Source organism: Rattus norvegicus, chromosome 17, assembly GCF_036323735.1.
Source record: "Rattus norvegicus strain BN/NHsdMcwi chromosome 17, GRCr8, whole genome shotgun sequence".
Taxonomy (NCBI): domain Eukaryota; kingdom Metazoa; phylum Chordata; class Mammalia; order Rodentia; family Muridae; genus Rattus; species Rattus norvegicus.
In genome coordinates, this window is record NC_086035.1 from 14,262,079 (window position 1) to 14,333,735 (window position 71,657).

The window sequence follows — 71,657 nt, forward strand, 5'->3', positions numbered from 1 at the left end:
GCAAATGTGGGGGTTGGGGATTTAGCTCCGTGGTAGAGCGCTTGCCTAGGAAGCGCAAGGCCCTGGGTTCGGTCCCCAGCTCCGAAAAAAAGAACCAAAAAAAAAAAAAAAAAAAAAGGCAAATGTGGGCTCTTAAGTCACCAGAGGTACTTTCTGTATGACGTCTTTTTTTTCTCTAGCCACAAGCATAAAGAGCCCAGAACAATTCCAGGCACTGGCCTGCTGACCCCCATCTTACTGTGTGTCCTCAGGCCTGCAGTCATCTCACAGTGAAACCACCTGGCCTTCGTGAGCCCCAAATAGGTTAGATAAGATTACTGTTGCCAACATTCTGCGGTCCACCACACCATGGGCCTGAGAACTAACCCTCAGTTTACAAATTCCTTCTTTATTATCCCCCAAACATCTGCTCCTGGGATTGCCCTTCAAAAGGAGACAACTCACCTCCCTTTCAAGGTCATGTCCGCTCCCGAGACTGACCGAGATCCTAACGGTTAGAAGGGTCCTCCTCTACCCCAGGTGAACAAGTTGCTTTTGGTTTATTTCTGAATTCAGTGGTCCTTTCCTCATTATTTGCATACCCTGTGCCCCACCCCCCAACAATCTGGATATATGGACGGGCCAAGCATGCTAAACCCACTTTGATTCAGAATGGTGCTTGGTTATAGAACATGTGTCTTACTCAGACTGCTTGTCCTTTGATGGCTTTCTCTGACGTAGAATCTCATAGACCAAGGCTGTGCCTCCAACGCATTGTACGTAACCAATGAGGACCTTGAACTTCTGATATCATTGCCTCCGCCCACAGACCGTTGGGATTACAGGCATACAATACCACACCCTGTTTATTCTGTTGGGGATGGAAGCCAGGACTTCAGAATGCTAGGTAATCTGTCAACAGAGCCGCTTCACCAGCCCCCAAGACTTTCAACCTAACAACTGGGTTTCTCTAACACTCGTTACAAAAGCAGCACGGGGTGTGTGGAGGTAATTAGGTCTCAGGCCATCACGGCCTGTCTAGATGGTGTGGAAAGGGTCAGAAGGTCACAGCAGAGAAAAGGTGGGACCAGACACAACTGAGCATAACCAACGAGCTCTCTAGCAGGATCCTCTCCAAGTGCCTGTCGTACTTGGTTTCAGAGTGGAGAGGAGTTTTAAATCTAGCAACATGGCTGTTCTGGCAAGGAGTCCCATCCAAAGGTATGGCCTGGATGGACTGCCGACACGCTCTTAAGTACAGATCTTTAATCCCTAACAAGGAAGGTAAGGTCAGTTTGTAAGAAGGAAGCAGCCATATTTAAAAGTGACATCTACTTGAGGGGCAAACAGAGTGACCAGTCAGAGATTTGATGTGGTGAGTCAGAGCTAGGATACACCCAACTCACACAAGAATGGCACAGGAGAGCCTACTAAAGAGGAGCAAGAGCGGAAAAAAGGTGGTGGTGGTGTGTGTGTATAACAGTTTTACAGGGCTGGGAAGATGGCTCAGTGGTTAAGAACACTGACTGTTCTTCCAGAGGTCCTGAGTTCAAATCCCAGCAACCACATGGTGGCTCACAACCATCTGTAATGGAATTCGATGCCTTCTTCTGGTGTGTCTGAAGAACAGCTACGGTGTATGCATATATAATAAATAAATCTTAAAAAAAAAAAAACAGTTTTACAGAGACAGGTTTTAGAGAGAACAAGCTAGAATGAGTCAGAGAATGAGAAGAAGTGAGGCTTAACTACCTGAAGACACAAACAAACACACACACATACACACACACACTGCCCCAAGTGAGACACAAGTTCAATGCAAACGCAAGAGGTTCATTTTCAGGCACATCGGGTCGACCCTCAATCAGCCTCTCGTGGCAAGTGACTTGAAGGCGACCCTGAATGGCTATAGCAAACAGTTTCTGTACTTTTTAGGGGTACAGGTTACATCAGCAAGATTACAGTTTAAACTTATTGGCTAAGCAGGTTGACCTTTGAATCTACTGGCTAGCAAGAACAGGCAGGTTATGACAGGCATTCGAACTCTATCTGGGACCAGAGCGTCAGGTGACTAGCAGTCAGTACATTCTTCAGTTTTTCAAGTATGTCCCTGCTCCTCCGGAGAACTGGGTAGAGAATGGAACTTGGCCTAGCCTTGACCCAAGGCGGGTGGGTGTAAGGTTGGCGAAAGCCCCTGGGGTCCTTCAGAGCCATTAGACGATTAGAACATGTTACCAAAGTTAGTTTGAGGCCAAGCCTAGCAATTCAGGCAGACATAGAGAGAAGCCAGATTGAATCTGTCAATTTGGAAGATTAGATTATATAGAGGCTAGAAGCTTCCAGACCTAGGCCCAGAGTTAGTTAGAATAGAGAAAGAAATGCTCTCGGCTCAGCCCAAATCATGAATTTGCACACCTTGAATGCAGCTCTCATCCCTTCATCAGAGGAGATAAAAAGAGACATTTACATCATAGGAGGCTGGAGGACGTTAGAGTGTATATACCCTAGGCCTCATGATGCCTAAAGTTGTGTTTCAAGTTTAAACCATTGTGCTTAAGAGATCTATAAGACAAAAATGCCTCTAACTTGTAAGCCCACTTGCTCAAAATGTAAGTTCTGAGAGGGCCAAGCCAGGGACTAAGCCAGGCAGACTCCAAACTTGTAGTTTAAGGACTAGGCCTCCTAATATTGGACAAGTCCAAAGCAAGACAAATTCCAGGCAAAACTCCCCTTGTGGGCAGCCAATCAGGAGCTGCCCTGCCACTTGGCCCGAGCCAAGTCTGAGTCTAGCCTGAGTTGTTAATCAGCAGAAGTATGTGACTTGTTACTTACACTAACAGGAAGTAGGAGGGTCCGAGATTCAGCAAAGAACTTCCATTCCGTAGAAATTACCAGCATGCAGGGATCTCCATCTACCAAAATGGAGATGCTGAGTGATTACAGGCTCACCTTTAAAGCCTTTTAGGGGAATTCCAGGGTGGGGTATGGGTGTGTTTGGGATAGGTTAAGTTCTGGAGGAATTCTTGGAACTTTCCTCAACTCCACAGAATGTACTTAAGCAGGAAGCACATCAGGATGTGTGCTTACCCCCAACTGGACAAAGGTGAGGAATAGAGAGTCTTGTGGGGTTTGCCTTTATAAACCTCTGACTATTGTAATTTGGTACCATTCTCTGGGAAGACTGGGTATGGACCTAGCCAGTGTTTATTAAAGCTTGCTTCACATTTGGCTCGGAAATTGTGGTCATGGTCTTATTGTCACCCAGTGGCATTAACAGCCTCTGCTACCTCAGTTTCCCAGGTCTTTTCCTATAAGTGATAAGATTCAGCAACTCTGACCCAACCCTGAGGTGGCTCCAGGAAAGGGCGTTAGGCCCCAAGGGAGAGTTTCACGCTCCCCGCCCCAGGACGATTTCCCAGAAATGACTGACGAGACACTTCTCAGAAAAACCATAAAAGGTACTGGCTGAAGGACACCTGGGCCCTCTGGGCAACGGAAGTACTCTCCCAGGCTGAGCCATATTGGCCCAGCCAATCAGTCAAAAGGTCATCCTAACTACCCATAACCAATTCCCTAGTTGCTGTTCCTGTAATGTGCCCTCTAAAAAAAAATGTATAAAAGGTGCTTGCGAGTTTCGGATCGCCTCCAGCCTCCTGCTCAAGAGACTGCTGAAGGTGGATCCCCGAGCGCCACAAAAATAAACCTCTTAGTCTCATTGTCTCACTCAGGGGTCTCCTGGCAGGTAAAGACCCTCTGAGGCTTTATGTAAGCCTCCTGTTTCTGTCCTCTGAGGTGTCTCCACTATCCAGATGAAAGCTTTGCTGAGAAAAGGGATTAACCCTGTGTGGTGGTTTGAATATGCTTGACCCATGGGAAGTGGCACTACTAGCAAATGTGGCCTTGTTGGAATAGGTGTGGCCTTGTTGGAGGAAGTTTGTCATCATGGGGAAAGGCTTTGAGAGCCTATGCTCATGTTCTGCCCAGTGCAAAAGAGAGGCTCTTTGTGGCTTCCCGCAGAAGAGCAGTCTCCTTCTGGCAGCCTTTGCATCAAGATGAAGAACTCTCAGCTCCTCCAGCACCGTGTCTGCCTGGACACTGCTGTGCTTCCTACCATGATGATGACGGGCTGACCCTCTGCAACTGTAAGCCAGCCCCAATTAATAATTTTTTTTTTTATAAAATGGTTTTTTTTATAAGAGGTAATGGTCATGGTATCTCTTCGCAGCCATAAAACCCTAATTAAGACACCTTGGATCTCCTGCAGGAATGTCTTACTGTTCTGTTGCTGCGATAAAATACCCCAACAAAGGCAACTTAAGAAAGGATTTGTTTTGTCTCACAGTTTGTGATACAGTGTACGGGGAAATCAGAGTAGAAGGAACACCTCAAAGCTCCTAGTCAGTCAGGAATAAAGGGTGATGAATCTCTGTTGCTCTTTGGGATCTTTTCTCCAGGTATTGAAAGACCCCTGAAGGGAGCCCCCCACTCAAGTCTCGGGAAAGACGCGCACCCAGTAGGACACAGACACCGACCTGCTGTAACCACACGAGGAAGATTTATTGTAAGCGAGATGAAACGAGAGCTCAGGCCAGCATGCTGGGGTCGAGACTCGTACACCACACAGGGAGTAGAGGAGTTCGACCCCGACCTGAATTTTCACAGAGCTTATAAAGGAAAAAACCACAAACCAGGGGGATCAAGAGGGAGGGAGGAGGGGAATTCCAAAACCATAAACTGCCCATACAGTTAGGTCATATACTAGTCATGTGTAACACTAGGCAACACACCCAGGACTTTGTGACATTGTGATTAGGGGTAGTGACATTTTACAGGGCCATTGGACCATTGTGGCCGGAGGCTATGGGTCATTGTGGCTGTTCCAGGAAACTTTTCATGCAAGAATGTTCCGGGAACCATTGTACAGCAAGGGAGGGGTGAAAAGTTCATGTTCTCACAGACCCTACTTCTTCTTTTTGGGTAGCTAGGCCCCTACTTCTTCTTTTTGGGTAGCTAGGCGGCTTATTATTAATTTTTAATCCTTCATTCCCCACTTCTTCTTTTTCATCAGCTCTAATCTTAGAGCCATTGTTCATCCCATTGTAACTCTTGGTACTGTTGTCGCAGGACCAGTACCTGAACAGCACTCACTCTTTCTTTTATAAATGCCACCAGCCTATTGAGTATACATGGCCCGAAAGTAAGTAGAAGCATGAGAATTATAATGGGCCCAACTAAAGTAGAGAGGAGAGTGGTTAACCATGGGGACTTATTAAACCAACTTTCAAACCATCCCTGTCTGTCTTCTCTTTCTTTTTTCCGTATATCTAAGCGCTCTCTAAGTTTAGCCATCGAATCCTTGATCACTCCAGAATGATCAACATAAAAACAACATTCTTCTTTTAGAGCAGCACAGAGTCCTCCTTCCTTGAGGAATAATAAATCTAGTCCTCTTCTGTTCTGTAGTACCACTTCAGACAGGGAGGTTAAAGACTCTTCTAGTTTAGTTATAGATTGTTCTATGGATCTAAGGTCAGTATCCACAGTAATTCCTCATAATATTGGGGGGTCTGAATTAATGCAGCGGTACCCGTACCAACTCCAGCCGCTATCCCCAGTCCCATGAGTACTGCAAAGGTCAAGGTGATAGGCTCTCTCTTCCAGCGACCTCGGTGATCAAACTCATCTACAAAAGAGCTATCATCATGATATAGGAGTCTAGGAACGAGTTGAACCAAAATACAGTAATCTTTGGAAGTATTGAAAACAGAAGTTGATACACAAGGAGTGAGACCAGTGTTGCAGGCCCATACTGTGTCTAGGGGGGGTACTAGATACTGATTACCTTCCGTAGGCTGGACGGTTTGTGTTTGATTACAAAGGTGCTGTTTATCATGAGGTACCTGGCCTGAACAAAGTCCACTTCCTGAGACTGCTGTTAGAGTTAACTTTCTGTTTTCCCCCCAAGGGCATTGAGAGGAGTCTGTTGTTTTGTTGTAACCCCTGGTCTGAGCAATACCTTCATAATATGGGGGGCTAGAGGCATAGCACAACCAACAAGACTGAGTAACGTTAGGATTGGTACGATTCAGGACCAGGAATGCCCCTTATATTAAGCTAAACAGACGATTTTCAGTGTCCGGGGGTATGGGAGTATTTGAAGTGGAGGGAGGTTCTTTAGCTAGGACATTAGGACCTACAGGTTGGGCTGGGGGGCTACTGAGGCTTAAGCGAACCATGACTGATGATCCAGGCTTGTTATTATAGTCATTAAAAACTACCCCCCATCTCATGCCCCTTATCCATGTTTGGGTATCATAATTTTTACCAGTGTCTGTAAATTTGATCCGAATTCTATCTAAATCAGCAGGGCGACAGTCAAACCTTTTATATGGTTCTATTATGACATACCTCCCTGGCCCAGAGTTTTCAAAAGAAAAGGTAGCCTTGTCATGAGTGTATTCGCTGTCCCATTTCCAATCACCGTCATTGGAAGAAACACAACTCCATTTAGCACAATAATGTGAGGCTGGTCCCCCACATATAGTCTGCTTATTATGCTCTGGGCAGCAGTAAAACCCATAGCTTCTTACTTGATTAGGGGGAATGGAAGTGGGGATAATCTGTTTGAGGCAGAAAGCTAGGTCAGGCCACCATGTCCCTGGCGGTGCTATTTTGGAAGTGGTGAATAAAACCTGATCCAGAGCAGGACCAAGAACCTGCCAGGTTAGAATTAAAGGCTGATGTGGGTTGTAATTTGGTAGGTAAACCTGACCTGAGTGAGGAGCAGTCTTAACTGAATCATCTGGTGGGTGCTCACGGTCAGGTCTGGTGGTTTTGGCGTTGGGAACATGAGTAGTAGTGGGGCCTCGGTTTGCATCAGCAGCAGCAGCGACGGCAGCAGTGGCGGCTTTGGCGGCATTGGCGGCGGCAGCGGTCTGGATGATTTCCGGTTTCGATGGCGTGGGTTTCGGAGGCGTGGGTTTCGGAGGCGTGGGTTTTTTAGCTGGCAGCGGAGGATTCGCAGCTCCTATGTGTCCTGGCCATATTCCTGTATCTTGGCTCTTTACCTCTGCGGCACAGGCGAAGCTTAAGAGGATTATTAGTAGTTGCCACCATCCAGTTGTTGTCTTCATTTTGGTTGGGTGTCTTCTTGACGTGGGAGGCGTGTATCCAAGCAGCGATCCCATCCACCTTTACTGCCGTGGGGGTGGTCAGCAACACCAGATATGGTCCTTTCCACCGAGGCTCCAAGGTGCCAGCTCGATGTCGTCTGACTAAGACCGAATCTCCAACTTGGAACCTGTGGGGCACCTCTGAAGTTCCCGGTGCGTAGGCTTCTTTTATCTGGTCCCAGATCTGTGTTCTGATGACTTCCAGAGCCTTTAGATGAGTAAACAAAGCAGAGGATGAGGAGGAGTCAGCACTGGGATCCAATATCCCACTGGACTCAGTCAAGGGGGGCAGTCCCCCATGGAGAATCTCATAAGGAGTGAGGCCGAAACGTCCGGGTGTGTTTCGGACCCTAAGAAGCGCAAAGGGAAGGAGAGTCACCCAGTCTTTACCACCGGTCTCAATGGCTAATTTAGTTAGGGTCTCTTTTAGAGTTCTATTCATTCTTTCTACCTGTTCTGAACTCTGGGGTCTATATGCACAATGTAATTTCCAATCTGTCCCCAGTTGCGAGGCCAATCCCTGACTTACCTGGGCAACAAAAGCTGGCCCATTATCCGAGCCGATTACCTTGGGCACCCCAAACCGGGGTAAGATTTCTTCAAGAATCTTCTTGGCCACCACCTGAGCAGTTTCGGATTTTGTGGGGAAAGCCTCCACCCATCCTGAAAAGGTATCAACAAAGACTAATAGATATTTATTACCATATTTTCCTGGCTTTATTTCAGTAAAATCCACTTCCCAATGGACTCCTGGTCGGTCTCCTCGTCTTCTTTTTCCAGGTTCTTGATAGGGCTTAGCGGCGTTAGTAAGTGTACAAGCCTGGCAAGAGTCAACCACCTGCCTAATTGTTGAATTTAAATTTAACACATGGTATTTAGAAGCTTTGACAAGTTGTTTTAGTTTATCTGCCCCTAAATGAGTCAACTGGTGCAGTCTCTGAACATAACTTATTCCTTCTTTTGTTGGCAGGATCACTCGCCCATCCATAGTCCGCGCTACCCCATCAAAGCTGAATTCTTGAGCTTGTTTTCTGCAAACCATATTTTCTAATATTTTAAAATCATTGGCTGAATAAATGTGGTTAGAGTCATCAGTAACTGGAGTTTTTACTGGAGTCTGACTCTTTTCTGCTAATATTGTTACCTGCTGGGCCACCTGTTTTGCCACGAGGTCCGCCATTTGGTTCCCTTTTGTTATAGGATCTTCTCCTTTTTGGTGACCTGGACAGTGAATAATGGCCACCTTCTTTGGCAAATGTACTGCCTCTAAAAGGGCTAAAATCTCTTCTTTGTTTTTGATGTCTCTTCCCGCCGAAGTGAGTAGCCCCCTTTGCTTGTAGATGGCTCCATGTATATGGGCTGTAGCAAAGGCATACCGGCTGTCGGTATAAATGTTAATGGCCTTACCTTCTGCCAATCGCAAGGCCTGAGTCAAAGCCACGAGTTCAGCTTTTTGAGCTGAAGTTCCTTCTGGAAGACTACTTGCCCAGATTACCTGTTTTCCATCTACCACTGCCGCTCCCGCTCTCCTTTTTCCTTCCACCACAAAACTGCTACCATCTGTATACCAAGCAGGCACACCTGGCCATGGTCGATCAGTCAGGTCCTTTCTTGTTCCGGTTTCTTCCGCCAAGATATCGACACATTGATGTATTGGGGTGGAGTTATGTATCTCAGGGAGAAGAGTAGCAGGATTAAGAATGGCAGGTGGGGCGAAAGTCACTCGTTCATTCAGTAACAGGCTCTGATAGTGAGTCATCCGGGCGTTAGTCATCCACCGGTCCGGGGGCTGCCGCACAATACTCTCCAGAGCATGGGGAGCAATGACAGTCACATGCTGACCTAGGGTAAGCTTGTCAGCATCTTTAACAAGTAAGGCCACGGCAGCAATGGCTTTTAGGCAGGAGGGCCATCGCTGGCGACCGGGTCTAACTTTTTTGACAAGTAGGCTACCGGGCGTTTCCAGGGCCCCAGAGCCTGAGTTAAGACCCCGCGGGCTACTCCAGCCCGTTCATCAACATATAAAGTGAAAGGCTTAGTCAAATCTGGCAAGGCCAGAGCAGGGGCTGCCAGTAGTGCAGCTTTTATGTCCTCAAAGGCTCTTTGGTGCTCCTCGGTCCAGGTGAATGGGACCTTTTCTTTTGTAAGAGGGTACAAAGGGGCTGCCAGTGTTGCGAACCCCGGTATCCAGAGTCTACAAAAGCCCGCCGTCCCCAGAAACTCACGTACTTGTCGCGGAGTGGTGGGGGTCGGGATCTGCATCACAGTTTTCTTTCGAGCTTCGGTGAGCCACCGCTTTCCTTCTCGGAGAGTGTATCCTAGGTAGGTCACCTCGGTGCGACACAGCTGAGCTTTTTTAGCAGACACCCGGTACCCCAACTCACCCAATTCATTTAGGAGCCTTTTGGTCCCCTCACGACACAGTTCCTGGGTTGAAGCAGCAAGCAGTAGGTCGTCTACATACTGCAAGAGAGAAATCTGGGGATTTTGTGCCCTAAAAGGCGCAAGGTCTCGATGGAGCGCCTCATCAAAGAGAGTAGGGGAATTTTTGAACCCTTGGGGCAGCCGTGTCCAGGTCAGCTGGCCAGTGTGTCCTCCTTCTGGATCTCTCCACTCAAAAGCAAATAGTGGCTGGCTGTTGGGATGCAACCGAAGGCAAAAAAAGGCATCCTTTAAGTCTAAGACAGTGTACCAAGTCCGCTCTGGTGGTAGGGAACTTAGTAAATTGTAAGGATTTGGAACCGTAGGGTGGATGTCCTGCACCCTTTTGTTAACTTCTCTTAAATCTTGTACTGGTCGATAATCATTAGTCCCAGGCTTGCGCACAGGCAGGAGAGGAGTGTTCCAAGGGGATTGGCAAGGCACTAGAATCCCTAGTTGTAACAGTCTCTGAATATGTGGCCGGATGCCTTCTTTAGCTTCCCTACTCATAGGGTATTGTTTGACTGAGACTGGAGAGGCATCGGCTTTTAATTCTACTACTACTGGCGGTACTTGCTTGGCTAACCCCATCCCTGTCTGCTCCGCCCAGACTTCGGAAAAAGCAGACAGCCACTCGGGGGCTAGTAACTGTTTGGGATTCTGCTCATGGAGGCGGTATTCTTCTTCTAAACTTAAAACCAAACATGCAACAGGGGCCTCTTCCCAGGTTACTTTCGGCCCTTTTGAGGTGAACTGTACTTGAGCCTTAAGTTTGGTTAATAAGTCTCTTCCCAGTAGGGGCGTGGGGCATTCAGGAATCACAAGAAAAGAATGAGTCACTTGGCTTTTCCCTATATCTAAAACTCGTTTAGTGGTCCAGGGGTAAAGTTTACTACCAGTGGCTCCCATCACCATAGTCTTTTTTTGCCCCAATTGTCCCAGTGGCTTGGTCAAAACTGAATGTTTTGCTCCTGTGTCTACTAAGAAATCAACAGGAGTCCCCTCCACAGAAAGAGTTACCCTAGGCTCGGGGAGGGGAGTCGAGCCCCGACTTCCCTAGTTCTCTTCAAAGGCCAGTACCTTGGGTCCTCTTTGTTTCTTTTTAGGACAGTTTCTGGCCCAATGTCCTTTTTCTTTGCAGTATGCACATTGATCATTTTCGAGCTGCAGTCTTTTTCCTCCCGGAGGTCTTCTTGCTCCGTTGCCCAGGTACCCTGACTGTCCCTTCTCTATCCTTTTGTCACCTACTACTGCGGCCAAAATCTTAGTTAAGTTCCTCTCCTGCCGGCGATCACGCCGGTTCTCTCTCTCTTCTGCCTCTTTCTTTTCTCTCTCTTGTTTCTCTTCCTCTGTTTCCCTCTTATGATACACCTTCTCTGCTTCTTTTACTAGATCTCGCAAAGTGTAGTCCTGGAGCCCCTCTAACCTCTGCAGCTTTCTTTTAATGTCCGAGGCGGACTGCCCAATGAAAGCCATGGCTACAGCCGCTTGCTGTCCCTCCGAGGAGGGGTCAAACGGTGTATATCTCCTATAGGCCTCCATCAGTCGCTCTAAGAAAACAGAGGGCGGCTCTGCTGGTCCCTGAAGAACTTCTCTTACCTTAGCCAAATTAGTGGGTCGCCGAGCGGCCCCTTTGAGCCCCGCCACTAGAGTCCGGCGGTATACTGTGAGACGCTCCCTACCTTCCGCAGTGTTGAAGTCCCAGGCTGGGCGGGTCAAGGGGAAGGTTTCATCTATAAGATTGGGGAGATTAGTGGGGGTCCCGTCTGGTCCGGGGACATTCTTTCTGGCTTCCAACAGGATCCTCTCCTTCTCCTCTGTGGTGAAGAGGGCCTGCAGGAGTTGCTGGCAATCATCCCAAGTGGGCTGATGGGAAAACATAAGGGACTCAAGAAGCCCAGTCAAGCCCGAGGGATTTTCTGAAAAAGAAGGGTGATTAGTTTTCCAGTTGTATAGATCAGCTGAAGAGAAAGGCCAGTACTGCAAAGGGACAAGTTCATCGGGGCCTGGCGGGGGGCCACCAACATAGGCACGGAGGGGCAGGGCAACAGTGAAATCTCCTTCTGGGCTGCGGCCTCTCCGGCTCCGTGTCCCCGCCGCAGGCCCCCCCACCCCGTCCTTCTCGACAGGTGCCGGGACCGGGGGTGCAGATGGTCGCGGCAGAGGATAAGGGGGAGGCCGTGGCTCTGTCCACAAAGGGTCCTCGATCTAGGGGTAGATCTTCGGAGGTGCCGAAGGGCCTGCCGACGGTTGGGTCTGCTTAGGTTTAGCTGCCGCAACCGCCACCGTCACTCCGGACCCCATGGTCCAGGGCTTAACCCAAGGTGGGGGATTCTGGACCAGGTCCTGCCAGACGATGATATAGGGGATCTGGTCGGGATGTCCTCCTATTTCCTGAAAGATAATGCGCTTAACAGCGAAAACAAGAGACAGGTTAAAGGTTCCCTCTGGTGGCCATCCTACCTTAAAGTCCGGCCATTCGGATGAACAAAAAGTCTGCCAGGGTCCCTTCTTAACGTCTACCGAAAAATTGTGAGCTCTAGTCCTTACTTCAGTCCAGTGATCCAGAGTCAAAGTCAAAGGAGTCGTTACTTTCTGTCCCATGTCGAGCTCGACAACACACACCACACACACGAGCACAAACAAAAGAGAAAAAAGAAAACAAAACCGACGTCGACTTCGTGTCGACCAGAGGCACTGAAACTGATCGGCAGGTCGCAGACCTTGCCTAACAAACCGGTCGTCAAGGAGTAAAGTCCCCTCTGGACCTATCAGATGGGGTTCACCAGGCGTCCCTGGTCCCCCCTTGTGTCCTCCTGGGATGTCTCCCAGGGCGAACGGACGGTGGATACCTGGACACGTCTATCCCTTTCCACCCCGCTCTCCTTCCTGGAGCGCGGTCTCACTGAGCGTCCGCAAAACCGAAACAGCGATCGCACCAGATTCCCAGACAGAACATAGACACAGACCCAGACACAGCGCTGAGATAAAACAGAGAATCTTACCTCCAAGTGGGTCTAGGACCCCTGGGTGGTCGCGCCGATCCCGGACGAGCCCCCAAATGAAAGACCCCTGAAGGGAGCCCCCCACTCAAGTCTCGGGAAAGACGCGCACCCAGTAGGACACAGACACCGACCTGCTGTAACCACACGAGGAAGATTTATTGTAAGCGAGATGAAACGAGAGCTCAGGCCAGCATGCTGGGGTCGAGACTCGTACACCACACAGGGAGTAGAGGAGTTCGACCCCGACCTGAATTTTCACAGAGCTTATAAAGGAAAAAAACCACAAACCAGGGGGATCAAGAGGGAGGGAGGAGGGGAATTCCAAAACCATAAACTGCCCATACAGTTAGGTCATATACTAGTCATGTGTAACACTAGGCAACACACCCAGGACTTTGTGACATTGTGATTAGGGGTAGTGACATTTTACAGGGCCATTGGACCATTGTGGCCGGAGGCTATGGGTCATTGTGGCTGTTCCAGGAAACTTTTCATGCAAGAATGTTCCGGGAACCATTGTACAGCAAGGGAGGGGTGAAAAGTTCATGTTCTCACAGACCCTACTTCTTCTTTTTGGGTAGCTAGGCCCCTACTTCTTCTTTTTGGGTAGCTAGGCGGCTTATTATTAATTTTTAATCCTTCAGTATAAAGTCTAAGATCCAACCAAGAAATGGCATCATCATCATCAGAAGACAGATCTGATCTCTCCACCTCACTAAGGCAATGCCTCCATAGGCATGCTCAGAGACCCATCCCTCAGAAGACTCTAGAGTCCGCCGGTTGACAACACTAACCAGCCCTGATCTTGCATAACGTGGAGTCCAGGCTGCACAGGAGACAGAAGTCCCTCCTTCTTCAAGTAGATTGGCTGAAACTGGTTTTGGTCTAAGATCACTGGCAGGGTGATCTTATACAACTTCTAATATTCATTGTGTGTATGTGTGTGTGTGAGTGTGTGTGTGTGTGTGAGAGAGAGAGAGAGAGAGAGAGAAACCAACATCTCTTTTTTTAATTTATTTTTTAAGATTTTATTTTATTGTATGAGTACACTGTAGCTGCCTTCAGACATACCAGAAGAGGGCATCAGATCTCATTACAGATGGTTGTGAGCCACCATGTGGTTGCTGGGATTTTGAACTCAGGACCTCAGGAAGAGCAGTCGGTGCTCTTAACCACTGAGCCATCTCTCCAGCCCCCAACATCTCTTTAAAGCCACAATAGTCAACAATTTCTGTAGTGAGCCATATTGGATTTGGGCCTGGCCGATTTGTAACTGCATGGCCACAGTAAAAGTCATGGGATTGTTGGACAGAGGCCTCTCCCATGTATTTACGGCACAGGAAGAAAAGACCAAGTAGTAAACACCCGGTGTCTCCACTGCATGACCTCTGCTGAGCCCGGCTGATGCATGTGGAACTGACACACCTGGGCCACACCTGGGTGGTGGTCAACTTACTTCTGCCTTTTGCTTCCTCAGCCTTTATCCTTGAGATTTAGGCTGGTCTTCTGGGATTTCTCCCTAATTAATTCAGGTCTCCTAGTCTTTTGTTACCTAAGTCACCAGCCAGGTAGTCAGGAGCCAGGGTTTCCCACTGTGCTTCCCAGTTATTTTCTACCTGGAGACTTGGGTATATAAGTGGTGAATAAAGCTACAGGAGACTCTCACTCTCTCTTCCGCTCTCTCTCCTTCTTCCCTCTCTCTCTCTCTCTCTCTCTCTCTCTCTCTCTCTCTCCCTCCCTCCCTCCCTCCCTCTCCCTCTCTCTTTTCCTCTCTTCCTCTCCTGGCTTGACACGATAACCTGTGTGTGTGTGCATGTTTCTTTCATCCCGTAGGCTTTTGCCCTATTCTCGGTACCAAGTCGGTGCTGGCACCGACAAATTTCCATGACAACAAGGAAGGAACTATAAGGAAAGAAAGGAGTCTCTGAATGCCAGGAAAATCTCCACCCCTTTCCAGAAAGATGCAGACACCCCTCCCTTTACTAGCCAATCATCCTAAGGGTTGAAAAGTTGGTTCAGGAGTTTATCTCCCAACAATAAAGCCTCTTTGTTACTCAGTTGGTTTGGATCCACATTTCCAATCAAAGGAGGAAAAGACTGCATACTTAACAAGGCTTCGACTCTACAGAAGAATGTTTAGGGCCTGTAGCCACCTAGACTTTTAATTTGATCCCTGGCCATATCCCACAGTTGAGGTGAGATGGAAAATAAGGGACTGTTTAAAAAAAAAAGACATGGAAAGGAAATGGAGCCCCTTGCCCCTGCTGGCTGAGAATTTAGGGAGGGCCAATATTCTATAAATCTCTCCCACCTTGTTTTAGGCCTGCTGTATTCCCGGGATTTAATGGCCTTCCCATTTCCTTCTGATCCTTAGTGCTAATTCTTTTATAGCTAGCCAATCATGAAAGACTGTGAGACCAGCTCCTACGTAGATAGGGAAAGACACAACCTCCACTTGCATTAGAATAAAAACCAAGGGAGCCTCTAGCCCCAGTATGCTCTCTAAGGTGCTTTGGGCTGTGGAGGGAATTGGCTTATAGGCATGTTTCCCCACACCTGGTGTCTGCGGTACTGGAATGAACCCAGGGATTCATGCATGCAGGGCAAGCACCCCACACCCAGCCAAACCCAGCCATTTTCTACCGTAGCTCAATGTCTGGCAACTGGAGAGTATCTGACTCCTCCAGGCTTCCCTCCCAACACCAGTGCTGAAGGAAGAGAGCCACAGCCCTTCCACATCCTGGCCAAACATATATCAAATGAACCCCCAAGAGATCTGGAGGTACCCTCCCCCAGGACTATATGCTTAAGCATGTTTCTGCCGTGTGTAGGAAACTCCACATGGTGCTGGGGAATGTTCATGTAGTGCAAAATTCTAAAGACGCACAGCAATAGCACGGTCAGCCCCTCGCACTCCCTGCCTGGCTTTCTTCCCAGGTCCCCTAGTGCACTGTCACCCCTCCTGAATTACTTTCTGCCCAGCCCATGAATAACTGCTTTTCAGAGTTACCTTCTTCGAGAGGCTTCCCCTGACAGCACGTGATCAGAGCATCCTCGTGACTCACTCTCCCCTGTATTGGATGGCCCTGATCCCATCTGTCATGTCAGCCATGCTTTGTTTGCTTGTCTATGTCCGGGGCCTTCGCCCACGGTAAAGGTCAAAGGGCGGGGATGACTTCCACATTTATCATCAGCCTACTCCCTAGACAGCAGTCGGGAATCCACAATCCCTACTTCTCTTGTAGGAATTGTCCTGAGGGTGCTGGGTCACGTGGGCGTGTTAGGTCAGAGAACCTGTGAAAGCCTTTGAAGATGACAATATTGTGGGATGGGTTAAGCTCTTCTTATTCACTTGTAAGGAGTTGTGTCAAATATCGAAAGTTCAGAGAGCCAGTGAGATGGGTCAGTGGCTACAGCCTCACAAGGGAGAACCAGAGGTGGGATCCTCAGCACTGATGGACAAGAAGGTAAGCCTGGTCATTGTAATGTGCTGTTGGAACTCACTAAGACGCTCACCGGTCAAGACTTTTGTTTGTTTGTTTGTTCGTTTTTGTTTGTTTTGAGACAGAATTTCTCTGGCTGTCCTGGAACTCCCTCTGTAAACCAGGCTGGTTTCAGACTCGCAGAGATCCATCTGCCTCTCCCCCACCAGTGCTGAGATAAAAGACATGAACCACCACCGCCCAGCTCCATTCCAGGCCTTCAAGCAAGTCTGACTAAAGTGTCCTCCAAGGCCACTTGTCTGAGAATGGGCTGGCCAACCCCAGAAAGAGCAAAACAGCCCCAAACGAAAAACACTGTGTCCTTGAGAACAGATAAAGAGTAAATGATTTCCAAAAGAGAGGTTACTATTGTTCATCCCACGATACAAAAGTGCCTGCAAGAGGGTGAGGCAGAAGTTGTCTGGTAGGAGACTCAGCTGTGGAGGGGAGGGCTCAATTAGAAACTCCAGCTAACTGCCTCGACTTCCCCAGTCAGCTTCTTCTGTGTGTTTTGGGCACACCCTTTGATATTATCTCTGTCTAGTGCTGTTTGTTCTTTCCCTTGGAAGGGAAGCTTCCCTGAGGGGACACTCTGCTCTGCTTGGGGATTCTCTGTTGTGAAATCCAGCTGGCTGTCTCAATGGTACCTCTTCCCGTTGACTTCTGTTTCATGTTTTTTTAACGCCACAGTGGATGTTCTTCTCCTTACCTGCCTCTCTCCCTAGCTCTTGTGATTTACTCTCACGTTGCCTTATCACAGACCTAGTAAACTCATTCAAAAATGACAGTGTGACTACTGGAGACCATGGTACACACTGCACAGAACAAACAGCCTTTGTGCTTCTATTCACAGCACCTACTGTGGGGTGTGTGTGTGTGTGTGTGTGTGTGTGCGCGCGCGCGCGCATATGTGTGTCAGGTCTAAAGGAAACTCCATTTCCCCAAATCCAAAAGGCAGAAGGGACAAATGGCTGTCTGAGGTGCCTGTCACCAAAGCGCATGCTGGCCTCCAGGCTCCCTCAGTGTCACAAATACCTGTCACACATTTCAAAATCCTCCTCCCCCGGCCCTAAAGTCTGCACAGTTTGACCATACTCTATAATGGGAATTTTGGTTTCTTGAAAAAAAAAACAGAAATCTTATAAAAATATGCTTTTCTTTTATTCCTAAGTACGGGACATGGGGCTGCTGCTTCCGACCGTCCACAGCAGCTGACTATGATTTGCCTCATGCTCTAGCAGGGGCATGGTTTCACCAGCTGCAAACAGTTCCTATGATTGTGTGATATTTGGAATTCTGGGGACTTTTCAGAGGATATATAAATGTTAGAGCCCTGATTCGGAGGTGGGGTGGGGTGGGGTGGGGTGGGGTGGGGTGGGGTGGGGTGGGGTGGGGTGGGGTGGGGTGGGGGTTGTTGGTTGAAGTTTGTGAAGTGGTTGCATGCACAGAAGAAACAACAAGAAATCGGCTATCCTGATGGTGAGGATCAAACTTGTCCCAAGGAACCTAGTGCCCCTAGTCAGCAAGAAGTAGTCTAATGAGTCATCTAATGATAACATCGGCTCCCTACACCTCCTTTTTCTTTCTTATCTAGTGTTAGGGGGTTGAGGAAGAAAAAAAAGTGAAGAAGAGGAAGAAAGAAAAAACCCACAAAGTAGCAAAGACAAGCTACAGTACTCTCTAGTCCCTCTCTCTCTCTCTCTCTCTCTCTCTCTCTCTCTCTCTCTCGTTCAGTCTACTTCTTCCTCTCTCTCTGAACTCTTCCAGATGCCTCTGGCTGTCCTCTCTCTCTTGTCCACTATTAAAAACGTTCCCTTAACTACACCACGGAGTGCTCATGTCGTCAGTTTATACAATATGTATGCATTTCTGTGTGTATGTGGAGGCCAGAGGTCGATAGGTGTTGTTCTTCAGGAAATATCTACTTTGTATTTTGAGATCTAGTCTCTTATTGGAGTTTGGAGCTCATAGGTTTGACTGGACTTGCTGGCCAGCAAGTCCTAGATACCCCTGTCATTGAATTATAAGCATGTAGCACCACCACTGGCCTTTAATGAGAGTTCTGGGGGCTGAAATCAAATCCTCCTGCTTGCACAGTAAACATGCTCGCACAGTTTATGGACTGACTGAGCTATCTAGTCTGGTAAATATTTTTACCCCAACATCTCGGGCTTGTTGCTCCCAGCATGACAGCTTTTACATCTCTAAGGACACCGTGCCTGCTGTTAGGAACCTAAGCGAAACCAGTTTGTGTGACTTGGGATAATATAACGCCTGAGAGAAAGGAGCTTCAGACCAACCTGCTCTGATAAGAACTAAACCTCAGAAGTAGGCTCGGATGTGTTCAGAGACCAGGCACATTGCAGCCCAGATAAGAGCCAAACCCAAGACAGGTTCTGTCTTAGTCAGAGTTTCTATTTCTGCACAAACATCAGGACCAAGAAGCAAGTTGCAGAGGAAAGGGTTTATTCAGCTTACACTTTTTTTTTTAATCTTTATTAACTTGAGTATTTCTTATTTACATTTTGATTGTTATTTCCCCTTCCCGGTTTCCGGGCCTACATCCCCCAACCCCTCCTCCTCCCCTTCTATGGGCTTCCCCTCCCCATCCTCCCCCCAACAATCACATTCACTGGGGGTTCAGTCTTGGCAGGACCAAGGGCTTCCCGGTAGGATGATGTCACAGGTGAGGCAGGTACAGGATGGAAGGAGGCCTGTCATTGGAGGAGAAGGAAGGATGGATGGGCGGGAGAGAAGTTTGAAGGAAGAGGAGGAGACTAGGGGAGAGAGGAAGAGATAGGGCGGAGGAGAGGGGCTGAGAAGCCGTGGCAGGACAAGATGTTAAGATTCTGCTCTGTGTATTTACAGGTTGTTATTAATGTTCTCAAGGGATGGAGTACCGGGATTTGTATGTTTAAGTGGGCAATTATATCTTACCAATTGGATCTAAGATTATTGTGTTGTGTGTTCTTTTATGTGAGGGTTTGAGTGTAGGAAAGTGTGTGGCTGGGATGTGTTTCCGCCAAGATAATCTAGCAGATATCTGGGCACCGCGGTACAGAGCTAGCGGGGTAAAAGACACCGTTACTCTTTATTATTTTCATATTTTTACAACAACACTTCCTCTTCCACTGGTGCTCTTACTAGGCTATTCATTGCTACCTATGAGGTTGGAGCCCAGGGTCAGTCCATGTATAGTCTTTGGGTAGTGGCTTAGTCCCTGGAAGCTCTGGTTGGTTGGCATTGTTGTTCATATGGGGTCTCAAGCCCCTTCATCAGCTTACACTTCTAATTGCTGTTCATCCCCACAGGAAGTCAGGACTGGAACTCAAGCAGGAGCTGATGCAGAGGTCATGGAGGGATGTTACTTAGTGGCTTGCTTCCCCTGACTTACTCAGCTTGCTTTCTTATAAAACCGAGGACCACCAGCCCAGGGATGGCACCACCCACAAAGGGCTGGGCCCTCCCCGCTTGATCACTAGTTGAGAAAATGCCTTACAGCTGTATCTCATGGAGGCATTTCCTCAACTGAGACACCTTTCTCCATGATAACTCCAGCTTGTGTCAAGTTAACACACAAAACCAGCAGTACAGGCCCAGATGTGCTATGAAAAGGTGCCATTGATGTGTTAATTAACCGATCCAAAGTTGTGAACCTTTGTAGCACAAAGCTACCACCCAATGAAATGATACAAAACTTGGAATTTTGGAAATGGTCTCTAGGATCACACTGCCATGCTCCTAAAACAAGGCTTCTCTAGCCTGTGTTCATACCCATAGGCAAGAGATTGGCCTCTTTAAATGGCCACGGCCTCAGTGACCGTAGAACGTCATGCACCTTCACTGGGTTCACACATGCCAGCCTGTCAGACTAGGCACTGGCCAATGCACTGAAGGATGTTCTGGAACTCCTTCAGTGCCATCTTCCTATCTTACCACAGCTCAAGGCCAAGCCCGAAAGCTTCTGACACCTCCTCACTGGAGAAGATTTGTTTGTTAATCCCAACAGGTGAGAATAAGACCACAACCACAATCTTGGAGCCAAATTTGAAATAAGTTTTATTAAATACTGACCAGGAAGGCACTGATCAGAAACACATCCAGGGTTTCCAGACTATGTCACTGAATTATGTTAGATAGGATCTTATAAAAGCAAAGCCCACAAGTGTGTACTTCCCACCTTTGTTCCGTCGGGAGTAAGCAAACATCCTGACATACTTCCGCCTAAAATACTTCAACTACCTATGACCAAGCACATCCTCTGTAGTTGGAGTGACCAAGCTTCTTTACAGAAACCCAGGGCATGTTATCTTACATGAACTACAGTTCCCAGCATTATAGGAAGTTATCTGTCCTTGGGCAAGTTTAAAGATTAGAGGCATTCTTGTTTTATAGATATCCTAAGCACAGAAATTTAAGGGTAAACCATGACATCATCCCTCATATCTCTCCTGTGAGTTGTATCCTGGATCAAATCCTTGACTCTGTGGTGGGAATCTGTTTATAGTGGGAGCTAATCACCACTGGTACCCAGATGGAAATGTGTGAATCTTGTTAAGGCATCAAGGATGCAAGGGACAATAGTAATTTAGCAAAAACAGAAGGGTGAAGGGCCCTGCAGTGGCTGACCTCAGAGTCACTATCCAGGACAAGCCTGAAAACAAGAATGGGACCAGTCCTTTATTTCATCTGAGTCCCCTGTTTTGCAATGTGGTTTTGTTGTTTTGCTTTGAGTACAGCCTGATTATCTTTATTGGTTCCCAAGCGATTTGCATAGAAACAACTTTTTTTTTTCTTAAAAACATTGTCTTGGGGGTTGGGGATTTAGCTCAGTGGTAGAGCGCTTGCCTAGCAAGCGCAAGGCCCTGGGTTCGGTCCCCAGCTCTGGAAAAAAAAAAAAGATGAAAAAAAAAAACATTGTCTTAGTTGGGGTTTTATTGCAGTGAAGAGGCACCATGACTACAACTCTTATCAAGGAAATCATCAAATTGGGGCTGGCCTAAAGTTTCATTATCATACTGGAGGGAAACATGGCCACAGGCAGGCAGACATGGTGCTGGAGAAGATGCTGAGAGCTGAGAGTCCTACCTACATCTTGAGGGGAAGGCCACAGAAGTGAAGACTGAGACACACTGGCCAGACCTGGGCTTATGAGACCTCAAAGCCTCCCCACAGTGACCCATTTCCTCCAACAAGGCCACACCTACTCCAGGTGAAAGACTAGCAAAGACTCAGACCCCCTAGCAACAGAGTAGAGCCAAAAATGTAGGTCAGCCAGTTCAGTGACTCTGTTCCAGGAACTTGACTGACCACAGAACTGATGACTACACTAGCCGGTCCAGCAACTCTGTTCACTGACCATAAAAGTTAGATTAAAATCTTGAGAACAATCTTGAGAACCAGGGAGTTTCCCCTTGTGATTTTTCACTGGTATTCTCAACATTTTCCAATGACACCCTCCCTACCCCCTTGGGTTGTGGTTTCCTCCTTTAAATACCCCTTCTCCCAGCTACTTGGGGTCGCATTCCTCTACCCCTGCTTGGGATATGAGTCTCGACCCCAGTGCACTGGTTCCTATCAATAAACTTCGTGGGATTACAGCAAGGACGGTCTCTCGTGAGTTCTTGGGGGGTTGCGTCATCCCGAGACTTGAGTGAGGGTCTCCCCGCTCCAGGGGTCTTTCACAGCAAGGCCATGCCTCCTAAATGTGCCCCTGTGAATGGGTCAAGCATTTACACATGAGCCATTCCCATTAACAGCACCACAGCCAAACGATAACCTTGTTCCGCATAGGGCTGGTCGAGTATCATGTAGACAGCTACTTCGGCTAATGAGTCTACCTGTTGATACACCTGGTTCTGTATGATTTTAACAGATCCCTTTCTGATAAGGAACCTGGTGGTCAGCATGACTCCCCAGTTATATAGGCAGACATTATAGGCAGCCATTTTGTCCCCCTTTCCAGGGAGTTTCCTTTGAACTTAACATTCTAACTTTTTGTTGCGGATACAGGACAACATATACTCTCTTCTGTAACTACTTCCTGCTGAAATTAGGGCTTTGTTGTCAGGGCCCGGAAGGCTGGGATGTTAGTCAATGGCCAGGAGGGGACTCAGGCAATGGGTCATTCATTAGAATCATATTTCATGGACCTAGCTGAAGAGACAGGGGGCGAGGACATCATCTGGATGGATGGATCCCCATCAGCCTTCAGAAAGTCCAGGGTTCCCAGCCATTTGGTTTTAGTCTGCAGCTGATTCCTGCTTGGTTCCTGTCGTGCCTCCAAGTGAAATTCTTTTGGGATAGATACAGACTAGAGACAGAAGTTAAAGTTTAGGAACTTAAAGGGAAATCTTACTTTTGGAGCATCCAGGCCTATAATCCTGGTAGATGGGGAAGAAGAAGAGTCCCAAGACCAGAGGGAGAAAGAGATCCTCAGGAATAGGCAGGCTGGGGATTTTATGACTCCCTGATGCTTACATAAAACGTGTCAGTTTACAAAAGAAAGATAGGAGATTTAGTTATATTTCATTACCAGTGCTTGGTACTCTGTACTGAAATCCACATGGTCTGTAAAAGAGCTGGAGTAGACTCACACCTTTTTTTTTTCTTTAGATATTTATTTATTTACTATATACATGAGTACACTGTAGCTGTCTTCAGACACACCAGAAGAGGGCATCAGATCTCATTACAGGTGGTTGTGAGCCACCATGTGACTGCTGGGATTGAACTCAGGACCTCTGGAAGAGCAGTCAGTGCTCTTAACCGCTGAGCCGTCTCTCCAGCCCAGACTCATACCTTCGAGTCACAACAAAAGTTATGGCTTTGGGGTAAAAAGCATGAACTTTTTTTTTCTGTCCAGAAGGCTGGATATATAGATCGGGCAGGCATATTTTTAGCCCAGTGAGACGTGCCTTTAAGTTTACACTTAAATCCAAAGAAATCCAAAATTTTGTGCTCGTGACTGTGGTGTAGTCAGTTCTTCACCAGGGCTAAATTAATAGCTTATCAGAACTCCATTAATGTTAAGACTCTAAGCCTCTGAAATCTTAGGATAACGAGAACATCGAAGGGAGAAAGAAATCTGAAACATTTTTTTATTACCTTCAACGACTTTCTTGCACCTTTACAACTTGTCTTTACACCCTTGAAGCACTTTACTAGACCCTCGGAACTTACATAAGCTTAGAATCTTTTCACCCGTTTGTTAATTGTGAGACTCCAAGCTTGATTATCTAGAGCAGTCTCTGCAACTAGGATACCTGTTTATCCTTTCATGTGAGGCCGATTAGCAGGGCAAGCCTGCCCGTCTTTCTCAGCAGGAGAACGCTCTAGAATAGGCAAGGCCTGACTTTTACATATGAGGTGAACTAATAAGGTTGCTCCAGCCTTCAGGGAAGCAGCTGGTTTGTCCTCTGCTGCCAAACTTACAAAGCCACCTAGCTCTCAACACCACCGGAGATCTAAAAGGAACAAATTACAGCTAGAAAAAAATAAACCAAACGGCCTCTGTATCAATTAAAATGATGGAGACTTACCAGCTACCTGCAGAGTCACCTAATAGACTTCCACGGTCTCCATGCCTTCATGGTGGGGCAGAGGTCTTCATTTGTGACACAGAACAGCATAGGCTTGGCTGCCAGACCCAGAAGGTGTGAGAAATGTTCCCGTGTATGAGGCACCTGAGAAAATTGGCCTACGTTGACTCAGGCAGAGTTGGGCAGTCAATCCGACAGTAGCCACAGTTTGCAGTCAAGGCACGGGGCAGTTTACCCCAGTGGTTAGTGTCATCCCAATCCAGGTCTGCGGTTCGTCTTCTTAGGGTCGTGGTTTGCAGCTGGCATTTTGTCTTCTACAGGACGCATTTCCCACAAAACTGTCTATGCCCACACCGACAGGGCACCGAGAACCGGGCGTAAACCTGCGGGATTAAAAAACACACACATGACGGTTATTCGTGTTAAGAAAGATTGTCCACTCTGTGGTTTTATTTTTCGAATATCTACCCCAAGTTGACCTGGTGGAAAAATCTGGGAAGCACAGGGGAAACCCAGCTTAAGGCTTCGGTAACAAAAGACCGAATACTGTCCCCAACTTACTGGGGAGAAATCCAGGAAGTCCAGCCTAAATCTCAAAGACAAAAGACAGGAATGAATTGACCATCGCCCAGGTGTGTCAGACTGCTCCTTTGTTAGGAACAAAAGGCTTCCACGTGCATCAGCAGGGCTCAGCAGGGGTCAAACCCTGCAAGGGATCCAGAAGGGTCTGACAAGGGGGGTGAAACACTGCAGGGGACCCAGGAGGCTCTGACTCAAAACGTTGTAAACACCGTAGTGACCAGATCTCCTAGATTTGATTAGAGGGCCATCTATTGAGGATACCCAATTTTTAAACAAACTTCCTCTGTTGGAAGTTTCAACTTTTGTCTTTGTTTTATTTGCTTTAGGCTGGCCCTTGAAAACATGCAGGGAGGCTAAATAAAACCTATTCGTGTAATTAAGTGCACTAATCCTTAGCACAATCCAGCGCAAGGCCCTGGGTTCGGTCCCCAGCTCCGAAAAAAAAAAAAAAAAAAAGAATTTGACGCCTTACGAGGCGACTGACCATAATCTTGTGTGTGTGTGTGTGTGTGTGTGTGTGTGTGTGTGTGTGTGTGTGTGTGTGTGTTGGTTTTTTTTTTGAGCTGGGGACCGAACCCAGGGCCTTGCACTTCCTAGGCAAGCGCTCTACCACTGAGCTAAATCCCCAACCCCATCTTGTGTGTTTTAATCATCTTCTCAGTTGACAGTAAGTTAGAAGCTTTAAAAAATATATTAACAGTTTTTTCTTTTTTTTTTTTTTTCGGAGCTGGAGACCGAACCCAGGGCCTTGCGCTCGCTAGGCGAGCGCTCTACGGCTGAGCTAAATCCCCAACCCCAACAGTTTTTTAATTGAAGCTCTTTTAGCACCAAAATAAAACTTTAGATCATGAATACAGTCCACAGGGAGACTGGTAACTTTACTTTTCTCGTCCTGACCTAACACACCATTACAGAGTATTCCAGTTTCCGGTGTTTAGTGTTTGGTGCTCATAGCTGCGGCCCTAACTCCTTTTCCTTCTATTTACTTTTCTAAGATTAAATATTACTAAAGGTATCATAAAGTATTTTAAACCTTAAAATGTCTCCTAGCCTTCTAGATTTAAACTTTTAAAGAAAATACCCCGTCTCTTGCTGCAGCAACGCGAGTGGGAGCACCTGGAGCGCGAGCTTGGAACGAGAATCCACGAGTTGTAAGAAAATGGCAGATAAGCGGGACATGAGGGAAATCGCCAGCTTCGATAAGGCCAAGCTGAAGAAAACCGAGACGCAGGAGAAGAACACCCTGCCGACCAAAAAGACCATTGAACAGGAAAAGAGGAGTGAAATCTCCTAAAAGCCTAGGAAGATTTCCCCACCCCACCCCTTCATCTCCCTTCATCTTCATCATCATCTCATGATGTGGAGGAAGAGCCCCCTCCAAGATGGACGCGAGCCACAAGCTGCACTGTGAACCCGGGCACTCCGCGCCGATGCCACTGGACCGTGGGTCTCTGAAGGGGACCCCCAGCCCCCACTAATCGGACTCCCAAATTTCACCAGTTTGCCCTGGGATATTATAGAAAATTATTTGTATGATTGATGAAAATAAAACACACCTCGTGGCAAAAAAAAAAAAAGTCTCTTAATTCTGGGCTCCTACAATAACAAGAAAATCAATTATCCTTTTTTATTTCAAGAGGAGAGAGAGAATAATCAGGGAAAAATTACATTCTGGACAAGACAAAACCAAACTCCAACGGGACAAACGCCTCAGTGCTCAATATCTGGGATTCACTCACAACCCTCTGGGCTTCCCCAGGCAGTTTGGATCACCTCTCTGACTCCACTTTTGGAAGCGCGAACCACCCACCCTCTAGGCCCCAACCTGCTCCATTTCCTTGTGACTTTTGCTCCTCATGGCCATCCCAAGGCACTGGCATTTCCACACATGCTAGGTCCCTCTTCGGGGCTATCTCTAAAAGCCCCAGCCCTGCCACACAGAGCCCAGCCTCAGCCACTCTCCATGACCCCTTCATGTCTGTGAATTCAATAGGGCATGGGTGACGATTCCGTTACAATGTTCAGCTGCCAGCACGAAGTACACTCTTGAGTATGAATTCGAGGAGGCGAAGCTTTAATACATTAGACGATCGTTGGTTTTGAATCCTATCTTTTATAAATCTTGTCTTTATGACTGTTCTCAGGACAAGAATTATCATACAAAAATTCACCCTAATTCAAAATATCTCAGAGGCCTGTTGAGGCCTCCTTGCTTGGTTTACACCATGGGGTCCCCTTTAATCAAGATGGTGGTTAAAGTCACATGGCACTAACCTTAGTAAAGATGGCTGCCAGCCATGTGTTTGCTTCTGGATGGGGGGAGGGGTCATCACCTAAGATGGCAGCCAGCCACTTGTTTCTTATATCTCAAGATGGCGTCGTGCTACTTGGTTCCTTTTAAGATTACCTATGCATATATTTTTAACTATCAAACTCTTGTGTTACGAATTTTTTTAAAGATTTGTTTATGTATTTATTAATTATATATTAAGTACACTGTAGCTGTCTTCAGACACACCAGAAGAGTTCATCAGATCCCATCTCAGATGATTGTGAGCCACCATGTGGTTGCTAGGATTTGAACTCAGGACCTCTGGAAGAGCAGTCAGTGCTCTTAACCATTGAGCCGCCTCCCCAGTCCATGTTATGAATTTTAAGTTAATTTTTGTTACAAATTTTTAGCCGTACCCAATAAACCCTTGAGAAAGTCCACATAGTCCCACACATCTAGAGATAAAGTTTATATCTTAGCAAAAGTTTTAGGCAGTCCAATGAAGCTGATAGTCTTTTTTTTTTTAAACACCTGTTTTGTGTTGCTCTCTTTTCCGTGCCTCCGAGTCAGGTGGCTGCTCTGACACAGGATAGAGAGGAAACGTTTAAATGAGGGTGGATCTAGAGAAGGGGGAGGCATGAACCAGCTCCAGGGCCAGCTTTTCAATAAAGTAGACCAGCATAAAAGAACTTTAATATTATCCACACCCAAAAGACATTGAATCCCCGATAAACTGAATCCAAAGACCAGAAAGCTGAGGGATAAATTTTGAGCTTTGGCCATCTAGGTGGCCATGACAGTGCTAGTGGCAGTTGTTGGTGGTAGAGACTGCAGAAACAAAACCAATAAACACAGGACACAGAAAACTCAAGCATTCAAAGAAGACCAGTCAGAAACAAGCGTGCAGTGGCCAGGCCACTGTCATCCATACAGTCAACTGAGCCTGACCCATTTCTGTATTGGCTCCCAGGTTTAAAACAAAATGTCCGCAAAGACAAAACAGACAAGACACAAAAGCAGACGAAGAACCTCAGGTGGGTCATGAGACATCTCCCTTTTTGCCCTGGATTGGAGACTCTTGGGTCCTGTTGGACCACTCCTCATCCCAGATTGGGATCCCAACAGAACGAGATGCCACAGAATATTATTATCATGACTTGACAGGTGTTTGCTGCTTTTCTCAGCACAGTGGTTCACTCTGATGTCTGTAAAACTGAAAGGACACCTCAGAGCATTGGAATGCCTCAAGGTACACATCTCCTGAGGTGGTCCTGGATCCCTGGAGTCCCAGAGTGAAAGTCCAGCTTTAGAATTTGGGTGGGGCAGGCTGATCTCGCTGGGGCCTACAGAAAATGTTAATTCTGGGTGAGAATAATTCCACTATCACGATTTCTGAGCCAAATTAGAAGCAAGCTTCATTATATACTAACCAGGTCCATACGCAGGATTCCCAGAGAATGGCACCAGATTACACTAGACAGGGGCTTATTATATAGGCTGAGGCAATGTACCTTGGTCTAATCAGAGTCAAGCAGCATGTATCCTGATGTACCTCTGAAAGACCCCCAGAGTGGGGAGACCCTCACTCAAGTCTCAGGATGACGCGACCCCCCAAGAACTCACGTAAGACCATCCTTGCTGTAATTTACACGAAGTTTATTGATAGGAACCAGTGCACTGGGGTCGAGACTCGTATCCCACACAGGGGCAGTGGAGTTTGACCACCAGTAGTTAAGAGAAGGGGAATTTAAAGGAAGAAACCACAACCCAAGGGGGTAGGGAGGGCGTCATTGGAAAATGTCAAGAATACCAGTGAAAAATCACAAGGAGGAGCTTCCTGTTTCTCAAGATTGTTTAACTTTATGGTCTGCTAGTTCCTGGGAGAAGCTTCCTGCTTCTCAAGGTTGTTCTCTAAGATTTTAATTTAACTTTATGTTCAGCTAGTTCCTGGGAGAGAGTTGTCAAACCGACTGGTGTAATTGCAGTTCCAGGGCCCGACCAGTTTCTTTCTTCTGCTCTAAATTTTTGTCTAGGGGGGCAACCTTAAAACCTCTACCTTTCACCTCCTGCCTACATGGGATCAAGCATACTCTGTGCATTTGGGGCAACCAAGCTCCGTTACACAAGTGTACTGGCTGCATTTGTGTCAACTTGACACAAGCTGGAGTTATCACAGAGAAAGCAGCCTCTCTCAAGGAAATGCCTCCTTGAGATCCAGCTGTAAGGCATTTTCTCAATTAATGATCAAGGGGAGAGGACATTGTGGGTGGTGCCTTCCCTGGGCTGGTGGTCTTGGGTTCTATAAGAAAGCAAGCTGAGCAAGCCAGGGGGAGCAAGCCAGTAAGTAACATCCCTCCATGGCCTCTGCATCAGCTCCTGCTTCCTGACCTGCTTGAGTTCCAGTCCTGACTTCCTTTGGTGATGAACAGCAATGTGGAAGTGTAAGCTGAATAAACCCTTTCCTCCCCAACCTGCTTCTTGGTCATGATGTTTTGTGCAGGAATAGAAACCCTGACTAAGACAACAAGTGAAGACACAGGGCTTGTTACCTTACATGAGCAATAGTCCCCAGCATTTCAAGAAGTTATCAGTGCCTGGGCAAGTGAGGCCTACAGGTTACTGACATTTTTGTTTTATAAATCTCTCAAGCACAGTAATTTAAACTTAAAACATAAGGCTACCGCTCAAATATTCCCCAGTGGGAACTCGTAGCAGCATTTTCTGCCCAATCAACTGTCACCCATTTGATGAGATATCTGCTTAACTTTTTTATTACCGTTGCATAGTAAGGGACGTCTGCATGAATAAACTGAACACATTAAGAAGACAAATCCTGGGTAGGCATCATAAAAGCTCACACACAGCCTGTGCTCTCTACTGATGCCGGAAGACAGCTTCTTTCGAAAGTGTTTGGAGAAGTGGAGTTTCTCAGGTCATTTGTTTTAATAGACACCTGTACAATGCTATCAAAATGTCAGTTCTTTGACGGTGTCAAGGCGGGCTTTTCATATCCCACGATAATTTGGATTTGCATTTCTCGTATTAAAAAAAAAAAAACCTGGAGAGCAGAGTGTGATGGTTGCTCCAATTTCAGGACTTACGAGGTTGAGACAGGGAGATCAAAAGGTCAGGGTTATTCTGGGCTACATCGTTTATTAGAGGTCAGTAGGAAAGTCTACCAGATCCTGCCCCATCCATCCCCAAAACGGGGAGAGAGAAGAAGTGGGAATTGTGGCTGGTGCTAAGGCACTGACCTCGTACATGTAAAGCCCCAGCTACAATCCTCATCACACACCAGCACCAACGGAATCTGTTAAAAAACGTGGTGGTGTATGACTAGTCACAGCCATTGGGAGGTGGAGGTGAAGGATCTGGAACTCATGGCTGGTCTCTTGCTACACAGTGAGTTTGAGGTCAGCCTGAACTACATGAGGTGCTGTCTTAAAAAACAAACAAACAAACAAACAAACACAATTACAATAAAAACACACGTTCTTTTCATGTTCAAAGGTGGAAGTTAGCCAGCATGGTGGTGTGCTTGCCTTTAATGACAGTACTCAAGAATCAGTCTCTGTGGTCTGAGACCAGCCTGGTGTATGTAGCAAGACCCAAGACAACCAGGGTTACATAGTGAGACCTAGTCTCAAACAAATAAACAAACGATAAACGTGCAAGTCATTTGACCCTAAGCAATCAAATAAAAGCCTTAGAACTACTAAATGAGTTCTGCAAAGTTGAGCTGTGTAAAATCAATATACAACTGTCAATTGCAACACACCCCTTCCCCCCAAAAAAGCAGGCCACAGTGCTTCAAGCACTTATAATCCTAGTACTCAGGACAGAGGGGCTGAGGGGCAGAGGGCAGAGGGGCAGAGGGGCAGAGGGGCAGAGGGGCAGAGGGGCAGAGGGGCAGTAGGATTATTTACCACTTTGAGGCCAGTTTGGTTTTCACCCATAGACCCTGTGTTGTTCTTTTGAGTTTTTGTTTTGTTTTGTTTTGTTTTAGGAAAAAAGAAGAAAAAAGTTAGTTGCATTTCTATACGGGAGCAATGAGCAAGCTGAAAATGAGATTATAAGACAGCTTCATTTAATAATAAATTCCAAAGTAATAAAATATGCAATGATGAATTAAACAGATGAAAGACAAGCATGGAAATTCACGTCTGTAACCCCAGTATTTAGGAAATGAAGGCAGGAGACTTGCCCTTGCTCTCAGAAACCGACAGACAGGCAGACAAGACACGCACATACACACCAAATAATGAACAAAGGAAGTGCAAAACTTATGAAAGGGATGAAGCATTGCAAGGAATTAAAAACCCGAATGCATTTGGAGATCGTCCCAGTGCCTAGGGCAGTCAAGCAGGCTAGGACACACGTCTGTTGTGTGCAAACCTTAGATTCTATTCACAAAACTCAAAAAAGAAAAGGACGGAGAGAAACAGCATGTCCCCGAGTCAGAAACGAGACGGAAAGCGGACTTTCAGGTTGTTGACCCTGGAGTAGCATTGGGGAGGGAGAAAGCCTTCTCTGCAGAGGAAGAACTCAGAGTCAAACAGCTTTTTTGCTATTGCACTCGGTTTTGAAGGCAGCTGTGGGCTGGAGAGATGGCCCAGCGGTTAAGAGCACTAATTGCTCTTCCAGAGGTTTAAGTTCAAATCCCAGCAACCACGTGGTGACTCGCAACCATCTGTAATGGGATCAGATGTCCTCTTCTGGTTCGTCTGAAGACGACGGCGGACTCACCATATATAAAAGAAAGAAACGTTTTTTTTTTTTTTTTTAAAAAAGAGAAGTCAGCTGTGATCTCGGCCACTCTGGGTGAATTGTAACGGAGACGTTTCTAAATGCGCTTGCATTAGTAGGTCTGCACTGTGTGAAGCTGGGCCTGGTGGTGCAGGCCTGTAATTCTAGCTTCTAATCGGGTGGGTCAAAAGTTCAAGGTCAGTCTAAGCCACTTAGTAAGGCTCTGTCTCATAATTAGAAGTTAAAAGTGTAGACAGAGCTCCGTGGTGGTTCGCTTGCTTGGTACTTGAGAGATCCTAAATGCAATCTGTCAGAACAATCATATAGGTAGGCTAACAATCACAGTGCACTTTGTTCGTACTGGCTAAGCTGTGCAGATTTTTGACCCTGTCTCCGGCGGTGTCTAGAAGCCTGTGGAAGGAATGAATGCGATTTATCACTGTCCTCTATAGATGTTGTTAGGTGATTTTTTTTTCCATTAGTATTCTTATCCGTGGGGCTGGGGAGACCTTGTGCCCACTAGGCTGAGCTGCGGCTGAGCCCTCTGAATTTCAATGGCTGATTCGGAGACCAGAAGTCTTTCAAGTTTATTGTTTTGATAAGTAAATAACCCTCTGATTTTTTTTCCCCAGAACTCTTCTTTCTCCTTTGTAAGTCTTTTCCTTTGAAAAGTTGGTATGATTTCTTTTCCACTCTTTGTTTTCTGTCTAGGGTTTAAACAAAGAGTGTTTATCTTATCTTTACAAAAAAGATTGAAGTTTCTTTAACCCTGTCTACTTCTGTAACTTAAATTATCATTAAATTCTGCTCGTGGCTAAATAGCAAGATGGAGTATTGGGGTTGGGGATTTAGCTCAGTGGTAGAGCACTTGCCTAGGAAGCGCAAGGCCCTGGGTTCGGTCCCCAGCTCCAAAAAAAAAAAAAAAAAAGCAAGATGGAGTATTAACGGAGCTGCTATGCTCCGACATGACGACTTTGTGTCATGTATGTTGGTCGTCTTTCTGTCTGGGTGACAGAATTCCTGAGGTTATCGGCTCTAGTCCATGGTAAGAGGCAGGGTCCTCGGCACAACCTCCCGGCATTAGTATTTTCTTGGACATTTTACTCTAAGGCCTACAGGAAGGAATGTGTGGAGTGATCTTAGATGTGGGAATTTCAGGGACGAAACTTCTCACCTCCTGGCTGCTTGAGTGGCAAGGGAGACCCCAATCATGTAACTTCTTTCCTCAAGGTCCCACCTTCAAATGTCCCTCCCACTTCCCAGTACCGTCAAGCTCAGCCTTTACCATACAGGCTAAACTCTAGTATGTGCTAATTCGCCTTTAAAATATGCTACTTAGGGACTGGTGAGATGGCTCAGCGGTTAAGAGCACTGGCCCCGCTCTTCCAGAGGTCCTGAGTTCAATTCCCAGCAACCACGTGGTGGCTCACAACCATCTGTAATGGGATCTGATGCCCTTTACTGGCCTGCAGGTGTACGTGCAGATAGAGTACTCCTACATTAAATAAATAAATCTTTAAAAATAATATCCTACGAAAATAATATCTATTGTGTGCATTTATAAATAATTGGGGGGTGTGGTCCAGCCATCCATGCGGAAGTCATGACAACTTTGTGGGGCCCGTTCTCCCTTTTACATTTATATGGGTTCTAAGAATGGAACACAGGTCACCAAGTTCTCATCACTGTGTGGCAGGAGCCTCTCCCCATGGAGCCATCCCACCGGCCCTCGTTTGATTTTTACAGAAGCTGTATGAGGTGTGTGCACTTGTCGTGGCCACTTAGCCATGAGTCAATAGTCCTGGGAGGATTCTAGAACTTACCCGGGCTCTATGCCTGAGTGCAGCAGATCTGGGCTCTCAGGTCCTGTAGTGCTGTGATTGCCTTTAAATCTGGACAACCTTTTTTTTTCTTTTTTTTTTAAGCTATGATCAGAACCTGGGATTATTAATGCTTAAGCTATTGCTATGTTCTGAATATCCCTTCCTCAAAATCTATATGCTGAAAGCTTTCCTTTGAAGACGATATTAGGAGGTGGGCCTTTGGGGAGGTGGGGCTGAGGTAACAGGTACTTGTATGGACTAATTTTTCCTATCTTCTGAGGTTTTTTTAATATTTATTTATTTACTTGGTTATTTATTTATTTATTTATTTTGAGACTATTGTCTTTTGTAGTCTAGGCTGGCCTTAATCACTATGTATCTAAGGATAACCCTGAGGTCCTAATCCACCTGCCTCTGCTTTCTAAATGCTAGGAGTATGCTGCCAGGCCCGGGTAGTTCTTTTTCCATAAGTACAATGGAACACCTGAAGCTGGATAACTTATAAAGAAAATAAGTTTCCTTAGACCATAGTTCTGGAGGTTCAAGGGTGTATGTAGTGTAGGCGCTGGCTCAGCTATGGTGGGATCTCGTGGTGGGATCTTTCTGGATGCTCAGAGGAGTGTGTGTGGTGGGGGGAGAACGCAGGGTGAAGCTAGAGGTCAGGGAGAACAGGGAGGAGCCAGTCTTGCTCTTCTGTTAAAGCTTTCTCCAGGACTGAGCAGGGTCTTAAGGGGTTTCCATCAATTCCTTCTGAGAACACACCTTCAGTAGGGCTCACCTTTTGACAGGCTCATAGTAACTGTCATACCTCACAGGAGTCTGTATCCAGCATAGCTGTCCAGAACATACCAATGTCCCTATGAAATGGGCCCAAGGCACTGGGATGGGAGGTACAATCCAAGTTCCAGCTTCTCTGGACAATTACTGGAGACTGAGGGTTCTAGGCCAGCCTGACCAATAAAGAGAGACCCTGTTTCAAAAATGAGAGAGAGAGAGAGAGAGAGAGAGAGAGAGAGAGAGAGAGAGAGCCCAGAAAATCAGTTTAGTAAGAATCCTTCCACTTTGACATCTGATCAGATTCACCCTTGGTGAAGTGATGTTTTTAGGTCTAAGTTCTTGGCCTGACTTGGGCAAGACTTCTTTCAGGCCAGTGTTATTATGTGAGTCTTGAACAAACACCTGAGATAGCTAGTCATGGGGGTATATGCCTGTGACCTGGGAGTCAGAGGCAGAAGGATTGTAACTTCAAGGCCAGCCTGAAGTATATAGGAAGACCTTGTATCAAAACCCAGAGTGGGGCCCATGAGATGGCTCATTTGGTCAAGGTGCTGGTTGTACAAACCTGGGGAGCTGAGTTCAGTCCCCCAAAACCCATATAAAGGTAGAAGTGGAGAATCCAATCCAGAAAGTTGTACACACACACACACACACACACACACACACACACACACACACACACACAAATAACATGCTACATTTTTAAAAAAGGTATAAAGGGGGCTGGAGAGATGGCTCAGCGGTTAAGAGCATTGACTGCTCTTCCAGAGGTCATGAGTTCAAATCCCAGCAACCACATGGTGGCTCACAACCATCTGTAACAAGATCTGATGCCCTCTTCTGGTGTGTCTGAAGACAGTGACAGTGTACTCATCATATATAAAATGAATAAATAAAATCTTTAAAAAAAAAAAAAGGTATAAAGGTGTAGCAAGGACCTTCCCCTAATGAATAAAGATTTCGAGGGACCAATTGCTGGGTAAGGAGTAGGCGGGACCTCCAGGTTAGAGTGGGGAAGAGAGGAGGAAAGGGACTTGCGGCTTTTTGGACTGGGAGAGAGCCTGTGGTAGAGGATGTAAGGACTGAGAGTCCCCCCTCCCCCCCCTTAGATGGCAGATTCGTCCCAGGAGTATTTAACTTAGTGTGGCTTAATAATCAGGATGTGAGTAGCTGCGCTGTTGATTCTAAACTAAGTTTCTGTGCTGTTTTCCTCCACGCGGCGACTCAACTGAGTTCCAGAGAAAGGTACAGGGCACCCCAGCCAGTCACAGAATTTGTATGTGTGGGGCTGGCGTGGGAGCCACCGGACATGGGAACTTAGCGCTGGCCCTTGTGGCCGGACGGTGCCCAGCGTAACGTGGGATAGTGCCCCCCTTTTTTTTTATTATTTAACGCAACATAAAGGGGTAAGAGAGATGGCTCAGTGGCCAGAGCACAGGCTGTTCTTTCACTGGACTCAGGTTTGACTCCCAACATCCATATGGAGGCTCACAGCCACATGTTACTCCAGTTCTGGGGTTCTGATGCTCACTTCTTGACCTCTACAAATACGAGTCACATGTGTGTCACACACGCAGACACGCATACTACAAGTGAAGGCGCACTGAAATCACTGACCTAGACCATGGTAGAAAGAGAGATTGGTTGAGGATCAAACTGCCAAGGATATTCCTTGGGTGGGGAGAAGCAAAATTTTGGGGGTCTACCTTGGACTGAACACAGGCAACACACGAACAGACATGAAATAAAAAAATATAATAAATGCATAAATTAACAAACATAAAATCTTGTTTTGGGCTGGCAAGATGGTTCAGTGGGTAGAGATCAGGAACTTCCTACACAATCTTGAGGGCCTGGGTTGCATCCCTGGGACCCACAAGGTAGAAGGAGAGAAGCAACCTCCAGACGCTGTCTTTTTTTTTTTTTCCGGAGCTGAGGACCGAACCCAGGGCCTTGTGCTTGCTAGCAGAAGCTGTCTTTTGATCTCCACGTTTTCCCTGTGGGATGTGTGTCTCACACACATTGTTATCTCTAATAATAAATAAAATGTAATAAAAATATAATAGAAGTCTTAAATGAAGCCCTCATAAAATATGGAAAACAATATGCATTAATATGAAAAATTTTAAAAAGATATAAACAAGAGCGGATGGAGTCGAATGCTTGCCTAACATTCACAAAGCCCTGGGTTTAGCCCCCATGAACTACAAACAAGCCCCTCCAATAAAACAGATAGAATCAACTTACAGAGGCGAAAGGGTTATTTTGACTCTTGGGGTCAGAGGCACAGCTCTTGCTCTCCTGGCTTCTTATCTTTAGACCCCGTGACATTGCCACACATGGGAAAAGACGAGCCCCTCATGGCAGCTGGGAAGCAAAGGAAGGCAGAGTCCTGGGTCCCCAGTCCCCTCAGGGCTCAGCTCCAGTGACCTAGCTTTCTCTAACCTGGCCCTGTACCCTGAGGGGTTCCCTGGCTCCAGCAGCGTCAGGGACTGAGGAACAAACCCGTTAACTTCAACCTTGGGAGCATCCAAATCGTAGCAGCGCAGTTGAGCAAGCGCCTCCCACACTGGATGACTCTTCTTGGTAATTTTCCACCTTCCTCCCACTCCCCTGAGCTTTGGCTATAAATCCCCGGAGGTCTCCGTTTCACTGGGAGTTGAGCCCATTCTCCAGTCCTTGTTGCGCGATCATCTTCAGTAAGGATTCCTTATTTGGAACTGGGGAGATGGCTCAGCAGTTAAAGCACTTGCGACAGTGTGGGGACCGATCCCCCCAAGTCCACGTAAACGTCTGGGGGGCCTGGCTGTCTGCCAGGACAGAAGAGCAAGCCGGCAAGCCAAAACTCTATGTTTGGTGGGGAGAGCCTACCTCAGTGAATCATGTGAAGGGTTATGGAGGATGATGCCAGGTGTCAACCATGCCCCCACACATGCAACCGCATGCTTACATACATGCACCCCGCACATAAGCACATGAAAAAAAAAAAGAAAAAGAAAAACGTTTTCCTTATTCACCTGAAATTCAAATACCCAAGAGGCTGAGGCAGGACTCTGAATGTGAAATCAGCCTGGGTTGCAGAGAGAGACCCTGTCATGAGCTCTCTCTCTCTCTCTCTCTCTCTCTCTCTCTCTCTCTCTCTGTCTTTCTCCCCTTCTCTGTCAAATGTATGTACCATGTATGTATGTATATATATATATATATATATGTACGTACATATGTATATATACATACATACATACATACATACATATGTATACACACACATGTCACACGTCAGAATACTGTTCCTTACACATGGCTGAAGAAGAGGAAGTGGCTGCTTGTGTCTCTGGTTCTGTTCATTCCAGTGACTGGCCACCAGCAATGTGACTTTTGGGGAAGTTGCCTGTTTCTTTATTAAGCGAGCACAGGCCTCATGTTCTTACATCTTTTTGCTCCCTGACCGCAGGAGAACAGTGTGTGGGAAAGAGGGTGTTTAGGAGAGCAGAGGTGTGGTTTTTCCCAGGGGACTTGATAGGAAATCAGGAGGTTCAAATTTAAGTGTTTGCTTTCCATTCTGAGTCAGAGGTGAAACACAGGGGTGGCAGCCTAGGGTGCTGGAGGGAGACTTAGGGCTGGGGAAAGCTGTGTGTGTGTGTGTGTGTGTGTTTGTGTATGTATGTGTGTGTATGTATGTTGTATGTGTGTGTATGCGTGTATATGTGTATATGTATGTATTCAGTGTGTGTGTGCGTGTTCAGTGTGTGTGTATGTGTATGTGCATATGTGTATATGTGTGTGCATGTGTGTATTGTATTTGTGTATATATGTGTATGTATGTGTGTGCATGTGTGTGTATTTGTATATGTGTGTATAAGTATTTGTGAGTATGTGTGTGCACGCATATGTGTATATGTGTATGTTTGTGTGTATGTATTTGTGTATGTGTATGTATTTTTGTGTGTGTGTGTGTGTGAGTGTGTGAGTGTATGTGTGTGTGTGTACATGTACACTGCACATCATGCACTGGAGCTCAGGCTGCCAGCATGTGGACATGGAAATATTATTTCATCCAATTCAGCTAATTTCCATGTTTGAGACTTATTACATGGGGAAGAGTTTTCCAACTGTTCCCCCTTGGGGCAGGGGGAATCAACAAGTCTTTTGCAAAGAGAAAGACAAGAAAGAAATAAAAATTTGGATTGATTCCCACACAAGCACAAGTCAGATATAGGTTTGTCAATGTCGCTTTCGTAATCCGCCACCCAAGTGCTGCCCAGTAATGCAGATCAGTCAATTAAGCAAAGCAGTGCGCGTTAGAGCGACGGGTATAAATATTGACACTGATTTCAGTCTCGGCGGAGTCCGGGCACTCAGTGCTCAGCACTAAGGAAGATCGATCGCTGTGCAAGCAAATTATACTGTGTCCTGCTCATGAATGTTCTCCTCTGGGAGGCTTCCCAGCCTGTGTTTGACTAACAGGATCTCCACTACCAGTGAAAAGGCATTCTGGTTGCCCTCTCTGAAGCAGGGTCTCAGGTAGTCCAGGCTGGCCTTGAACTTGACATGTAGCTGAGGATAGCCTTGGACTCTTAATCCTCCGGCCTCTTGAATGTACCACCATGCCTGGTTTTATGCAGTGCTAAGATTGAAATCCAGGCTCTCAATCATGTTAGATAAGCACTGCACCAACTGAGCTGCACAGACAGTCTCCAGAGAGCTTCGACCGACACTGTCGGTGCTGCTGAGAAGGGAAGCTATGGTGGTAGGACAAAAGACCTCTGAGCCGTCTCCATTAGCAAGACCATAAACTGCACAGGTCATGGGACACATGATCTCCACAGCTAAACAAATGAAATGGGGTTCTGTGGAAAATAGCTTCCGAATGTGAAAGACTATGTATCGGAGAAAGTGAATGACAGTGTTCACACATCCATATATATATGGATGATTTAATGTAATGCTAAGGTGGAACCCATGAACTTGTACATGCTGGGCAAGGGCTCTCTGGTGAACTCCCATGCTCATATATCATCCTAGACAAGGGCTCTCTCTGGTGAGGCTAACTCACACATTCACATTTTGGTGAGTGTCACTTCCTCTTGACCCAAAGATGGGGACAGAGAGCCCAACTGTCAAGGAAAAGGAAGAAAGGGGGAAGGAGAAGAGGCAGCTGTGGAGGAGACACAGCTTTCATTTTAAAATCAAAGTCTTTGGTGTGTGTTGGGCGGGGGACAGAGCTACATATGCCAGATTGGTTGAAATGGAACAAAGTGCGGTCAAGCATCCAGATGTTTCTTTTTGGATAAAACCCATCTCGCAGTTACTCACTCAGAAACGATTTCTAGGTGACTGGGCTTCCTTCCAAGCATTTGCCAAGCATGGATGTGAGCTCCGAAAGCCTTGATAAATATTTAACTTTTCTGGCCCCAGGTTGTTTAGGGCTGTTGGGACTCAAAACCAGGCTTTTGCGCATGCTCAGCACATATCCTGTCCCTGAGCTGTAACCCCGGCTTCTCTCCATCTCCCAGATCCTAATGTTAGAAATGTGGAAACTACTAGACTGTATGGCACCTACTTTCACAGCTGGTGCAGCTTATGGCTTAACAGTTTTCTTTTTATTAAATTTCTCTCTGTCTCTCTCTGTCTCTCTGTCTCTCTCTGTCTCTCTGTCTCTCTCTGTCTCTCTGTCTCTGTCTGTCTGTCTGTCTGTCTGTCTCTCTCTCTCTCTCTCTCTCTCTCTCTCTCTCTTTCTCTTATTCTCTCGTGTGTGTGTATATGTGTGTCTGTCCAGAGTGTGGGCATGCACATGGTAGAGGTTAGAGGAGCACAAAGTAGCTGGTTATGCGTGTCAGCGGTCAGAAAGCAGAGGACAGACAGGAAGCAGGCCTAGGCTAGCAAATCTCAAAGCTGAAATCACTAAACTACTTCTTCCAGTGAGAGTCCCCCTTCTAAAGGTTCTACAACTTTTCACCCTGGGGACTAAGTATCCAAATTTATGAGCCTGTGGGGGACATTTTACTTTCGAACCACAATAGAAAGTTCTGGAAGGGCCAGCTGTTTAGGTGTTTGGGATCCTCCTTGGAAGAAGGCCTGTTTTCCTTTGCTAGTCTTCCAAGAGCAACCATGTCTTTATAGTGGCTGTTCTCAGTTGGGCATAAGTTCTAACCATCCCCAGACTGGAGAGACGGCTCTGGAGGACCCCAGTTCCGTTCTCAGCAGCCAGGTTACGTACCTCACAGTAGCCTCAAATTGCAGTTCAGGGATTCTATACCCTCTTCTGGCCTCTGAGGGTACCTGCACTCCCACGTGTGCACACACATGCACACATACACACACAGACACACACACAAAGAAACACACAGTTAAAGGTAACTAGGTAACTAGCTACTCTAATATACATGCATTTATCTATCATCCATCTATCGATAAAAATAGACACATGCATACACACATACACACATGCACATATACATGCATACACACATGCATGCATGCATACATACATGCACACATGCATACATACATGCATGCATACATACACACATGCATACATACACACATGCATACATACATACACGCACACCTATATTATAAGCATCCTGAGTCTAGTGTGATTGAGAACAGTGAGTGCTACAGAGAAAACTCAAGGTACAGATGTGGGATAACAGGAATGCATCTAGATGCAGACACCAGCACGCTCAACTGTGACAGAGACTTCCAGAAGAAGTTAGAAAAAGCTGAGCATGGTGCTACATGCCTTTAACATACCCAGAACTTGAGAGGCAAGGGCAGACAGGTCTCTGTGAGTTTGGGGCTGGCCGAGTGAGTTCCAGGAGAGCCAAGGCTACACAGTAAGACTCTATCTAAAAACCAAAAGCTCACCACTATGGTTATGGTCCCCCTATTTACTCTTTCTTCCTGGTCCCTGGTCACTGTGGAAGACACAGCTGTCTAGCCACCTGCAGAAGAAACTGGGGGTGGGGGTGGGGGGGTGGAGCTGTTTGGGGTTAGTTAGTTGGCTTTTGTTTTCAGACAGGGTCTTATATGACCCAGGCTAGCTTCAAACTTGCAAGGTAGCCCAGGAGGACCTTGAACTTCTGATGCTCCTGTCTCCAGTCCTAGAATGCTGGGATTGCAGGAGGGCACACGTCTTGTTTATGCCACAAGCACCGTACCGACTGTACATCCCCGTGACTCTGTTTTAAAGTAGATAGCTGTCTTTCTGCAGTGTTGGGGACAGAGCTGGGGCCTTGTGCATGCTAGGCAAGTCCTCTTCCACTGAGCCACAGTCACCAGGACCACGACCCGTTTTGTTTTAAATTAAATTATTATAAACCGCATGTAATATAAATGGATCCACTGTTAACCATTGTTCACACCCCCCCCACACACATATATGTATACCCCCTCCCTCCCACCAAAGGCCTGAAGCTGCTGTCACCAAGGTGGGCCACAGGACTGCCACTACCTTGCAGTGTAAAGGAAGGAGAAAAAAAGCCTTTGTAGGCTTTTCACTTGGGGGCCTTGCTAATTAACCTGACAAAAGACAGATTAACAGTAGAAAAACAAGTATATTAACACGTGCTGTGTGCATACCCATTGGGAATGTGCCAGAACTCAGAGGGTGATTTGAAATCAGGTCTACATGTTATCTTATCAAAGATAAATTTGTAGAGAGGTGAGAAGAAGGTGCAGGGGGTGGTGCTGGGGAGGGGGTGTCCTGGTGTCATAGGTGTTATGGGGGAGGGGGTGTCCTGGTGTCACAGGTGTTATGGGGGGAGGGGGTGTCCTGGTGTCACAGGTGTTATGGGGAGGGGGTGTCCTGGTGTCACAGGTGTTATGGGGGGAGGGGGTGTCCTGGTGTTACAGGTGTTATGGGGGAGGGGAAGGGGGTGTCTCACTGTCACAGGTGTTATGGGGGGAGGGGGTGTCCTGGTGTTACAGGTGTTACAGGGGAGGGGAAGGGGGTGTCCCACTGTCACAGGTGTTATGGGGGGAGGGAGTGTCCTGCTGTCACAGTGTTACAGGACGGCAGATATGAAGCAGAAACTAGCAGCACCCAAAGGTTGTTTTCATGAGATCTGATGCCCACATTGTGCACAGTGCTGCCTCCGTGCCGAGGTCCCAGGAGAGGTTTCAGGCAAATAAAGAACTGTTTGGCACGTGCTGTCCCCAATGTTTTCAGCTCAAAATAAGAATTATGGCAGAGACATATTTTGGGGTGTCATAGTCTAATCCCTCCAAAATAAAATGCTATCCTTATTAAATAGTAACTGCTCATTTATCCTGGCTTTATCTTATGATGAAAAATCTCACGCACATGTTGGAGATTTTTGCCCGTGTGTATGTCTATGTGAGTGTGAGATCTTGGAGCTACAGATCAATGTGAGTTGCCATGGGGGTGCTGGGAATTGAACGGAACCCTGGTCCTCTGGAAGAACATTCAGAGGTCTTAACCACTGAGCAGTCTCTCCAGCCCCCAATGTCAGAAATCCCTTTTTGTTTCCCATTTTATTTTATGTATGTGGGTACACTGTCACTGTCTTCAGACACATCAGAAGGGGGCATCAGATCCCATTACAGTTGGTTGTGAGCTCCCATGTGATTGCTGGGAATTGAACTCAGGACCTTTGGAAGAGCAGTCAGTGCTCTTAACCACTGAGCCATCGCTTCAGCCCAGTATCAGAGATCTTTAAACTCATCTGTTCCCTAAGTTCTCTTGTGTTCTCTTTTCCTCCCTGCCCCCACTTCCTGGTACGCTCTCTCTGTGTGTCTCGATCTCCAGTGCATAGTGATCCTTGGATGTTTGGAAGTGGGCTCAGAAGTTTATGTAATTGTAAGAAGTTCACGCCCCCCCCCCTCCGCCCCCAGGGATCTAAGCTGAGTAGGTTTTGATTGGGGCCTCAGGGAACTAACTACACACTAACAGGCAAACACCACTATAGGTTATGTTCCCGGGGATCCCCTCTAAAAACTTTGGTGTTTTTGTGAGTGTGCGTGCGTGCGTGCGTGTGTGTGTGTGTGTGTGTGTGTGTGTGTCTAGGTACACATGCATGAAGGTCAGAGGACAATGTGTGGGAGTTGGTTCTCTCCTTTTACTCTGGATTCCAGGCATTAAACTCCAGTCATCAGGCTTGGGGGAAAATTAATGGCTTAGCATCTTGCCACATTCGTGGCCTCAGACGAGAACCGTGTGGCCAAGAGTGATGGCAAACACCTGTTATCCAGGACTCAGGAGGCTGAAACAAGAAGATGGTGAGTTCAAAGCCAGACTGGGTTGAAGAGCAACTGCCAGGCAACCGGGGCAGCATGCCGATGCCCCAGTGCCAACTTCTCCTTTCCGGTTCTTGCGGAAAGAGCCAGCATCCATCACGCACCGCCCATCATCCGCCATGTTCCTCATCGTGGGGATAATGCTAGAATAGTTAGGAAGTAAGACTAGCAGTTGATTCAGCCAAGGCGCCCTGCACCCTGCACCCTGTCTCTCACTCTGAGATCGCCTCACTAAAACGCCAGTCATGAACCCCTCCCTGGTTTAGTCAACCACAGACCCATCTATGAAGGTGGTTCCCATGAGACTACATTACAGCTGAAAATCCCCACTGTCCAAAGATTCGGAGTCACCCGAATCTCATAAGCGGGCTGCAGGATCCCAGAACAATGTATCAACCGAGGATGCTTCTCAGCCCGCATCCCCACCACCAGCAGGTGCTCAGCTGTTAGGCAATCCTAACATTTTGTCCGAGGAGGGCACTCCTTAACACTAATTCTCAGCTTCCCAACCTCGGTGTCCCAACACCTCATTCTAGCTTCCGTATTGTAGAGACAAAGAGCCTAAAAGCAAAATTCCTTACCGCCTAGTGCCAACCCCTCACTGCTCAGAGCCTGACCCTGTGACTGGAAAGCCTGACTCCTAATGGCCCCCCTGATGCCTCACCCTTAATGGCCACAGACAAAGGGGACAAGTGGCCATTATAAAGATTTACTTCCTTAAGCTATTGAGTGGCCTTCTTGAACTCTTCCAATATACAGCCTGACTCAAATGGTCCTGAAGGCAAGGCTGGGTCACCTCCCTGTCTCTTTGTCTCTCTGTCTTTCCCTCTATCTAGTCATTCACTGCGTTTCTTTCACGATGTACATTTTATATTAATTAATTTTTATATTGAATATAAATACAAGTAAATTTAATTTTTATATCAACTCTGCTTTAGTAAGCATGTGTACACACACACTCTCCATCCCCCATACCTTAGGCTTGTCTGTCATGACTTAGAACCTTCAGTTTTGTGTGAAGCCTCAGGAAGACAGGAGGTGAGGACATGGTGTTTTCTGTCCTCCATTAGAATTCCTTTAAAAATGAATCTGTGTGTGAGTGTGTGTGTGTGTGTGTGTGTGTGTGTGTGTCAGAAAGAGAGATGAAGAGATGAGAGAGAGAGAGAGAGAGAGAGAGAGAGAGAGAGAGATCAGAGGACAATCTTGGGTGTCAATCCCTACCTTTTGCACAGCTTGAGACAGCCTCTCTTTATTACTTCCTGCTGTGAATGAAATGCGAGCTGGTCTGTCAAAGTCTGGGGAATCTCCTGTCTTCCTTCTCCTCTCACCCAGGAGTCTGAGTCACAGACATGTACCACGGTGGCTGCTTTCTGTAGGTTCTGTGCTTTGAGCTTGACTGGCAAATGCTTTACCCATTGAGCCTTTGTACCAGCCCATGCATCAAAAATTCTTCAGAGTCTTTTAAACCACCCCACAGTTTGCCAAACTGTCAAAGTGCTATGGTTTATTTAAAGGTTCACTGTACATTCTTGTATGTATGTATGTGTCTATGTATGAATGTGTGTGTGTGAATATATAGTAGACGTGTGCATGTGTAAGCCAGAGTTCACATGTATGTCCATGTATGTGTGTATGTGAATGTACAGGATGTGCATGTGGAGGACAGAGGTTCACACGTATATATGTGTGAGTGTGGTATGTGTGTGTGTGTGTGTGTGTGTGTGTATGCACGTGTGCTTATGTGTATGAATGTACAGGCATGTTTATGTGTAAGCCAGAGGTTCACATCAGATATTTTCCTTGGTTGCTTTGAAACACGGTCTCAGTAAATTTGGAGCTCGATGGCTGGGATCGCTGAGCAAACTCCAGGCATTTACTAGTCTCTGCCTGGGATTGTGGCCACTATGCCTGGCCTTTTACATAGGTGCTGTGACTCTGAACTCAGGTCCTCACACTTGTGCAGCAGGCACTGTGGCAACCAAGCCATTTCCCCAGCTCTTTAGCCTCCTTTTTAATCAGCACAGAGGTTTCATCCACATGGACAGTGGTACTGGGGCTGGAATTCGGGGTCTTATAAATGCTCGCATGCTGTTAACTGAAACAGGCATTACAGGCTGCTTTTGCTAACACCATTTGCTCCTCCCCCTCTCCCCCTCCTCCTCCTTTTCCTCCTCCTCCTCCCCCTCCCCCTCCCCTCCCCCTCCCCCCTCCCCCTCCTCCTCCTCCTCCCCCTCCCCCCTCCCCCCTCCCCCTCCTCCTCCTCCTCCTCCTCCTCCTCCTCCTCCTCCTCCTCCTCCTCCTCCTCCTCCTCCTTTTCCTCCCTGAGTCAGTCAACAAGGCACTGAAAGCAGACGAAAGCTCTGCATCTCGATTCATTTCATGTCGGTGCTTTTGCCAAGGACACAGAGACAAAGGATGTAGCTTCAGTCGTTAACACAGTAACAACTTAACCTTCTGACCACCTGGCAGGATGAACCAGAGCTGAGAAGGTGGTGGATCAGTGATGGGCAGGACAGGCCCACCACACACATACCATACACACACACACACACACACACACACACAACACACACACCACACACAAACCATACATACACCACACATACACACACACCACACACACACACATACACATACCACACACACACACATACCACACACACACCACACACATCACACACATATCACACACACACACCACACCACACACACATCACATACACACACACATCACATACACACACACACACATACACACACCACACACACATCACACACACACACACCACACCACACACACACATCACATATACACACATATCACACACATATACACACACCACACACACATCACACACACACACATCACATATACACACATATCACACACACATACACACACACATACACACACACACCACAACACACACATCACATACACACACACACCATACACACACACACACACCACACACACACACACACACACACACACACACACCAGGGCTGGTCTGTTGTACACACTTCATGCTCTCTATTTAAACCCAAACCTCCTCTAGGCTTGTGGCTCAGAATTAGAGTGCTAGTCTGGGTTTGATCTGTAGCATCACAAAAGTGTTTGGTTAAACCTGCCAGTACCCTGAATATGAACTCCTCTTTGCAATGAGGTCACGTTGAGTAAATCTCTCTCTGCTTTCTCTTATTGGCTTTTTAAATTCAAGCAGTGGGGAGGACAAGTCACTGACTATAGCTTGTTGGGGGCTTTCAGAGAGCCCTGGCTTTTAGCCTAACATTTCTGGGAACTCTATCATAGAGCAGCCTCTACCCATGGCTTCCATTGTTTTGTGTGATTAATGCTCTTTCTTTAGTCGCCTGTGAATACATGGCGAGTTTCTACGTGATAAGGGAGGGAACCTCGGAGGTTGGCTCATGGCACCCAAGACAAAGTTCTCAGCACAGAGCAGATTTATTTGCCCCAGAGGGGCAAACTTCGGGGAATAAGAGACAAAGACAGGAGATAGAGGATGAGGGAGAAGGGGAAGGGGACAAGGGAGAGTGGGGAGGAGTATTTGCCTAGAGGACAAAGGACTGCCTCTGGATGGAGAGGAGAGAGACATGGCTCACAGGCAAATGGCGGTTTATAAAGGGAAAGGGGGACCCCCCCCCCCAGTGAGTCGGTTTTGATTGGACAGGTTAATTGGGTGAGCCAAAGGTGGCTTTGATTGCTGGACTTTGAGAGCTGGACCTTGGTGGTCAGCCTCAGGAGCAGGAAGTGGCTAAATTAAGGAAATGGACCTTGGTGGCTAGCTTCAGAATGTAATGGCTTTTAGCAAGGCAGAGGGAATCAGGGAGAAGGACAAGGCCTGCTAGAGCCCCATGTTCCAGTGCGCTAGTATCCGTCTTCACTAACATTTAAGAAATGGAATCTCTCTCAGCGTATATATTCATATAAAGCTAATATCTCCAGATAATTTTGCTAACAAATCTACATCTGATCCTTATCAGAACCATGTGAAGAGATGCTCTCCCCACCGCCCCATGCTGTAAACTGAAGAAGAAAGCCACCCCTGAGAGGACGAATCTAGAAGATTCGCTGACTGATTAGGGTGAGCGCTTGTGGATCGTTGGAATGTTGCTGATCCAGTCTTGGGCTATTCTTAGCACAGCATTCATCGACTATCTCTGTGTATGACCCAGTTAATATCCTTGTGATGGACGGATCAAACCTTTCCTGAATGTGGGGTTCTAACAGACAACCAATAGCAAACTAAGGCCACGAGATAGCACCTGAGGCCCCTAGTAAGAGATATCCCTACTTGGCTTTAGTCTGCAGACCTGTTATCTCCACCAATACATTTGGAAAACGCCTTCCTAGTGATTGAGGCACTGTCTTCATTATGATCCTTCCAGCACAGTTGTGCTGTGTTTGTAAATGGCTCACTGACCAGTTTCTTCACTGGATCGCAGTGTTTGAATCTCTGTTCCTGGGCTCAGGAATAGTTGTGTCTTGCTCTCTTTGAGGGGAGAGCCGTGCTAGCCCGCACGTGTCAATGCTGCGTTTGCTATAGTTTTTTGGTGTTTAGCCCATTTAATTTTTTAAATGGTGTTCGATGTTTTAATACACGCCTCTCTCGAGACAGCTAAGGTGGAGAACTCTTTCCTAATTTGTCTTTTTCGGTCCTCGATGTCTGAGCTGTTTTCTCACATCCTGGGAACATCCCCGGCAGGCTGTGTACGTCTGCTGTAAAGTTTTATCTTATTTTTAATTACGTGCATGGGATGGGATACGTGCTTGTGAGTGCAGTGCCTGTGGAGGACGGAGAGAGCTTCTGAGTCCCTGGAGCTGGGGTTACAGAGGGCTGTGAACACCCATGTGCATGTTGAGACTTGAACCTGTGTCCTCTGGAAGAGCAATCAGTGCTCCTAACCACTGAGCCCTCTCTCCAGCCCCTGTAATTTACTTGATCAATACAATTTTTTAAAAGATTTATTTATTTATTATATGTGAGTACACTGTCGTTGTCTTCAGCTACACCAAAAGAGGTCATCAGATGCCATTACAGATGGTTGTGAGCCACCATGTGGTTGCTGGGATTTGAACTCAGGACCTCTGGAAGAGCAGTCAGTGCTACTTAACCACTGAGCCATCTCTCCAGCCTAATACGATTTTTTAAAAGATTTGTTTTTTTTTATTTTTTATGTATATATGTGCTTATGTGCATGAATGCCACGTGCATAGATGCCCAAGAAGACAGAAGGAAGGTCCTGTGGATGTGCAATTACAGGTAGTTGTGAGCCACCCAATATGAGTGTTTGGAACTGAACTCGTGTCTCTGGATGAGCAGCCAATGCTCTTAGCCACTGGGCCACCTCTCCAGGTCCTCAATAAAGATTTTGAGGGAACTAGATATGTAGCTCAGGGGAAGCATGTGCTTAACACATATCAGGTCCTGGGTTTAATGCCCAGCATCAGCAAAAACCACTATGGTGGTTTGAATAAAAATGGCCCCCATAGGCCCATAAGGAGTGGCACTATTAGGAGGCGTGGCCTTGTTGAAGGAAGTGTGTCTCTTTGGGGGATGGGCTTTGGGGTCTCAGAAGTTCAAGCCAGGACCAGTGGCTCACAGTGTCTTCCTGCTGCCTGTTGATGAACTCCCAGCTACCTCTGCAGCACCATATTTGACTGCACGCTGCCATGCTTCCTGCCATGGTGATAATGGACTAAACCTCTGAACTATAAGCCAGCCCCAGCTAAATGCTTTCTTTTATAATCATTGCTGTGGTCATGGTGTCTCTTCACAGCAATATTGCCCAAATTAAGACGCCAACCAAATAAACAAAATTTTATGAGGGTTTTTGTTTTTGTTTCACTATATACAGATCATTGTTTCCATATAGTTTGACTGATTCAGTTTCCTGTTTTTTTTTTTTTTTTTTTTTTTGGTTCTTTTTTTCGGAGCTGGGGACCGAACCCAGGGCCTTGCGCTTCCTAGGTAAGCGCTCTACCACTGAGCTAAATCCCCAGCCCCCAGTTTCCTGTTTTTTAATATGTATTTATTAGGGTTCTGTTGGTTCCGTTTTTCTAGAGAACCCTGGCAAACACAGGTGTGAATATAGACAGAGGCCAGCTTGCGGTGGTTCGGTGGTTTAAGGTATAATTCTTCAACTTTAAAACGGTCAGAAGTGATGTGCTCTAAGTCAGAAGTGGAGTCCTGGCTTGGGGTTTTGTTGGGGCCACAAAGGTCCTTGCTCCCTCTAATCACTAGGGAAACCAGGAATGTTAAACACACAGGGCCTCTTCTCAAAGGAGGAGATTAAATACCTGTTTTTCTGACCTGAAGGCTGGGAGTTGGTCTGGTTAATGACCTGGTGACCTTTCTGCTGTCTGTGAACACCTTTCCTCAAATCCTACTGTGTTTGAATGTGCTGTCAATGAACTACCTGACATTAGATCCCCCAACATCTGGTCCAGGTTCATGACAGCGATCTGAACCTTTATTCTTATCTCTTCATGTGGCTCACTTCCTCATCTGACACCTGTAGGGACCCATCAGGGTTATGATCTATCTAGGGGAATGATAGGCTTATGGTTCTCTTCATGTGCTGGACAGTGAGACAATGTTCCCAGGCAGCTACATGACCACAGAGGTTACCAGTGACCAGGAATCTGCTGCTCCTTGATGTTACCCGAGGACGAATGTTAGGTCAGGTAGACTTGATGCATCTTCAAAGAAAGGTATTTACAACTCAAAAAGGATTTACTGGGATGCAACTCTTTCATAAATGAAGGAATATATGTACTTACGGGAAAACTAAAAGAGAATAAGGTTACTGTTCTGTGTGATGCAGAGAACGGTCTAGGCTAGCCATATTTTTGGTTTCAAATGAGTTTATTAAGTACACACAGCAAGCCAAAGTAAAAGAAGAGACAGCAGATTAGTAGACAGACAGATGGATGGATGGATAGGTAGGTGGGTAGTTATGTAGGTAGTAGATAGATAGATAATAGATGGATGGATGGATGGATGGATGATAGACGAATAGACAGACAGCAAAACATCAATTCAGATACTCAAACGTTTAGCAGAAACTGACTATGGAAGCCTCTATAAGGCACCAGCTTAAGTCCTCTACTTGGAGTCCCAGCAGAGCAAAGTGTAAAGCTTCGAAGCTCAGGCAAAGCTTCGAAGTAAAAGAACAAATTACAGCAGAAAGATGACGCCATCCACTCCCATCCATCAGACACTCACTGGGGAAGTTGAGGCAGTCAGCCAGAGTGCACTGTTGAGCCTCCCTTGGCTGAGCTTTCGGCTCCATTCTCCCACAGCAGACACTTTCACTCAAGAGATACACAATAGTGAACTGCTGGGAATGGCTCAACTTCCAATTGTTCTCAAGGGTGTGCTGTTTTTACTTTTTTGGAAGGGGGGTTTTGTTGTTCTCTCCTCCCTGTCACAGAGTTGGAGGTGGGGGAGACCAGCTCATCCCAGATAATCTGGAGGATTCCTTGAGACCAACTTGCTTAGGTCTGAAGTATCAGCAGGAGATGGATGGGGACCTTTGCTTCCAGAGCCAGCTTCTCACTAAACTCAAACAGCTCCTGACAATTTATGACACAATGTATCCCACAGCTGGCCAAGAAGAGTTACTGTGTATGTCCTTCTCCAAGTGTGGGAGGGGTTCCTCCTTCACAGAGAGGGGAGAGGAAACTTGTACAAGTTTATGTCCTTGCTTACAGGTGACAAGGAGGCAGACAGAGAGCCTCCCCACCCGGACCCCCTCTCAGTTGCCTCCAGTTCATCAAAGCAGCACATTCTAGGGCGACTTTCTTTGAGCTTGCCCTCCAGAAAGACCTGCAAAATCCAGAGAAGACTATCTTGTAGTCCAAGTGTGTCCTCATCTGTCCTTCAATGATGTCAAGTCATGGGACCTCCTGAGGGAGCAAATATCAATTCCTCTTCTGTCGTGGGTCAGCCCTGTGTGAACTCCCAGGGGGTCCACGGTGGATCAAGGGGATGAGATTCAGCAGCTAAGAGTAATGTTCTCAGGCAGCAAAATGTCTCTCGTTTTCTAGGTATTCCTCCTCAGAGAACTTTCACAGAGGCATATGAAGTTCCTCCTCTTTCTCTTCCTCCTCCTCTTCCTCCTCCTCTTCCACCTCCCTCCTCCTTCTGTTTGCCTTCACCATCCTCCTCCTCTTCTGCTTCTCACATTCCTCCTTTCTTCCTCTCTTTTCCTTCCTTCTCCCTCTTTCTCCTACTCCTCCTGTTGTGTTTTATAAAAAGGAAAAAAAGGAAAGAATATGGCCCGGTAAGGTGTAGGGGAAGGGAGTGTTTCTGCAGGCCTGAGGTACCAGCCACATGATGGTCTAGAATAGAGTTTATTCAGGGCATGGAGTGGGGAGTTGAGAGAAAGGCAGAGAGAGAGAGAGAGAGAGAGAGAGAGAGAGAGAGAGAGAGAGAGAGAGAGAGAGAGGAGGCCGGCCATGAGCATGAGGAGAGAAAGCTGAGAGCAGAATGGGGAGGGGGGAGCAAGAGCAAGAGGAGAAAACAAGAGAGGGAGGAGGGGGCAAGCAGCCCCTCTTATAGTGAGTCCAGCACTGTAGTGTTGCCAGGTAACTGTGGGGCGGAGCCTAGACTCAAGGCCAACACCTCCCTTCCCCTTCCTCTTTCCCCATCTCTTTTTCTTCCTCCTCATTCTCCCCATACCCCATCCTCTTCTTTCTCTTTCCCTTTCCCACCCCCCTCCTTTCTTTCTCCTTCCCTCTCCCTCATCTTCTACCTCTTCTCTGTAAAACGATTTTTCCCCCTCAGGACCACTTAATTCCCAGCAATAACGACTCTGACACTAATTATTTATTAATAAATGCCTAGGCCATAAGCGCCAGCTTGTTCTTCAGCTAGTGCAGAACTCGATTATGCCTTTCATTCTAACCTGAGTTCAGCTATGTGGTCTCCTGCAAGTTTCCACATGCGGCATGCTGCACTATACACACACACACACACACACACACACACACACACACACACGTCCTATTTTCTGTGTTCCATGCTTTCAGTTTGGAACAAGTGCCTTTACTAAGTATATAGCAAGCTAAAGGAAAAGAATAAATAGCAAATGATAGACAGACAGACTGAATGATGATAGATAGATAATAGACAGACAGACAGATAGATAGATAGTGGATAGACAGACAGACAGATGACAGCTAGGTGGCAAATCATCCAGCAGAAATCACATGGGAAAGGCCCTGAAGGCAGCCAGTCTGAGGTCCCAATAAAGTCCCAGGCAGAGCAGAGTGTCCCCTTGAGTTCCTGCAAGAACAAATAGCAGCATAGGTGACATCTTCAAGTCCAGTGCTCACAATTCTGCAGAAACCAAAAGGGGAAGTTGGGGCTGTCAGCTGGGGTTCCTGGATGAGTTTTCTCTCCTTGGTGAGCTTCCCACAGCCAAGCTTCTAGCATCTCTCTCCCTGCAGGCAGTGGACAATTGTGACCCTGATGGTTTTGAAATGTTGTGCCCCCCGGGTGTTCCCAAGGACCCGGGGGTTTTTACTCTAGGCCTGCTTTGCTGTTTCTCCTCCCTGACATAGAGTTAGGGAGCCACTCATACCCCTGCCCCCAGTCAAGGAGCCTTGAAGGGCACTTAGTGAGAAACATGCCTAGGTTTGAAATGGGGGATCAGGAGGGGGTAACCCCGCGCCCAGACTCAGGTTTCCTGTGAGTTCAAACAGCACAACTGTGCGCCAATAGAAGTACAGTGCCGGGGTTGGGGATTTAGCTCAGCGGTAGAGCGCTTGCCTAGCGAGCGCAAGGCCCTGGGTTCGGTCCCCAGCTCCGAAAAAAAAAAAAAAAAAAAAAAAAAAAAAAAAGAAGTACAGTGCCACAGAGAATAAGGAGATGAACACAATGAAGAATTTACAATGTCCATACAGGAGGAGACGTAGGGTGGAAGAGTCAAGAACAACACAGAAAACAAAAGGGACGCCCTATACACTGCACTGAAGTCTTGGGATGAGGCAGGCACTCAGCTCTCAGTAGGTTCCAATATTAAACTCACCCCCTCCCCACAGTCCCTACAGAAGCCATTATCACTGCTTCAGACTACATGTTGATGCCGCCTGTGCTGGGGTGCAAGTGGTCTTACATCCCCAAAGGATGAGACAGGAGGACTGTGGGTTTGAGACCTACATGGGACACACAGTGAGCGAGACCGTGTGTCAATAATAAAACAACATACAGAACACCAAAGTGAGCTGGACAGTGAGGAGATTAAGGGGAGCCATGGAACTGTAACTCCAGCTCTCAGGAGGCCGAGATAGGTAGACTATGGGTTTGAGGCTAGCCTGGGCTATATCTTGAGACAGTCTTAAAAAAGTCCAGGATGGGACATGGAGATAGGGGATGAGGAGAGGAATTGAAGCAGCAAACCGGTTGGTTATACAGACACACACGTCAAGTTCTTTCCTAAGTGTCGGGGCAGTGCAGAGCCAATCAATAGCTGATATTTATGGACGGTGCGAACAGAGGACAAAGCGGTCCCCACGTTAATGGAAGGAGAAATCCTGCTGAGCTGGCAGAAATCCTGTTCCCCAGAGAGCTGGAGCTCCCTCAGGAAGTTATTTAATTCAGGCTAAGTGTAAGCCGGGAGCATTCACGGAAGACATCAGTTAGGCAGACTGGTTTGGAAATAACTTTGAACTAGGATAGTTTTACGAAGTCTCAGTGGAATCTCTGAGATGTGCTCAGAGGGATTTTTTTCTTAGCCAGGAATTCTTTACACACGGTTCCCCCATCTTTGAAATGCTACTCCCGAGAGATGCCTTTAAAAAAAAAAAAGAGAGAAAGCAAAAAAATGAAAAAGAAAGGAAGAAGAGAATTGGGTGTAAAAATACAGAATCAGGATCCGAAGAGATGAATCAGTGGTTAACCCCACACTACTTTGCAGAGGACCTGAGTCCAGTTCCCAGCACCCAAGTTAGGCAGCTCACAGTTCTGTAAACTGGGGACATGGCCACTCTCCATGGTGTGGTTATGGGATGAGAGGGGTTGGAGTAGGGAGGCTGGCTGTTCTGTTAGGGTCCAGAGAAGAGAGAGAGAAAGTAGATTGAATATGACCAGGAGACTGCACCTGGCCAGGGCTGTGAGAGAGGGGTGAACAGCAGGGGAGAGAGAATAGAGAGAGCATAGTGAGAGAAGCAGGGGTTGGACACAGGGGCGGGGCGGGGTGGGGAGGGGAGGGGCGGGGAGGGGCGGGGAGAGGCGGGGCGGGGAGGGGCGGGAGGGAGAAGATGAAATAGAATAGTAGAGTTGTAAGGAGAACAAGTAGTTTGGGGTCGTGAGGAGGTGAGGAGGGTTAGGCTAGATGCCTGCACGGACTCTGAAATGTGTAGCAGGTGTTTGTGACACTGAGGGAGCCTGGAGGCCAGCAGGAGCTTTGGTATGCTGACAGGCACCTCAGAGAGGTGCCTTCTGCCAGAGGTATGGGAAATGACTCTTTTTTGGTAGAGCAGAACTAATTTCCCAAATTATGGAGGAATGCTTGCTTTTATGTAACTGCCAGAAATCCTCCAATAGTCCAAGCTGAGCTCATCTCAGAACATTTAGAGCGCCTTTCAGATATTGGAAAATTGGAGTCCCCTTTGGACCAGACAATGACCACTTGTAACTCCAGTTCCGGGTGGTTTGATGCTCTCTTCTGCTCTCTGTGGATACCTGTACTCATGTACACACACACACACACACACACACACACACAGAGAGAGAGAGAGAGAGAGAGAGAGAGAGAGAGAGAGAGAGAGAATTAAAATTTTTTTGTGGGGTTGGAGAGATGGCTCAGCGGTTAAGAGCACTGACTGCTCTTCCAGAGGTCCTGAGTTCAAATCCCAGCAACCACATGGTGGCTCACAACCATCGGTAATGAGACCAGATACTCTCTTCTGGTGTGTCTGAAGACAGCTACAGTGTACTTATATATAATTAATAAATAGATCTTTAAAAAAAATTTTCTGTGGAGTCATAAGGAATTTTAGTTTAATAAAAACCAAAGTTGACTCTTGTTATTATAGTCAATACCTCAATAGGAACAAGCTACAAGTACTAAAAATAATTTAAAATTTCAACTTACAAAGCAAAGATGTTGTCCTCAAATACCCAACACCACACAGCTGGGCTAATAAGGGTAAAGGTACATGTAGCTAAAAGAACTTGTGGCATGGAGCGACCCAGGGCTCCAGCAGCATAGGGTAGTCTTGTTGGCATCAGTGGGAGGAGAGGTCTTTGGTTCTGTGAAGGCTCCATGCTTCAGTGTAGAGGAATTCCAGGGCGGGGAGGCAGGAGGGAGTGTGTGGTTGGGTGGGGAAGCACCCTCATAGAAGCAGGGGGAAGGAAGATGGGATCAGGGGTTTCTGGAGGGGAAACCAGGAAAGGGGCTAACATTTGAAATGTAAATAAAGAAAATATCCAATAAAAGAAAAGAAAAAAAAAGACATAGTAAAAAAAATGAAAAGAAGATCATGATAATGGAAACATTAAAATTAACATTGAGGGCCAGTTAAGATGGCCCAGCAAATAAAAAAATAAAAGAACTTGTGGGCATAGCTAAAGCTGGTGTCCAAATGCTTGAACTAGAATCATTGGGGGTGTGAATGTTTTAGGATGTTGGAATATTTGCATATGCAAAATAGGACCTCCTGGGGAGGGAACCAGAAGAGTAAGAAGCTTACAGATAGCACTGGAGAAATCAGAATTGTTAGATATGCAGCTTTTCTCTTCAGCGGAAGAGATACAGTGTACTATCCAGAAGGCGATGGGTCGAAGTGTCAGTACCTACGTTTGGCCCCTCCATGCTCTTTGGTTAGTGCTTCAGTCTCTCTGAGCTCCCATGGGCCCAGGTTAGTAGACTATGTAGGTCTTCTTGAGTGTGAATATCGGGCGTAGGTTGAAGGAAAACATGTACACGGGTCACCCGTTTTCAGAGAGTGCCACCAAGGCTTTACTGAGATCTCCTTATATACCAGAGGCAAAAGCCTCGGAAAACAACAAGGCAGGTGAAAATCCCTAACCAGGAAAATGGGAAAAGTCTGTGTGGTGGAAAGTTCCAGGCCCAATCAGGGGCATAAACAACTTCTTAAACAACAACAAGCAGGAAGGCACAGTGGGGTGGAAGGGTGCCATGGAAAATCCCAGCCTCAAATCAGGGGACAAGAGCAACTGCCAAGGGTGTAAACAAGTTCTTGCTATAGCAGGCTAAAAGGCTCAGCGAGGGGGGAGGGAAACACCAAGGTAGGGGCCAACAGTCTTTGACCCTTCTAGTTCCCTCTATCCTTCCCCCTACTCTTCCACAAGACTCCCGAACTCTGCCAGATGTCTGGCTGTGGGTCTCTGCATCAGTTTCCATCAGCTGCTGGATGAGGCCTCTCAGGAGACGGTTATACCAGACCCTGTCTGCAAGCAGAGTGTCATTAATAGTGTCAGGGGTTGGGTCTTTCCCATGGGATGGGTCTCAAGTTGGGCCAGTCATTGCTTATGGTCAACCAATGGCATTACTGGGGTTTTAAAGAAATCAAAATTCTCACTACAAGCTATAGTCATCAGAGGGAAAGGAGCCTCAGTTGAGGAAATGCCTCCATGAGATCCAGTTGTCAGGCATTTTCTCAATTAGTGATCAATTTGGGAGGGCCTAGCCCATTGTGGGTGGAGCCATTCCTGGGCTGATGGTCCTGGGTTCTATAAGAAAGCAGGTTGAGCAAGCCAGGGGAAGCAAGCCAGTAAGCAGCACCCCTCCATGGCTTCTGCATCAGCTCCTGCCTCCAGGTTCCTGCCCTGCTTGAGTTCTAGTCCTGACTTCCTTCAGTGATGAACAGCAATGTGGAAGTGTAAGCCAAATAAACCCTTTCCTCCCCAACGTGCTTTTGGTCATGGGGTTTCATCACAGAAATTGAAAGACTGACTAGGACAATGGGTGAGTATCTGGAATTCTGAGAAAGGGAGGGGGGATGTAGTTCATCGAGTATAGCGCTTGTCTAGTTCTTACTCCCAAGCCCCAGGTTTAGTCCCGAGCATCCCAGCCTTTGGGAGGTAGGGGCAGGAGAATCAGAAGTTCAAGGTCAGCTATATATGGAATTAAAGGCTAGCCTAGGCTACAATGAGGCATGATCTTTGAATTAATAAGACAGAATGCTGGGAGGCAAGAGGTGTGTCTGTACCTGTCAGCCTGTGTGGAGGTTTTTCCAGGACGTCCCTTCTGGGTCCTGTACTGACAGTCTTTTCTGTGCCACCAACTTCACTTCTACTATGAGACGGAGGTGACAACGAAAGCCTCTTTCACCTCTGAGACCATCAGTGTGGAACAGTTCACCAGCAGCTGTTCAGGATGACCCCGAGATTTAGTAAGAACCAGAGTGTCTAATGGAAACCATCTCCACTTTTTGAGTCTTTCTGTGCCCAATACCAGACCTTTCCAGATTCTTAGAGTCTCTGCTTAGAGTGTAGAGTTTCAATAAGAAGTTATAGTTAATATCTCTGCTGACTATATGCTATGATTTGAACATATTCCCCAAATTGCATGGGGGATACTGTATGTTGGTGGTGTTTGTTGAGGCTGTGCCCTTGGGAGGTAACTAATGTTAGATGATATCATGAGAGTGGAGCCCTTTCTGACTGTGTTAATGGCCTTAGAAGAGGGAAGGACTTGAGGTTGTGCACTTTCTCTTTCTTCCCTGGTGAGCCAATCCATGTTAGGGCTCCCTGAGAATACCCTCACCACATCTTGGACTTCTCAGCCTCTGGAAACATGAGCACGTGAACCTTTCATCTCTATAAAATAGTAGGTCCCGAGTATTTTGTCATAGCACCTGAAAGCAAACTAAGATAGCGAGCTTAATGCTGCTTCACGGCTCTGAAGAATTTAATAGGTTTGAGTCCTCGAGCTTTGCCCGTGTTGATGGGAATGTCAACTTTATTACAGTGTGTGATGTCTTACTTCAATAAAGTCTCATCGCTGTGCATCCCAGTGATATTTTTTCGTGCGTGTGACTCTATTGTAGTTAGCCCTCCTCTGGTTTGGGAAAGATAACATACAAGGAGGTTAATTAAATTAGATTCTGAAGGTTATGATTTTTAACTGTGAATATCCTAGCAGGATTTTTTTTTTTTAGCTTAATGCTAAAAATCACTCCGACATAGTAATGAAGTTGGTTCCCAAAATGAGAAAACGTGGAAGCCATGGAAATGAGAGGTGTGATGGGAAACACAGGTATATTGCTTGGAGACCGCCTGGCACACTTCAGCTGGCTGGCAGCCTGGAAGACCAAATTTAGAATGCAGGAGCAAAGCCTCAGTATTCCTGGAAGCTGCATGTGCTCTGGATCCCTGGGAACACACAGGCTATTTGGGTGGGAAACAGCCGGAGTGGCTGATGGGGAGTTTGCAGGGAGCAGAATTAGCCTGCTTGTTACGTGACATTGGGCTAGCCCTAACTAAGCCTGGGACCTCCCCATGACCAGTCTCCGCCCACTCGAGGATTTGCTAAATCTAAGACTGCCCAGAAGCCGGAGGATCTCTTGTCCTTGGTGGGAATGTTTGACGAGCAACTGAAACAGCACAGAAATTCAATTAATGTGCCCTGAGGGTGGTAGAGCCTGCATCTCCCTCTGCACCTCGTTCCCATCCTATGTGGTCCTGGGTACGGGATAGACCCCCAGTGCCCCATGGCACATCATCCAAATAACCCTGGGAGAAGGAAGGAGGCTGGGAAAGTCCAGATCCTCTGAGCTGTTGTTCTGAAGCCCATTGCTCACACTGGCACCCCCAGACATGGCTGACATGCAGAACCCAGAGGCGGTTCCCCCTCACATGGCCCTTCTTTGAAGCTCACCATCCATCTTCCGTGAGTTCTGATGGCCCATGTGTCCTCAACCCTCAGGGTCTGGTGACCAACCATGATGGTTTACCTGTGTAAGTGTGCCACGTGGTAGGGTTTGGCTTATAGCTGGGGGTGTTTTGTGCAAACCAGGACACCCAAGTAAACACTCAGCCTCCCCATATACCTTTCATTGGGACAGAGTCTCATGTAACCTAGTCTGGCCTCAAGTTTTCTATGTAGCCGAGGATGACCCCGAGCTTTGCATTCTCCTGCCTCCACCTCCAAAGTGCTGTTACTACAGGGGTGTACCACTTTGCCCAATGTATGTAGTGCTGGAGAGCATGCTAGGCAAGTGTGGCTATCGATGGAACCTCATCTCCAGGACCATACAGGACTGGCCAGGTCAGAGTGAAGGAACCCCGTAGGAGGGGAGATTTCTGTAGCTGTCCTCAGAAAGCACAGCCCACCACATACCTCGTGAATGCAAAGACTCAACACAGGAAGGTGCAGGAGGATCCCTGAAAATTCAAGGCTAGCCTGGGGTACATAGTGAATTCTAGGCCATTCAGGGTTAAGAGTAGAACCCACCCTCGAAACCCAAACTACCCATGCAACCAACCAAGCCGTGCTAAGCTAGGTATGGTAGAACATGCCTATGATCTCAACAGTTGTAGGCAGAAGTAGTAGCAAGTTTGATGCCCAGCCTGGGAAATTTGTAAATTTATTGTCTATAATATCATCACAAATCAATATCTTATGACAACAATACAGTGCCAGAGAGGTTTCGGGCACATAAACCATTTGTATGGACTACCTCAGTGACACAGCTGCCATTACATTTAGCCACCGCTAGTGCGCTAGGTGTGCTACAGACGAAAAGGACCACCAGCTACCTCAGCTTCTTTCTGTTCTCTGCGCACCCCTCTCTGATCCCTCTCTGCCCTCAGGACTCTGCAATTGCTAGGTCTCTGAGAGCAGGCCAGTGGAAATGCCTGTGCACCAACACAAATACCACACACTCTTTCTTATGTTGAAACCAAAAAGTAGCCTGCTCACGTGCGGGAGAGCAGTTACTAGAGGCCGGGGGACATGGGGGATGAAGGGAAGGCGGATGCCATTATAGCATGTTACCAGAGTTTTAAAGGGCTCTGGCTACTGAACTCCCATAGACCAGGCTCAGCCACCTGTCCCAACACACCAGGAGTGGGGAAAAGGCAGAGAAAGGAGATTTAGTCAATGTGGCTGGTGTTTGGCGGTCCTGGACCTGTCTTCAAAGCACTGCCAGGAACTTCAGTTTGGCCAAGCTTTGCTTTCTTGTGGAGCTGGGGCTCTCCGCCAGGGCCTTGTGCATACCAGGCAAGTGCTTTGCCTCTGAGCTATGCCCCCAGCCCAGTTACAGGCCAAAGCGGGAGGTTTTCAGAATTCAGCAGGTCCGGGCACAATGTGGTCTGCTTCCTGGTTGCCTTGGTTCTGGTTCAGGGCAATTAAAAAGGTCCTTATAAATGGAGTCACATGAGACAGCTGTCCCTGCTTGAGAGTAGTCTTATCACAGGTATCATAGCTATAGGGTTCTGGCATCCAAGATGGCTGCAGGCTCAGGACCAAGATCAAGTGCCTTTTGGGGTGTGAAAAGGGGTTTTGTAAAAGCCAGTATAACTGGCCTCCAGACCTTAGTAGACCCACAGACGTTAGCAGAACTGACTCCATGATGGAAGTTACCATCCAGGCCATAAAATCCAGCATGTACACAGCACCAGCTGCCAAAAGCAAAGACCTAATCCGTCAAAGTCCATCGTTCTGGGAAAGTCCCTAAAAGTACTGACTTGCCTTTCAGCTTCTGAAGTTCTGCTTTTGGCTAACTGTTCTTGTTAACTGAAGTATGTCAACCCAGGATGTGGGTTTACGCTTAAAAACTCGCTCTGAGAAAGGCTTGTGGGTTACAATGGGGTCCCTAAGACCCAGTGTAGTTGCCAGCTGGCCAGTAAAGCTTCTCTATTAGTTCAAACCCATGTCTGAGTGGTCTTGTCTGGTGGGTTCCCCGCAGCGCCAACAGTGAGGTATCTCAGCTGTAGTTTCTCTCTCTCTCTCTCTCTCTCACTCTTACACACACACACACACACACACACACCACATGTCTGTCCACACATACTATACATACACACCTGACACACAAACATACATATAACCAAATGCACACATGCATGCACACACTATACACATGTGCACACATGCACATACACACACACCTAGCCTCCCAGATCCCATTGGCAGGATGATGAAAGTCCTGTGCTCTGACCTCACAGAAAGCTGCCAGCACACCACAGCCAGCTATTTTTCTATTGCTCCCTCTGCCTCTGGTGCAAGGGAAGCCATTTTGGAGTTTTGAAGGGACCAGCCCCCATTTCTATCTACACAGCTAGTAGAACTGTACTTTATAGGGCAGAATCATGCTGCAAAATTTGTTTAAAGACAAAAGTCAGTAGTGATTTTTGAACTTGTAATTTCTCCCTTTGTCATCCGTTAAGTGTAACTAAAAACATTTTTTTCTTGGTTCTGTGATCATGTCGGCAAGTTATTGAAGTGGAGGAGGGGATTGTGGGAAACACAGGGTCACAGTCTGGTCAGAAGTGTGCTTACTCCATGGGACCGGCGACTGGTGTCTGTGGTGGAGTAGTCCCATGAGCCTGGGCACTTAGCCTGTGCTCCTGAGTATGGGAGCATTGGCTGCAGTTGGAAAACACCCTTCCTCATGGCGAAAGGCAGACAGTGGTTTGCGAAAGGAGACTGGAAGTGTGTGGTATGGTGGGACCTCTACCGTAGAGGCATCTGCCGGGGCAAGGTGGGTGCACATGCAGAGCAAGCTAGCAGTTTGGGTGTTCTCAATCCCTGCTCTGACCTGTGGGCCAGAACCATCTCACTAATGTAACTTTCACATTCCAGGAATATAGTAAGCAGTGCGTCTCATTAAGCTAAACACTCATACAGGGTCTGGACAACACTTCTGAGCCAAATGGAATGTGTGTGTGTGTGTGTGTGTGTGTGTGTGTGTGTGTGTGTGTGTATTCATATACATATTCTATTTATATATATATATATATATATATATATATATATATATATATTGAGAAACATAGCAATTTATGTGGAGATGGAGATAAAGGGAAGGGCCGAGGAGCTTAGCTCAGATGATAAAACGTGTGCCTCACGAGTGTGAAGACCTAAGTCTAATTCCCAGCATCCACATGAGAGAGAAAATCTGAGCACATGGCACAAATTTGAATTCTAGGGCTTGAGGGATGGAGAGAGGAGGATTCCCTGGAGCTCCTTGGTCGGCTAGCCTAGCCTAATTGGCAAGCCCCAAGTCCCAGTGAGAAACTGTGTTTCAAACTATAAAGTGATGGCTCTCCTGAGGAATGACATCCAAGACTGACCTTTGGCGCACACTCGCGCGCACACACACACACAACACAAGTGATCCTAGATCAGGCTTGAACAACTTTCCTTCAAGCTCAGGAACATCTGAAGGTAGCCTGGATTTAAGAACTGCTAAGACGTCAGCAAGGGAACCCTCCTGAAGGGAGCCTCCTGTCCCATTGGTGATCAGGAGACCAGCCAAGGAGAGAGGGAGCAAAGAGAAGCACACGCCAGAGCACACGTCACAGCCTGTCCAGGCTGTGAGCCCAGGGTAGCAGCGGCCTCCACACTTCCGCCGAAGGAAGGCATCCAGCAGTTTTGCCTTGCGTTCCTGTGGTGGTTTCTGGTTCATCCTGTTAGAGTCTTACCTCTCACCACAGAGCAGACTTGCTTCTAGCACCAAGAGAAGAACTTGCGCTTTTCACCGAGCTCTCAGATAAGAGTCTCTCTCTCTCTCTCTCTCTCTTTCTCTCTCTCTCTCTCTCTCTCTCTCTCTCTCTCTCTCTCTCTCCCTCTCCCTCTCCCTCTCCCTCTCCCTCTCCCTCTCCCTCTCCCTCTCCCTCTCCCTCTCCCTCTCCTCCCTCTCCCCTCCCCTTCTCTGTCCCCTCCCCCTCCCCCACCCCCTCCCCCTGATCTCTCTGTTTATGTGTTCATGTGCATATTTAAAGACAGGATTTCTCTGTTATAGCCCTGGCTGTCTTGGAACTTGCTATTATAGACCAGGCTGGCCTCGAACGCAGGCATCCATCTGCCTTTGCCTCCCAAGTGCTGGGATTAAAGGCCTGCTCTACCACCACTTGGACCAAGAGATTTCCCTTTGATGTAAGATTTCAGCGCCAAAGGGGCCAGTGAGGCTCTTCCTTGACTTTTGACTAACGCTGCATTCCCAGGTTCATTGTCTACCATTCCATATATTCTGGCTATGGCCCAGAAACATAGCTTTGTGTAATCACATTGTTTTGTACTGGAATGGTGTGTGTCCATGTTAGAACGGAACAATTAAAAGTTATCTATTCCTGGCTAGAGCTTAGAAAGAGTTTCATTTGGCCAATGTGAATTCTGAGAATAAAGTGTTGCTTTGGAAAGGACCTGACTGAATGAGTCGTCATGGCTCCTGTACTCTGAAGCTCATATTGGGGCATTTCCTTTACAAAGTAAAACGTTTGTTAATCCTACGAGTCCGTGGGGAAATGGGCTATGCAATGTCAGGGAGTAGGGGCCAGCCAGTTCTGAATTTTCTCATCACACTCGGTTCTTCTTAACTTGTGAACTGTTGCCAAGACAAGAATTCCTGCCACTGAAAACAGGGAGTGCCATTCACCATGGCAGTGAGAAGGCTCAAACGATCTGCAAAGCTCTTTTCAAACTAATGATGAACACAGGCACTCCAGAGAAGCCTAGGCAGGAGGCTTTCCACGCATGCGCTCCTGAACAGCCCGAGAAGTAGGAGGTGCTGCTCCTTCGCTTAGGTCAAAATAACCAAGGGCAGATTGGAGGTGTGTAGCTGTTCCTGAAAGTCCTATAAATTCTTAAAGGGTTCTCTTTCAAAATGTAACCGTTTCAAGGCTAGAGAGATAGCTCAGCAGTTAAGAGAAAGAACCCTGCTCCTGCAGAGTTCCAGAGCGCTCTTCTCACCCACACCGGGCAGTTCACAGCCTCCTGTAACTCCAGCTGCAGGGGAATCTGGCGCCCTCTTCTGGCCTCTGCGCTACCTGCACTCATGTGCACACGTCGCTGCCTTCCCCACACGCATCACCTAAGAACAAAATACACATTTTAAAAAATGCATGCCAAGCAAGCACCCTATCAGTAAGCAACAGACACCACCCCTCTTATTTAACTTCGAGAGAACGCCTGGCTGAATGCATCAGCTTGGCCTGAACCTAGAATCTGTCTGCTTCAGCCTCTTTTTATGCGTTTACTGCAGTGTAGGATATTAATTTTCTACGTTATTGTTTCTTCTATTTATCACAATCTTAAATGTTTCTTTTCTTTTATCCAGAAAATGGCTTTGATCTTATTTTCCTTTTTTTTTTTTTTTTGTACTTATATATTTGACTAGTTTACTTAAACTTGCTATCTGGAATTAGAGATTTATAACACTTTATTTTGGGGTATGCAATCTATTCACCCACTTAGCCTTCTAACGTAAGAGAGAGAGAGAGAGAGAGAGAGAGAGAGAGAGAGAGAGAGAGAGAGCGAGCCTGTGTGTGTGTGTGTGTGCGCGCGCTCGCGCGCGCGTGCTTTTCTTCTACCCTTTTGAGACTAAGTTTCTATGATCTGTGCATTAAACAGATAAAAGATGAACAAACAGAAGAGATATGTGTGTCTAGATATCCCCAACAGAGACAGCTTAACCTCCGAGTCATGGCTAGAGACTGAACGACCTAACAGGAGAAGGGGAGAAGGGAGAGGTGTCTGAGGAAAAACAAACAGATTTGTTTAGGAAAGACAGAAGAGGTAGGAGATAAAATTTATGTGCTGTCTGTTGATTCCACTGTAGTGGTCTTCCTTTCTTCCCCAGGGCCATGAAACTCCCCAGAAAGGGAATTTATTGTGGTTTCCTCTCAGTCTCCTTCCCAGAGTACCAACTGCCCCCCTGGGGGATTGACTGCAGCCCAGAACTGGCTGCTTCTAAGATGACAGAGGCCGAGTGGGCTTATTTCTGCATCTGTTGACTGTCAGAATCTTCAGCTTGAGATAATCCTTATATTCTCTCTGGGGTTGAGGAGGCCCTCCATCAGCTTCTCCAGATTGAAGTGGAGGGCAGGAGGCTTGGAAGCTTAAGTTTCTCTTATCATTCCAACAAGCACAATCAAGGGCTTGGGGAGATGATGGGTTGGTTAGTCAAGAGCTTGCCTCAAAAAGCAGAGTAAGCTGAGTTTTTGATCCCCAGAACCCATGTAAAGATGCTGGGCATGGCGGTATATGCACTGACCTTGGTGCTGGGTGGGGGGAGGGGCAGGAGGCTCTTTGGGGTTTTCTGGTCAGCCAGCTTAACCGGACTGGTGAGCTCCAGGCAGGTGAGAGACCCTGTCTCGAAGGAGGTGAACACTGTTCTTGAGGATGGCAGTTGAGGTCGTCTTCCGGCTTACACACACACACACACACATGCATACATGCCTACCCACGCATGAACACACACACTAAAATGTAGTCGTGCTCATCTTCTCCATGCTTTGCTGGAGAGGCATAAGTATGCACCGAGGAGAAGTGGAGGGGGCCACATAGCTGGGGTGGAGGCACAAGGCAGACAAAGGTGAGGCTCTTGATCTGGATGAGCTGTGAATGCTCAAGTCTGCGCTGTGCTGGCTGACAAGGGAGGCTCGCTCAGATCCCAGGAAGCAGGCTGGTTTCAGTGGAGTGGCAGAGCTGTGACCCTTCTCAAATAGCTGGAGAGAGTTTCGAGAATAATGAAGGACAACGGGAGGCACTCTTGCAGGTCAATTTGGTATAAGGATTATTTCAACTTTGTGGCCATTTAGAATGCGAATGTGAAAGAGCGATGCCCATGTCTTGTGTGCCTAAACTCAGATGCCTGTGGGTAGACGTGGCTCTTTCTTTACCGGCCCTCAATCATTGAGACACCCCAGGTCTTTACCCTCCTCAGGAGACATCAGAGGGACCCACCTACCCCATTAACTCATCTAGGTTTTTGTTACCTCTTCTGTCTACCGATAATTTGCTGTCTCAGAACCTCAAAGTGGCTTCCCTTTGTCTTGTCACTTTTTGACAAATTTATGTTCTTTGTTGCAATGTTAAATAAACACAAATTCTAACCACGCCTTCGGGTTACTCCTGAAGCTCTCGTGTGTACGTGCAGCATACCCATTGATAAGCTTGTGCCTGCCTTTCTCCAGTTAATCTGTCTCCTGCTAGCTTAATTTATGGTCCCGGAGCATGTAGGAGGGTGAGGGGAAAAGAATGCTCCCCTCTCCTACAAGAAACGAACACTTGAATGTAGACAGATGCTAAGAATAAGGCAGTGTAGAGTCGAGGATGGTTGTTAAAAGACAAGAGAGTGGATCAGGCTAGTCATTCAAAATGGCTCCGACCCCAGGATGGGGGCATAATGGGCCAGGGGAGGGAGGCACCTTTGACAGGAGGGGTAGATTCGGCTTTCTCTGTGGAACATGAAGGAAGTAAAATGAAGGTGGGGCTAGAAATCTGAGGTTCTCTGTGTGTGTACATGTGTATATACATGTGTGTGCATGAACATGATTTTTGGCTAGTCAGTGAGCTACAGGGACCTGCCTGTCTCTGCCTCTCAAGGTCTGAGGTTGTAAGTGCCTCACTTGTAAAATGTGAGTTCTGGGGGTTCAGCCCAGGTCTTTCCACTTACAAGGCAAACATTTGAGTGGCTTACTGGCAGAACAATTTCTCTGCTCCATAGTGGGCATTTCTGATGCCCCCACTCTATCCTTGCTCCCCTCAGCTACAGTGACCATAATTCCCAACTGTGGTGGTTTGAATAAGGATGGCCCCCACGGGTTCATATATTTGAATGCTTGGTCATTAGGGAGTGGCACTACTTGACAGGGATTAGGAGGTGTGGCCTTGATGGAGGAAATGTGTCACTGGGGGGTGGGGGCGGTATTTGAGGTTTCAGATGCTCAAGCCAGGACCTGTAGGATTCTCTGTTTCTGCTGCCTGCTGATTCAGATGTAGAGCTCTCAGCTCCTTCTCCAGCAGCAAGTCTGTCTGCACGCTGCCACGCTTCCTGTCATGACTATACATGGCCTAAACCCCTGAACTGTAAGCCAGACACTAAAACTGTGGTTTTAGTGTCTCTCCACAGCAATAGACGCAGTGTTCTAAGATGCCAAGTATCTTCCTAAGCTTTGAGCGCCCTTTAAAGGTGCTCCAGGGTGACTACAGAAAGAAAAGCTCAGGCCTCCCTAGGGCAGGCCTGCCTTACTGAAGAATTCCGCCACAGCAGTGAGCAGTTTGAGCCTCTGGCCTTATTATTACTTACTATTTGGCCTTGAGTCCTTGTGACACAAGCTATAGGCTCTCCCCTAAGAAGAATTTGCATGGTGTATGGGGATTCACAAGCCCAGAGCTGTAGGTCTTCTAATTATGATCCCAAAGCAAGAGGATACAGGAAGGGCCCAGGAGCATGCGTCTCAGTGACTAGCACTTTCTTTTGAAGGGAGAGGTTGCCACTTTGTCCATTCAGAGCTCAGCTGGCTCCTGAACCCTCCCCCACTCCATTATCCACAGCAATGACTTTAGAACCCACAACCTCCTAATGTACCTGGTGGCTCCAGGACCCATCGGTGGCTACACCCTGGTGACATTTAGTCTCTCAAGGCAACCATATCCTCTTTTTAGTGAATCCTCTTTGAGCCGGAATTTATTTGTGGTTCCCCCAAAGATTAAATCTTTCACTGTATTTACTTGGGGATAATTTGGGAGTGCTGAGATCCCCCAGGAACTGGCCAACGAGCTGTGGAGTCACCGAGAGGCCACATACAAACAGGTCCTCAGAGGACCTGAGTTTGTAGCTCAGTTGATAGAGTGCTTGCCTGGCATGCAGAAAGGCCTGGGTTCGACCCTCAGCACCATATAAACCTGGATGTGGCTGCACACACCTCAGACCTGGGAGGCAGGCATAGGAGGATTAGAGGTTCATGGTCATCCTTGTCTACAAAGCAAGTTTGGGATACGTGAAACTCTATCTCAGAGATACAAGGTAGCAAGGTACCATTATCATGGCGGAGAGAAAAGAGGTTAGAAAATAGCAAAGTTGACTATGTCCCATGTTAACTTTCTGCCAGGGTAATTAGATACTTCATGTAATCACTTTAGAGAGAGAAAAGATTCTCTCTCTCTCTCTCTCTCTCTCTCTCTCTCTCTCTCAGCTCATAGTTTTGGAGGTTTCCATCCATGATCAATCCATTGCCTGAGCCTTGAGCAGGGCAGCACAATCCAGTAGAGATGCCTGGGAAAATGCACCCCATGGTTGGGACAGGAAAGAATGGGGTCCCTCATCCCCTTTTGTGAGCATATCTCTAGAACTTCCAATTATGTCACCCTCGCCTCTGCCTCAAGCTATCACCACCTCCTCTCTTTACTGCCCCAGGGAGTCACACATGGGTCTTCACGGACACCTTCAAAACACGGCAGCCACCTTATCTACACAGTGTGCCATGTGCAAACACTGAGCGATCCAACTTCACATGCACCGAGAATGCTTCTGCTGCTCTCTCTCCACATGCTAACAATCTGCAAATTCACAAAATCTCTGAATTGCCAAGAACCACAACACTGAGAGAGAGAGAGAGAAAAAAAAAAAAACCGTGCAAGCAGCCTCAGTTGTGTTATTACGAACAGTGGCATGAAGGCTGATCTCAGCAGGCAAACTGTGTTCACAGACGTAAGGAAGCGAATTAGTGATTGCGAGAGAAGACACTAGTGCTAAACTAATAGGTGGTGTGGCTGGAGAGACAGCTCAGCAGTTAGGAGCACTGTGTGACTTCTGCAGAGACCAGAGTTCTGTTCCTAGCACCCACATCAAGTGACTCATTGCCACTTCAGCTCCAAGGGACCTGATACCCTCTTCTGGCTTCCCCAGGCACCCATACATACATGTACATACACTCTCATAGACACATGCATGTAAATAATTGAAAAGCCTTTAAAAAATTGACACAAGAAGCTGGGTGGTGGAGGCACATGACTCTAATCCCAGCACTTGGGAGGCAGAGGCAGGTGGATCTCTGGGAGTTCCAGGCCAGCCTGGTCTACATAGTGAGTTCTAGGACAGCCAGGGCTACATGGAGAAGCCCTATCTCACCCTGCACCCATCCCCACCCCATAAATCAAAAAGCAGGAAGTTAGGTATCCCCCAGCCACACAGAGAAACATCTGTAACCCATAAAAAGAAAAATACAGTAATGGACAAGCTGAAGGAAGTAAGGCGAGGAACGGAGAAGCACTCGAGACCAGCTGAAGCAGTGCACACTCGGCAGATGCCTGCCCTGGGAACTTGTGAAATCCTGTGAGGTGCATGGCTTTCTGGAAAAAGTAACTCAAATCGATTCAAGACAAAGAAATATTTGTGTACTGTAATAGGAAGGGAGAGATGGAGAGTTATTTCCTAAAGCCTGCTTTCAGCAATAAGTGGTTTCATCCCAGATACTTCACCCGCAGTGGTTTGAAAGTTTCTGAAGGGCTAAAAATGTTTTGGTATGAAAAACAATTTTCAAAACTCCCCAATTCAGAAAGGGATGGTGGAGAGGAGAGAGAGACAGAGAGAGAGACAGAGACAGACAGAGAGAGACAGGGGGGATGATGCTCAAGGTATAATATAATTATGACACAAAATAAAACAAAACAAAAAACCAAAAAACTCCCTATGGACCAGTGAGGTGTGCTACCTAGCCAGTGACTACATAGGCCTCTCTCTCTCTCTCTCTCTCTCTCTCTCTCTCTCTCTCTCTCTGTGTGTGTGTGTGTGTGTGTGTGTATGTGTGTGTACTAGTGCAGTGCTGAGAAGACGTGACAGAAGAAGGTGTCAGATCACCCGTGTTTACAGGCAGCGGGAGGCACTGCCTGGTGCCATCCCCAGCAGTCAGACGGGTCCCAGAAGAGGAGATCAGAATCAGGCAGAGAGTACTGATCTCACATCTCTGGCAGACGAGCAATCAGGATGTTTATTCGTTTATACAAATCCCCCCAAAGAGACAAACTTATGATTAAAAAAATTTCGGATCACATCATTTTGTCCCTGGACACGTGTTATGCATACAGAGAGAATAGGTATTATCGATCTCGAATATTTCAGAGGACGTAAGCATTTATGACCTATGACATTCTGTTCTTCAGGAAACTGAAACTTTAAACGGATAGAAAAATACCTGAGTCAGTCTAGACAGGTCCCAAGACTTGAACACTGCATAGTGGTTGAAGGACAGCTTGTATATTAGCTTAGCTAAAAAATTTGAAAGCGGGGTTGGGGATTTAGCTCAGTGGTAGAACGCTTGCCTAGGAAGTGCAAGGCCCTGGGTTCGGTCCCCAGCTCCGAAAAAAAGAACCAAAAAAAAAAAAAAAAAAAAAAAAAAAAAAGAACCAAAAAAAAAAAAAATTGAAAGCTTTCCCAGGCTGGCCTGTTCTATTCAAAAGACCTCACTGTAACTTAATGTGGGCCAGTCTCCTTATGATTGGCAAATTCTTATATTAATTTTATATCGTCTCTCTCTATATATATATCATTAAAGGTTGTTTTAGGCAAACTAACTTTGTTACTAGGTTTTTAATTTTCTGGTGGCAGTGTCCTGTAGACTACATACAGAGGGAAGTCTGTAATCCGATCTGTTGCCAAACGTCCTGTTTCTTAGTTTGCTTAGGGGCAGGTGTGCCAAGAGAACATGGCAACCTCTGTGGCAAGGAAGACTCCCGAGCAGGGTCAGATAAGGTCACTTCCTTGAGAGCAGCAATGCTTTTCCAGGAAAAGACACACACGAGTCATAATGTATAAAGTCCCCCCACAAAAGCAACATGTAGCGATCAGAAACTCAAGGTTGAAGACCCGGACAGTGGTGAAAACGGCATCTGGCTTAGCTTTGCTGGACTGTGTCACACAGCTGTGCTGGCTTCCTGCCTCTCACCATCGTTCACAAGTCATGGCTACTAGAAGACACCCGCATGGAGGCTAGGAATAAAACTCTCGTCCTCTGTAACAACAATGGCTGCTCTTAATCCCGGAGTCCTCTCTCCAGCCCTGTCCTCTCTCTGGCTTTTAAATCGTTTTTTCTTTAAGGAAGCATCTGAGTGCTGAGATTGTTGGAAATCCTGGCAGCACAGACTAACAAACTCTCTGGCTTCCAAGCTCCAGGTCTGTGGAGTAGGAAGAACATGAAGAGCCTACTCAGAAGTGGTGCCTGTTGGAAAATCTCGTTTTTCAGCCAGGCCAGCATCATGACTGATTGTTCAGGTTTATGGGGCTAGGGCACCATTCTTGGTTTATTTTTCTACTGTGGCTGACATGAAATCCTCAGTGATTTTGAGCAAGGAGCCTACGTTCTCGTACCACTGGGTCACACAAGGTATGTACTGAGGACACAGACGTATGGTCTCAAAAAAGCAGAGCACCTATGAGAAGCCATTGAATGAAAGACGCCCTCTGCTGCAGCTACAAGATGATTCCCACTCTGTGAGTTTCTGGAAAATAGATGGCAAGGAGATAAGTGGTTGTCAAGGGGCAGGAGTACGGGGAATACATGGTGTTGTGTGATTTTCCTGAGGTGAAGTAAACAAACATCGATTCACCTCAGCCACAGCTCGAACAAAGAGATAAGGGTACCGAGGCCTAGTTTA

The 71,657-nt window shown here is 47.0% G+C and overlaps 1 protein-coding gene and 1 pseudogene across 2 annotated transcripts; one reads left to right on the forward strand and one right to left on the reverse strand.

The window, feature by feature from the left end:
• Positions 1–5,541: 5,541 nt before the first annotated feature.
• Positions 5,542–12,702, reverse strand: LOC102556474 (uncharacterized; annotated as a pseudogene).
• Positions 12,703–15,822: 3,120 nt separating this feature from the next.
• Positions 15,823–25,759, forward strand: LOC120097800 (thymosin beta-10-like). 2 transcript variants are annotated; one of them, XM_039096320.2, is made up of 2 exons: positions 15,823–16,044; positions 25,281–25,759. In XM_039096320.2, exon 2 carries the CDS (start codon positions 25,342–25,344, stop codon positions 25,474–25,476), a length of 135 nt encoding a protein of 44 aa, XP_038952248.1. In that variant the 5' UTR covers positions 15,823–16,044; positions 25,281–25,341; the 3' UTR covers positions 25,477–25,759. The 2 variants fall into 2 exon arrangements, with proteins under 2 accessions (XP_038952248.1, XP_063132943.1); XM_063276873.1 differs by lacking the exon at positions 15,823–16,044 and adding an exon at positions 16,386–16,483.
• Positions 25,760–71,657: the final 45,898 nt, after the last annotated feature.

Excerpts from the sequence above, each read along its gene's own strand:
- LOC120097800 (XM_063276873.1), top strand. The coding sequence starts at position 16,404 with ATGATTTCCAAAAGAGAGGTTACTATTGTTCATCCCACGATACAAAAG. Across the intron at positions 16,484-25,280 it reads GGTGAGGCAGAAGTTGTCTG|CAACGCGAGTGGGAGCACCT; the intron begins GTAGGAGACTCA and ends CTCTTGCTGCAG.